The sequence below is a fragment of the Hemitrygon akajei genome, chromosome 6 (genome assembly GCF_048418815.1).
Source record: "Hemitrygon akajei chromosome 6, sHemAka1.3, whole genome shotgun sequence".
NCBI lineage: Eukaryota > Metazoa > Chordata > Chondrichthyes > Myliobatiformes > Dasyatidae > Hemitrygon > Hemitrygon akajei.
In genome coordinates this window covers 113,288,455-113,357,764 of record NC_133129.1, presented here as the reverse complement: position 1 = coordinate 113,357,764, position 69,310 = coordinate 113,288,455, and the positions used below count along the sequence as shown (strand labels likewise).

Here is a 69,310-nt window from a genome sequence, read left to right as displayed (position 1 = left end):
TGAGTTGCCTCACATGTTTCGTCAGCCACGGTTCCCTTTTCCTACCATTTTTTCCTTGCCTCAGTGGGATAAACTGATCCTGAACCCAGCTCAAGTGGTCCCTAAACTTCTCCCACATTACTTCTGTGCTTTCCCCTTTGAAAATCTGTTTCCAATTTACTCTCACTAGTTCCTGCCTCGTCCCTTCAAAGTTAACCCTTCCCTCATTAAGCACTTTACTGTTTCATCTGATTTTATCCCTTTCCATAGCTATGCTGAAGCTAAGGGAGTTGTGGTCACTCTCAGCAAAATGCTCCCCTACCAAGAGGTCTGTCACCTGACCAGGTTCATTACCCAGAACTAGATCCAGTATGGCCTCTCCTCTCATTGGCCGGTCCATATACTGTGTCAGGAATCCTTCTTGAGCACACCTGACAAATTCAGCCCCATCTAACACACACAAAATGCTGGTGGAATGCAGCAGGCCAGGCAGCATTTATAGGGAGAAGCACTGTCGACGTTTCGGGCCGAGACCCTTCGTCAGGACTAACTGAAAGGAAAGATTTGAAAGTAGGAGGGGGAAGGGAAAATGCAAAATGATAGGAGAAGACCGGAGGGGGTGGGGTGAAGCTGAGAGCCAGAAAGGTGATTGGCAAAAGGGATACAGAGCTAGAGAAGGGAAAGGATCATGGGACGGGAGGCCTAGGGAGAAAGAAAGTGGGAGGGGAGCACCAGAGGGAGATGAAGAACAGGCAGAGTGATGGGCAGAAAGAGAAAGAAAACAAAGGGAGGGGAAAAATAACTAAATATATCAGGGATGGGGTAAGAAGGGGAGGAGGGGCATTAACGGAAGTTAGAGAAGTCAATGTTCATGCCATCAGGTTGGAGGCTACCCAGCCGGTATATAAGGTGTTGTTCCTCCAACCTGAGTGTGGCTTCATCTTGACAGTAGAGGAGGCCATGGATAGACATAACAGAATGGGAATGGGACGTGGAATTAAAATGTGTGGCCACTGGGAGATCCTGCTTTCTCTGGCGGACCGAGCGTAGGTGTTCAGCAAAACAGTCTCCCAGTCTGCGTCGGGTCTCACCAATATATAAAAGGCCACACCGGGAGTACCGGATGCAGTATACCATACCAGCCGACTCACAGGTGAAGTGTCGCCTCACCTGGAAGGACTGTCTGGGGCCCTGAATGGTGGTGAGGGAGGAAGTGTAAGGGCAGGTGTAGCACTTGTCCCGCTTACAAGGATAAGTGCCAGGAGGGAGATCAGTGAGAAGGGATGGGGGGGATGAATGGACAAAGGAGTCACGTAGGGAGTGATCCCTGCGGAAAGCAGAAAGGGGGGGAGGGAAAGATGTGCTTGGTAGTGGGATCCTGTTGGAGGTGGCGGAAGTTACGGAGAATTATACGTTGCACCCGGAGGCTGGTGGGGTGGTAGGTGAGGACAAAGGGAACCCTATTCCGAGTGGGGTGGCGGGCAGATGGGGTGAGGTCAGATGGGCGGGAAATGGGAGAGATGTGTTTGAGAGCAGAGTTGATGGTGGAAGAAGGGAAGCGCCTTTGTTTAAAAAAGGAAGACATCTCCCTCGTCCTGGAATGAAAAGCCTCATCCTGAGAGCAGATGTGGCGGAATTGTGAGAAGGGGATAGCCTTTTTGCAAGAGACAGGGTGGGAAGAGGAATAGTCCAGGTAGCTGTGAGAGTCTGTAGGCTTGTTATAGATATCAGTAGATAAGCTGTCTCCAGAGATGGAGGCAGAAAGATCAAGAAAGGGAAGGGAGGTGTCGGAAATGGACCAGGTAAATTTGAGGGCAGGGTGGAAGTTGGAGGCAAAGTTAATGAAGTCGACGAGCTCAGCATGCGTGCAGGAGGCAGCACCAATGCAGTCGTCGATGTAGTGAAGGAAAAGAGGGGGACGGATACCTGTATCGGCTTGGAACATGGACTGTTCCACAAAGCCAACAAAAAGGCAGGCATAACTGGGACCCATACGGGTGCTCATGCTAACACCTTTAGTTTGGAGGAAGTGGGAGGAGCCAAAGGAGAAATTATTGAGAGTAAGAACTAATTCCGCTAGACGGAGGAGAGTGGTGGTAGAGGAGAATTGGTTAGGTCTGGAATCCAAAAAGAAACAAAGAGCTTTGAGACCTTCCTGGTGTGGGATGGAGGTATGTAGGGACTGGACATCCATGGCGAAAATAAGGCGGTAGGGGCCAGGGAACTTAAAATCATTGAAAAAATTCAAAGCGTGAGAAGTTTGACGAGGGTAAGGCAGTGGATGTAGTATATAGTATATAGTATATGTAGTATATATGGACTTCAGCAAGGCCTTTGACAAAGTTCCACATGGAAGGTTAGTTAAGAAGGTTCAGTCGTTAGGTATTAATGCTGGAGTAATAAAATGGATTCAACAGTGGCTAGATGGGAGATGCCAGAGAGTAGTGGTGGATAATTGTTTATCGGGATGGAGGCCGGTGACTAGCGGGGTGCCTCAGGGATCTGTTTTGGGCCCAATGTTGTTTGTAATATACATAAATGATCTGGATGATGGGGTGGTAAATTGGATTAGTAAGTATGCTGATGATACTAAGGTAGGAGGTGTTGTGGATAATGAGGTGGGTTTTCAAAGCTTGCAGGGAGATTTATGCCGGTTAGAAGAATGGGCTGAACGTTGGCAGATGGAGTTTAATGCTGAGAAGTGTGAGGTTCTACATTTTGGCAGGAATAATCCAAATAGAACATACAGGATAAATGGTAGGGCATTGAGGAATGCAGTGGAACAGAGAGATCTAGGAATAACAGTGCATAGTTCCCTGAAGGTGGAGTCTCATGTAGATAGGGTGGTGAAGAAGGCTTTTGGAACGCTGGCCTTTATAAATCAGAGCATTGAGTACAGAAGTTGGGATGTAATGTTAAAATTGTACAAGGCATTGGTAAGGCCAAATTTGGAATATTGTGTACAGTTCTGGTCACCGAATTATAGGAAAGATATCAATAAATTAGAGAGAGTGCAGAGACGATTTACTAGGATGTAACCTGGGTTTCAGCACTTAAGTTACAGAGAAAGGTTGAACAAGTTAGGTCTCTATTCATTGGAGCGTAGAAGGTTGAGGGGGGATTTGATCGAGGTATTTAAAATGTTGAGAGGGATAGATAGAGTTGACGTGAATAGGCTGTTTCCATTGAGAGTAGGGGAGATTCAAACGAGAGGACATGATTTGAGAGTTAGGGGGCAAAAGTTTAAGGGAAACACGAGGGGGTATTTCTTTACTCAGAGAGTGATAGCTGTGTGGAATGAGCTTCCTGTAGAAGTAGTAGAGGCCAGTTCAGTTGTGTCATTTAAGGTAAAATTGGATAGGTATATGGATAGGAAAGGAGTGGAGGGTTATGGGCTGAGTGCGGGTAGGTGGGACTAGGTGAGATTAAGAGTTCGGCACGGACTAGGAGGGCCGGAATGGCCTGTTTCCGTGCTGTGATTGTTATATGGTTATATGGTTATAAGTGTCACGAACATAGGTGGGAAGGGATTGAACAAGGGTGGATAAGACAGTGTCAAGGTATGCAGAAATGAGTTCGGTGGGGCAGGAGCAAGCTGAGATAATGGGTCTACCTGGACAGGCAGGTTTGTGGATCTTGGGTAGGAGGTATCTATCCCCCTTGCACTCAGGAGGTGCCAGTCAATATGAGGGAAGTTGAAATCACCCATAACTACAACCCTGTATTTTGTGCACCATTCTAAAATCTGCCTGCTTATCTGCTCCTCGGTGTCCTGAGGGCTATTTGGGGGCCTATAGACTACTCCCAGTGCAGTGATTGATCCCTTCCTATTTCTGACTTCCACCCAGACTGACTCCGTGGACACGCCCTCTGCAGCGTCCTCCCTTTCTATAGCCGTGACACTATCCCTGACCAGCAATGCCACTCCCCCCCTTTTCTACCTCCTATTCTATTCCTTTTAAAACACCTGAACCCCGGGACCTGCATCATCCGATCCTGCCCTTCCTCCAACCAAGTTTCAGTAACGGCCACAACATCGTAATTCCACGTACTAATCCATGCTCTGTTCATCCTCCTTGTTCCTAATACTCCTAGCATTGAAATAGACACATTTCAACCCCTTTAACTGGCTACAATTATGTTTCGTCTCCTGCCTGTCCTTCCTCATCAACTCAGAACTCTTAGCATCATGCCCTTGTCCTTCTACCTTAATCCCTGCACTCACATTCTCATTCCCACCCTCCTGCCAAACTACAAACGTTTGTAGTTTAAACCCTCCCAAAAAGCTCTATCAAACCTGCCCGCCAGAATATTGGTCCCCCTGGGATTCAAGTGCAACCCATCCTTTTTGTAGAGGTCACACCCGCCCCAAAAGAGGTCCCAATGATCCAGAAACTTGAATCCCTGCCCCCTACTCCATTCCCTCAGCCATGCATTGATCCTCCACCTCATTCTATTCCTATTCTCACTGTCATGTGGCACAGGCAGTAATCCTGAGATTACTACCTTTGAGGTCCTGCTTTTCAACTTCCTTCCTAACTCCCTGTAGTCTTCTTTCAGGACCTCTTCCCTTTTCCTACCTATGTCATTGGTACCAATATGCACGATGACCTCTGGCTGTTCTCCCTCACACTGCAGGATAACTTGGACGTGATCAGAAACATCCCGGACCCTGGCACCTGGGAGGCAAACTACCATCCAAGTTTCTTTCTTGCATCCACAGAATCACCTGTCTGATTCCCTGACTATAGAGTCCCCTATCACTGCTGCCATTCTCTTCCTTTCCCTACCCTTCTGAGCCACAGGGCCAGTCTCTGTGCCAGAGGCACGGCCACTGTCGCTTCCCCCAAGTAGGCTGTCCCCCCCAAAGGTACTCAGACAGGAATACTTATTGTCAAGGGGTACAGCCAGAGGGGTACTCTCTAGTACCTGCCTCTTCACCCTTCCCTCTCCTGACTGTGACCCATTTCTCTGTCCCCTGTGGCCTCGGAGTGATCAACTGCCTGTAACTCCTCTCTATCACCTCCGCACTCTCCTGACCAGACAAAGGTCATCGAGCTGCATCTCCAGTTCCCTAACATGGTCCCTTAGGAGTTGCATCTTGATTCACCGGGTGCAGATGTGGCCGTCCGGGACACCGGGAGACTCCAGGAACTCCCACATCTGACACCGACCACAGAAAACCGGCCTCACACTCATACTAACTCTTATTGCAATCAACAACTGCCTCACCTCTTCCCGTTACTGCTGAAGCCCGTGGAGCCAAAGCCCTTTCACTCTGCTGCCCGCTGGATATGGCTGCCTTCTTTTTAAACTGTTCGCCCTCAACCGGCTGACGTCAAGCGCCTGCGCAGTCTGGCCCTCTCTCTTCCCCCCAGAACTCAAAATGTCTTCCCGCTGGAAATCCTTAGGTGCTCTCCCGCTACCTTCTTGTTCCGAATCAAAGTGTATGGTCATGCACTTTGGTATGAGGAATAAAAGCACAGACTATTTTCTAATTGGGGAGCAAATTCAGAAATCAGAGGTGTTTATGGCCTTGGGAGTCCTCATACAGGATTTCCTAAAGGTTAACTTGCAGGTTGAGTCAGTGGTAAGGAAGTCAATTACAATGTTAGCACTCATTTCAAAAGGACTATAGTAGGGGATTCTAAAACAAGAGGGCACTACTTCAGGATTGAAGGATGTCCTTTTAGAACTGAGATGCGGAGAAATTAACTTTAGTCAGAGGGTGGGACATCTGTAGAATTTGTTGCCATGAGCAGCTGTGGAGATCAAGTGTATTTAAGGCAGAGATAGATAGGTCCTTGATTAGCCAGGGCACAAAGGGTATGGGGAGAAAGCAGGGGATTGGGGATGACTGGAAGAATAGGATCAGCCCATGACTGATTGGTGGAGCAGACTCGATGGGCTGAATGGCCTACTTCTGCTCCTATATCTTATGGTCTTATGGACTAGAATATAAAAGCAAGGATGTAATACTGAGGTTTTATATAGCATTGGTCAGACAGCACTTGGAGTACTGTGAGCAGTTTTCAACTCCTTATCCAAGAAAGGATGTGCTTGCCTTGGAGAGGGTCTAGAGGAGGTTGACAAGAATTATTGTGGGAATGAACGGGATTGAATGAAATGTATGAGGAGTGATTGATCACTTTGGGCCTGTACTGCCGGAGTTAGAAGAATGAGGAGGAATCTCATTGAAACCTATTAAATATTGAAAGGCCTAGACCGAGAGGCCAGCTGGTGGCTCAGTGGCATCAGCGCCGGACTCCGGAGCGAAGGTTCCCGAGTTCGAACTTAGTCCGTGTCGGGTTGAGTGTCGAGCTCGCAACTTGGCCTTGTAAAAAAAAACAACTGCGTTGTGAGAAGGATGTGGGGGACAACTCACAAAATCTTTCCACTTGAAAAAGTGGTTGCTGAGGCTCTGGCAGAGTATGGCACAAAAAAAAAGACAGAGAAGAGGGGGAGAGGATGTTTCCTGTAGTGGGAGAGTCTAGGACCAAGGGCTGCCTGTGGTTATAGATCACACTTGGAGTATTGTGAAGGTGCAGAGAACATTTACAGATTACAGATCTGTAATTACAGAGCATGTCTTGTGAGGAAGGTCGTGTGAGCTAGGATTTTAATCTTTGGAGCAAAGGAGGATGGGAGGATTGTAAAAGATGATAAGAGGCATAGACAGAGTTGAAAGCTAGTGCCTTTTCCCCAGGAAGGAAGTGGCTAATATGAGAGGGCATACTTTTAAGGTGATTATAGGAGGAATATCAGAGTTAGGTTTTTTACAAAGAGAGTGGTGGGTGCATGGAATGTACTGCCAAAGGTGGTGGTAGAGGCAGATACATCTGGGACATTCAGAAGATTCTTGGATGGGTACATGGATGTAAGTAAAATGGGGGCTAGGTGGTAGGAAGCATTGGATTGATCTTGGAGTAGGTTAAAAGGTTGGCACCACATTATGGGCTGAAGAGCCTGTACTGTCTTCTACTATGTATGTTCTATGAGGAAGGACACAGTGCATGGACTGGGACAGAGATCAGATGCAGGATGGTCCATAAGGCATTGGAGCATAATTTATCCATTTGGCCCATCTGCTCCGACATTCAATTATGGCTGAAGTATTTTCCCTCTCAAATCTATTCTCCTGCTTCCTCCCCATAACCTCTGATGACCTTACTAATTAAGAACCATTCAATCTCTGCTTTAAATATATCCAATGAATTAACCTCCACCACCATCAGTAGCAATGAGTTTCGCAGATTCTTCATGCTTTGGCTAAAGAAATTCTTCTTCATCTCTGTTCTAAAGGGATGTTCTTCTATTCTGAGGCCATGCCCTTTGGACCTAAACTCTCCCACTACTTGAAAATCCTCTCCATGTCCACTCTGCCCAGGCTTTTCAATATTCAGTATTTTTCCAGTGTGTACAGGCTCAGCGTCATCAAATACTCCTCCTACATTAACCCTTCCATTCCTATCATTCTTGTAAACCTCCTGTGGACCTATTCCAAAGCCAACACATCCTTTCTTAGGTATGGGGATCAAAACTGTTCACATTACTCCAATTGTGGTCTGACCAATGTAGCATAATGCCTCAGTATCACATCCTTGCTTTTATATTCTCATTCTCTTGAAATGAATGTTAACATTGCATTTGCCCTCCTTACTACCAGCCTAACCTGCAAGTTAACCTTTAGGGAATCCTGCACAAGGACTCCAAAATCCCTTTGCCGCTCTGATTTCTGAATTTGCTCCCTGCTTTGAAAATAATTTTCACCTTTATTTCTTCTATCATACACTTCCTGACAATGTATCCATCTGTCATTTCATTGCCCATTTTCCTAATATGTCCATTTCCTTCTGCAGATTCCCTGCTTTCTCATCATTATCTGCTCCTCCACCTATCTTTTATCATCCACAACCTTGGCCACAAAGCCATTAATTCTGTCATCCAGATCATTAACATATAACATGGAAGGTACACACCCAACAACAACCATTGAGGAACACCGCTAGTCACCAGCAGCAAAACCAAAAAAGGCTCTCTTTATTCCCACTATTTGCCTCCTGCCAGTCAGCCAGTTTTCTGTCCATGCTAGTATCTTCCCTGTAATACCATGGACTTTTAACTTGTTTAGCAGCCTTATGTGTGGCATCTTGTCAATGGGCTTCTGAAAATCTAAGTAAACAACATCCACTGACTCTTTGTCTACCCTGCCTGTTATTTCCTCAAAGAATTCCAACAAATTTGTCTGGCAGGATTTCCCCTTAAGGAAACCATGCTGACTTTGGCCTGTTTCATTGTGTGCCTCCAAGTACCCCTAAAACTCATCTTTAGTTCAGGGCTTGGAATGGAATTTAGTGTCTAGGAACTGGGATGGGGTTTCAGTGGATGAAAGTTCATATCACTAGGTAACGTTTGGCATGGGTTCTTCCTCATGCACCGATAACAGTTGACCTTTGCTGTACATCTGTAATCTTTGGTCACTGCTGTTCTCTAGTTTCATCAACTGCATGGAGGGGTGGAGCAAGTTGCTTGGGCAACAGCTTGCTCTCCATATCATACTGTCCTGGCTTGTGTATCACATAGACAGCTGGGATACAACATCCATACCCCAACCACAGAGACCCTTATTATTGTAATCTTTGTTAGACCCTGAATGGTACTAGAGTAAATAAGCAATGAGAGGTTTACAGAATTGTTTTTATTTACTGTGTAAATTGCACACATACTAGACACAAGTAAGAACAAATCAGATATAAAAATAGAATCATTTTAACATTGACCAGAAGAGTAAGTTCCTTCCAAAGATATATTGGTGGGAAATAGGAACAGTGTTTCCAGTGGAATTGGGAAAACTGACTCAATGGTTAAGTGGCACCACTAGTGCTGGATAGCTTTGTCAAGTTTGTTTGCTGCTGGTTGTCCTGCCACAGGCCTGCAGGTCTTTGGGTGTTTCCACAGGCAAATTTCATTCCACGTTCTGCTGTTTCTCACACTCTGAATCCTCTTCCTGCATTTCTGGTGACTTTCTGCTTGTTGCCTGCCTGCGTCCATCTGCACTGTCTGTAGCGGTGGAGACCAAAGGCTGCCTTATACTTGAAGGTCCTCTGCTGGGATGGTGCATTGCAACCGTTGTCCCGCTCACAACTTTGGGCAGAAAGAGTTTGTTGGCCCCAGCCGTCAGTTTTGGGAGTCTCTGTGCTTTGATCTTCTTGCGATTCACTGCAGGGTTGATGGCTTGTGGTGCTGATGGACAGGAGTCAAGTGAAGCTGGGACTTTGGAGAGCCCATTCTCAGCATTGTTCACACCTCTGTCAAAGTGTCACAAGATACCCTCGTTATTGTACATAAGAGAACAGTAGTGTGCCAATACCATGCAAACTTGGAAGGTAATAATCCAAGTTAAGACAGAATATTTTGTACTGCAGCCCAGTAACAGGTTTCCTTCTTGTCACAATCTGAAAACAGAGACTGGGATATGATGCAGGATACAGTCTAGGGATAGGGTTTCCGGACAGGGATTGGGATACATGCAAGAGGCAGGGACTAGGATTTAAAGTAGGACACTGTCTAAGGACAGGCATTTTGGGTTAGGATTAGGATCATTGCAAAATACCATTCAGCATTTAATGTTGGCTACTGTCTAGGCATAAAGATTTGGGATTGATGTAGGATACAGGCCAGAGACAGACGATACAGTCTATGGTCAGGGTCAGAAACCTAGGAGTACAATACATGGGAAGAAAGGTACAAGGTGCCACCCACATTCCCTCATATTCTCTTCAGCCTCTTCCCCTCCCAAAAGCCCCTCTTCATCCCTGTCTGCCATTTCATCCCAAACACACACATCATATCATTTTAGCATCCTAACCTAAACCAGAAAAACGGGGCTTGCTGAGGTTTGATCTTAGTCCCCCCTAGTATCCTGGCCAGCTGTAATTCAGCCTTGCCTGCTCACAACAGCTCAGGGAGCAGGGTACTGCTGTGTGACAATGGAGACAGTCCTTGGCCCTTGGGTCTCCTGAATATGTTTGTTGCTTGATAGCCCTCCCTCCTACTCCTCCTCCTATAGCTTCCAGTGATGAAAGGAACTATGGCCAATGGAACGTAATGTGGGCAGGAGTCAGCAGGCCCAGTTAGGTTCAAGATGGATGCTGAAGGATGAGAGAATAATATATAAAATAATATAAAACTGTGAAGTTGTACACACACACACACACACACACACACACAGACACACACACACACACACACACACACACCTCAACAGGTCAGCCAGAATCTATGGCGGGAAATGAACAGTTGATATTTCTGGCTGAGAACCAATGTCACGTCCCGGCCTGAAACATCAGCTGTTCATTTTCTTCCATAGATGCAGCCTGACCTGCTGAGATCCTCCTGCATTGTGCAGCATCTACAGAATCTCGTGCCAACATCTCAGAAGGGATGTAAGTTATTGTACAAGGACACACAAGATTCAGAGCAGATGTATTACAAATTAAAGCAGGAGCATACACATTTAGAGTTCAAGGACAGGTCACATTAACATAGCCTGTATTCTCTTAAATAGAGCAGGTTGAGATGCTGTGATTAGGATTAAAGGATTAAGGAATAAATGCAGGGATGGAGAGAAATCACTCCCACTGGCAAGAAACTCTGAATAAACCAGCCAAAAAAAACCCAGGGAGTTGAGAGGTGCAAACCCTCAGCTCTCCTTCCCATCCTCACCCACATTCAGGTGAGCTGAGCCCAGCTCCATCTGGGGCAGGGAGCTCACAATGTCCTGGCACAAACAACACCTGCCTCTGAGACGACTTACTCATTCTGCTCCTGAACAGTGTCCAGGCTGACCAGGGACGCTGTTGCCATGCTGAGAATGATTGGTGGTGCCCGCTTCCCTCTCTCAGTCTCGTGCACCCTTGGTCCACTGCTACTCTGAACCATTTTCGGAGACTTGCTGACATCAGGCAAAGCTTTGTTATACTTCCTGCATACAGACAGAAGCTGAGATAAATAGAAGAAAGTACTGCACCAGGAACATCAAGGACTCTGCAGAGGGTGACAGCATGCAGTGTGGGCACTGGACTGAGTGACCACACACACACACAGTGCGGGCACTGGACTGAGTGACCACACACACACACAGTGCGGGCACTGGACTGAGTGACCACACACACACAGTGCGGGCACTGGACTGAGTGACCACACACACACAGTGCAGGCACTGGACTGAGTGACCACACACACACAGTGCGGGCACTGGACTGAGTGACCACACACACACAGTGCGGGCACTGGACTGAGTGACCACACGCACAGTGCGGGCACTGGACTGAGTGACCAGTCACACAGTGCGGGCACTGGACTGAGTGACCACACACACACAGTGCGGGCACTGGACTGAGTGACCACACACACACAGTGCGGGCACTGGACTGAGTGACCCCACACACACACAGTGCGGGCACTGGACTGAGTGACCACACACACACAGTGCAGGCACTGGACTGAGTGACCACACACACACAGTGCGGGCACTGGACTGAGTGACCACACACACAGAGTGCGGGCACTGGACTGAGTGACCACACGCACACAGTGCGGGCACTGGACTGAGTGACCCCACACACACACAGAGTGTGGGCACTGGACTGAGTGACCACACACACAGTGCGGGCACTGGACTGAGTGACCCCACACACACACACAGAGTGCGGGCACTGGACTGAGTGACCAGTCACACAGTGCGGGCACTGGACTGAGTGACCACACACACAGTGCAGGCACTGGACTGTGTGACCACACACACAGTGCGGGCACTGGACTGAGTGACCAGTCACACAGTGCGGGCACTGGACTGAGTGACCAGTCACACAGTGCGGGCACTGGACTGAGTGACCAGTCACACAGTGCGGGCACTGGACTGAGTGACCAGTCACACAGTGCGGGCACTGGACTGAGTGACCAGTCACACAGTGCGGGCACTGGACTGAGTGACCAGTCACACAGTGCGGGCACTGGACTGAGTGACCACACACACAGTGCAGGCACTGGACTGTGTGACCACACACACAGTGCGGGCACTGGACTGAGTGACCACACACACAGTGCGGGCACTGGACTGAGTGACCACACACACACAGTGCGGGCACTGGACTGAGTGACCAGTCACACAGTGCGGGCACTGGACTGAGTGACCACACACACAGTGCGGGCACTGGACTGAGTGACCACACACACAGTGCGGGCACTGGACTGAGTGACCACACACACAGTGCGGGCACTGGACTGAGTGACCAGTCACACAGTGCGGGCACTGGACTGAGTGACCACACACACACAGTGCGGGCACTGGACTGAGTGACCACACACACACAGTGCAGGCACTGGACTGAGTGACCACACACACAGTGCGGGCACTGGACTGAGTGACCAGTCACACAGTGTGGGCATTGGACTGAGTGACCACACACACACAGTGCGGGCACTGGACTGAGTGACCCCACACACACACACACACACACAGAGTGTGGGCACTGGACTGAGTGACCACACACACAGTGCGGGCACTGGACTGAGTGACCAGTCACACAGTGTGGGCATTGGACTGAGTGACCACACACACACAGTGCGGGCACTGGACTGAGTGACCCCACACACACACACACACAGAGTGTGGGCACTGGACTGAGTGACCACACACACAGTGCGGGCACTGGACTGAGTGTCAGAACTGTGTGAGCACTGGACTGTATGTTGGTACAGTGTGGGCACTGGGTTTTTCGAGACTCTCAGTTCACCTTGATGACGTGTCAGTTCCCACATACATCTCTTGTTTCTCATCGCTCTGAGGCAGACGGGTTGTCTCTCTGATGTGCAGACGATCCCCAGCTAAGAAAAACATATTAGAGAGGAGAATTAAAATAATGTATAGAACAATAAGTCACTGATCAATAATTGATGGAAATGCTCAGAGAGACAGCACTGACTCTGGACGGAATGGCAGGAAGTAAAAATGTGGAAGAACAAAAGTGAAACAGTATACACGCAGCCTCTGCACTCGGTGGCCACTTTATTAGGTATACCTGTACACTCGTTCATTAATGGAAATAACTAAACAGCAATTCAATGAATAAAAACATACAGAAATAGTCCAGAGTTTCAGTTGTTCAGATCAAACAAACATCAGAAAAAGGAAGAAATGTGATCTAAGTGACTTTGACTGTGGAATGATTGTTGGTGCCAGATGGGGTGATTTCGAGTATCTCAGAAACTGCTGATCTCCTGGGATTTTCATGCACAATAGGATTTACAGATAATGGAGATAAAATACAAAAAACAGTGCAAGTCAGTTCTGTGGGTGATAATGCCTTGTTAATGAGAGAGGTCAGAGGTTAAGGGTCCAATAACTCAAATAACCATGCATTACAGCAGTTGTGTACAGAAGTGCATCTCTGAATGAACAACACATTGAACTTTGAAGCGGATGGGCTAGCAGCAGAAGACCACAAAAATACACTCACTATACAATGCAAGGAATATATGTGATATTATTCCTGATCCTGATTCTGTATTCATCAAGGAGATTAATGCTATAATTGCACAATTCAGGCATGGAGTAGTGGAATTTGAGTACTGTTGGTGGGAGAAGCAACAGTGGCTGCGCCTCTGACACAGATTCTGGCCCTGTGGCTTAGAAGGATAGGAAAAGGAAGAGGATGGCAGCAATGATAGGGAACTCAAGAGTTAGGAGGTCAGACAGGCGATTCTGTGGACTCAGGGAAGAAACGCAGACAGTAGTTTGCCTCCCAGGTGCCAGGGTCTGGGATGTTTCTGATCGCGTCCATGATATCCTGAAGTGGGAAAGTGAAATAGCTAGAGGTCGTGGTACATATTGGTACCAACGATGTTGGTAGGAAAAGGGAGGAGGTCCTGAAAGCTGACTACAGGGAGTTAGGAAAGAAGCTGAGAAGCAGAACCTCAACGTAGTAATCTCAGGATTACTGCCTGTGCCACGCGACAGTGAGTATAGCAATAGAGTGAGGTGGAGGATAAATGCATGGCTGAGGGATTGGAGTAGGGGGTTCTGGATCATTGGGACCTCTTTGGGCAGGTGTGACCTGTACAAAAATGATGGGTTGCACTTGAATCCGAGGAGGACCAATATCCTGGCAGGGAGGTTTGCTAAGGCTACTAGGGAGAGTTTAAACTAGAATTGTTGGGGGGTGGGAACTGAACTGAACAGACAGAGGAAGGAGCGGTTGGCTCACAAATAGAGAAAGCTTGTAGGCAGTGTGAGAGGGAGGATAGGCAGGTGATAGAGAAGGGATACGCTCAGACTGATTATTTGAAATGTATCTATTTTTAATGCAAGGAGTATCATGAACAAAGCAGATGACTTAGAGTGTAGATCAGTACTTGGAGCTATGATATTGTGGCCATTACAGAGACTTGGATGGTTCAGGGGGCAGGAATGGTTAGTTAGAGTGCCAGGCTTTAGATGTTTCAGAAAGGACAGGGAGGGAGGCAAAAGAGGTGGGGGCGTGGCACTGCTGATCAGAGATAGTGTCATGGTTGCAGAAAAGTAGGAGGTCACGGAGGGATTGTCTACTGAATCTCTGTGGGTGGAAGTTAGAAACAGGAAGGGGTCAATAACTCTGCTGGGTGTTTTTTATAGACCACCCAATAGTAACAGGGATATCGAGGAGCAGACAGGGAGACAGATTCTGGAATGGTGCAATAATAACAGGGTTGTCGTGATGGGAGATTTAAATTTCCCCAATATTGATTGGCATCTCCCTAAAGCAAAGGGTTTAGATGGGGTGAAGTTTGTTAGGTGTGTTCAGGAAGGTTTTCTGACACAATATATAGATACGCCTACAAGAGGAGAGGCTGAACTTGATCTGGTATTGGGAAATAAACCTGGTCAGGTGTCAGGTCTCTCAGTGATAGATAGATAGATAGATAGATAGATACTTTATTCATCCCCATGGGGAAATTCAACATTTTTTCCAATGTCCCATACACTTATTGTAGCAAAACTAATTACATACAATACTTAACTCAGTATAAATATGATATGCATCTAAAAATCACCCTCTCAAAAAGCATTAATAAATAACTTTTAAAAAGTTCTTAAATAGTTTACTAAAATACATTGAATGGTAACTTAAGCTCAGTCCTAACCCCGGCACTTTAACATATCTTACCCCTGGCGGTTGAATTGTAAAGCCGAATGGCATTGGGGAGTATTGATCTCTTCATCCTGTCTGAGGAGCATTGCATCGATAGCAACCTGCCGCTGAAGCTGCTTCTCTGTCTCTGGATGGTGCTATGCAGAGGATGTTCAGGGTTTTCCATGATTGACCGTAGCCTACTCAGCGCCCTTCGCTCTGCTACCGATGTCATACTCTCCAGTTCTGTGCCCACGACAGAGCCCGCCTTCCTTACCAGCTTATTAAGACATGAGGCGTCCCTCTTCTTAATGCTGCCTCCCCAACACGCCACCACAAAGAAGAGGGTGCTCTCCACAACTGACCTATAGAACATCTTCAGCATCTCACTACAAACATTGAATGACGCCAACCTTCTAAGGAAGTACAGTCGGCTCTGTGCCTTCCTGCACAAGGCATCTGTGTTGGCAGTCCAGTCTAGCTTCTCGTCTAACTGCACTCCCAGATACTTGTAGGTCTTAACCTGCTCCACACACTCTCCATTAATGATCACTGGCTCCATATGAGGCCTAGATTTTGGAGATGGTGATCAAAGTTCTATCTCCTTTACTATAGCATTAGAGCAGACAAGTCAGGAAAACGTTTAATTGGAGTAAGGAGAAATATGAAGCTGTCAGGCAAGAACTTGGAAGCATAAATTGGGAGCAGACATTCTCAGGGAAATGTACAGCAGAAATGTGGCAAATTTTCAGGGGATATTTGTGTGACATTCTGCATAGGTACGTTCCAATGAGACAGGGAAAGGATGGTAGGGTACAGGAATGATGGTGTACAAAGGCTGTAGAAAATCTAGTTAAGAAGAAAAGAAGAGCTTACGAAAGGTTCAAAAAACTAGGTAATGACAGAGAATGAGAAAAGTATAAGGCTAGCAGGAGGAGCTTAAGAATGACATTAGGAGAGCCAGAAGGGGCCATGAGAAGGCCTTGGCGAGCAGGATTAAAGAAAACCCCAAGACATTCTACAAGTATGTGAAGAGCAAGAGGATAAAACATGAGATAATAGGACCAATCAAGTGTGACAGTGGAAAACTGTGTATGGAACCGGAGGAGATAGCGGAGGTACTTAATGAATACTTTGCTTCAGTATTCACAATAGAAAAGGGCCTTGGCCATAGTAGGGATGACTTATAGCGGACTGAATAGCATGACCATATAGACATTAAGAAAGAGGATGTGCTGGAGCTTTTGGAAAGCACCAAGTTGGATAAGTCACCGGGATTGGATGAGATATACCCCAGTCTACCGTGGGAAGCGAGGGAGGAGACTGCTGAGCTTCTGGCAGTGATCTTTGCATCATTAATGGGAGAAGTTCCAGAGGATTGAAGGGTTGCAGATGTTGTTCCCTTAAGAAAGGGAGTAGAGTTAGCCCAGGAAATTATAGACCAGTGAGTCTTACTTCAGTGGTTGGTAAGTAGATGGAGAAGATCCTAAGAGGCAGAATTTATGAAAATTTAGAGAGGCATAATAAGATTAGGAATAGTCAGCATGGCTTTATCAAAGGCAGGTTGTGCATTACGAGCCTGACTGAATTTTTTGAGGATGTGACTAAACACATTGATGAAAGTAGAGCCGTAGGTGTAGCGTATATGGATTTCAGCAAAGCATTTGATAAGGTACCCCATGCAAGGCTTATTGAGAAAGTAAGGAGACATGGGATCCAAGGGGACATTGCTTTGTGTATCTAGAACTGGTTTGCCCACAGAAGGCAAAGAGTGGTTGTAGACGGGTCATATTCTGCATGGAGGCCGGTGACCAGTGGTGTGCCTCAGGGATCTGTTTTGGGATCACTCATCATCATCATCATCATGTGCCATACTCTGCCAGAGCCTCGGCGACCATTTTCTTCTACTGTGATCTGTCAGCAGTCAAACCTCTTGCATCTCTGGCGGTGAGGCTGGCCCACTTCTTGACGTTATCAATCCAGGTTGTCCTCTGTCTACTTGGGAGTGGCTTCCTTCTACTCTGCCTTCAAGCACAGCGTGTTCTAGTGTGTCATCAGTTTTTGAGATGTGTCCAAAATAATGAAGTTTCCTTTGGATAACGGTTTCCAGAAGTATTGGTTTCATGCCAATCTTTTCTAAGATGAAGTTGTTGGATCTCCTTTCAATGTATGATACCCTGAGGATCTGTCTGTATGTCCACATCTCAAATGCTGTCAAATTCTTTTCATCAGCTGCTTTTAGGGTCCATGTTTCACAGCCATATAGGGTTACTGGCCAGACGAGACTCTTGAGGAGGCGTATCTTGGTGTCAGTGCTCACAGATCTATCTTCCCAGATGTTTGGTAGTGCTTGTGCATGCCAAGCACGAGCCTGGGACCCCTACTCTTTGTAATTTTTATAAATGACCTGGATGAGGAAGTGGAGGGATATGTTAGTAAATTTGCTGATGACACAAAGTTTGGGGGTGTTGTGGATAGTGTGGAGGGCTGTTAGATGTTACAGTGAGACATCGCTAGGATGCAAAACTGGACTGAGAAGTGGCATGGAGTTCACCCCAGATTAGTGTGAGGTGGTTCATTTTGGTAGGTCAAATATGCTGGCAGAATATAGTATTAATGGTGAGACTCCTGGCAGTGTGGAGGATCAGAGGGATTTTGAGGTCCGAGTCCATAGGACACTCAAAGCAACAGCGCAGGTTGACTGTGTGGTTAAGGTGGCATGCGGTGTATTGGCCTTCTTCAACCATGGGATTGAGTTCAAGAGCAGAGAGATAATGTTACAGCTATATAGGACCCTGGTCAGACCCCACTTGGAGTAATGTGCTCATTTCTGGTCACCTCACTACAGGAAGGATGTGGAAGCCATAGAAAGGGTGCAGAGGAGATTTACAAGGATGTTGCCTGGTTTGGGGAGTGTGCCTTATTAGAACAGGTTGAGTGAAATTGGTCTTTTCTCCTTGGAGCGACGGAGGATGAGAGGTGACCTGATAGAGGTGTGTAAGATGATGAGAGGTATTGATCGTGTGGATAGATAGAGGCTTTTTCCCAAGGCTGAAATGGCTAGCATGAGAGGGCACAGTTTTAAGGTGCTTGGAAGTAGGTACAGAGGAGACGTCAGGGGATAAGTTTTTCACGCAGAGAGTGGTGAGTGTGTGGAATGGGCTTCCGGTGGCAGTGGTGGAGACTTTTGGACAGGTACATGGAGCTTAGAAAAATAGAGGGCTATGGGTAACCTTAGGTAATTTCTAAAGTAAATGTTTGGCAGAAGAATGTGGGCTGAAGGGCCTGTATTGTGCTGTAGGTTTTCAACATTTCTAATTTTAAAATAAATTATCTTTGAAAAGGAGGAGGTATGAATCTAAGTGAGCTTCAAGGTGAATAATTTCTCAGTGTCTAATGTATTTCAGGCTGCTGGGAAGGCAAGGGAAGAGATTCTTGGGACTCTCAAAGGGATTTTCAAATCTTCTCCCATCATGAAAGAGATGCCGGATTTGTGAACATTAAATGTGGTGTTTTTGTTTGTGAAGGGCTCCATCGGCTTGCTTCCTACAGGCTGATGAGTCATTTGTCTTAATTGAACTTAATAGAAAAGAATTCTGAAGCACAAGACTTAGAGAGGTAGTGATTCATCAAGGATTGTCAGCATGACTTTGTTAATGAGTGACCCCACTGCACCAATTTGATTGCACCTTTCAAAAAGGTTAAAAAACGTGTTTTAATGTGGGCTTCGTGAAGTTCGGTAAAGCCTTTAATAAGGTTCCCTCATGGGAGACGGGGCCACAAAATTAGAGCCCGTGGGATTCAGGGTAAATTGGCAAACTGAATCTGAAATTGGCTTAGTAGTAGGAAGTAGAAGAGGATGGTGGAGGGTTGGTTTTATCACTGGAAGTCTGTGTCCAATAGTGTGCAATAATTTCAGCGCTGGGACTCATATTGATTTTAACTGTTTGGATGTAAATCTTGGAAGTATGATGAGTAAGTCAGCAAATGACACTGGTGTTACTTGCGGTGATGAGGGCAATTTTCCCTGAACACCATTCATCAGTTGGTAAGTTGGACAGACCAAAAGCAGTGGGAGTTTCATTCTGAAAACTGTAAGGTGATCCACTTTGAATGATGTGTAAGACCTGGATAAGCTGAATGAATGGTAGTATTGTTATGAGTGATGAACAGACCTGATGGACAATGGGGTGCAGAGTTAACCATTCCCAACCCCCCTCCTGAGAACTATGAACTATGCTGCTACTGAGAGAGAGGGAGAAAGCCCAGGCAAGAACATCTGCTACAGATAAGAGGGGGAGGGAGACTGTTGATTTACTGTATTTTGACTCCTCCTGGATTATTTACCGTTCACTACAAGGACTTTACTTTGCTCGTTAACATTCCTCAGGAGATAGCAGGAGTGGCCTGATTTGATGGATACAGTCATTCAGAGTTGATGGATAGCTGAGACCCTGTGAGTGGGGATAAAAGACAGGTCTGGAGAGACACCCTTCAGACACACCAGTGGACACTGACAGAGTGTTGGGAACCCACAGAAAGGTGGGGGCTTTGGAGACCGAACCAGGAGATTGGTCAGTAAATCTCACAGTGTTACAGCAGGACCGGTGGGGACTTGTGTGTGTGTCCACTCATGCCAGAGTGACGAGTCCACCACAGAAGAACAGTCTAGCTGAAGAACAGAGGGGTCATAGCTGAATGGCCACAACGATACGATGGATTAAGAAAGCCACAAAAGGTTTGCCTGCCGCAGCTGTTGCTGTTACATCTCGCTCGCTCTCTCTCTCTCTCCAATGATTTCAATACAACAACCATAACCACCTCAGCATTTATGAACTGAACTTTATACTTTTCTATGACAATTCATTTACCCCTAGACATCGATAGAGCTTGTTTATTATTGATTATTATTATTCCTACACTTTTAGGTTTATTACTGCTAACTTGTTTTATATGTATTTTTGCATTTTTGATATTGTATTGTGTAGTTTACTAATAAACACCTTTAGTTTGGTACCACCAGACTCCAACAGATACTTCTATCTTTGCTGGTCTGACACCCAGTTATGGGGTACGTAACAGTACTGAGGAACAGAATATAGGTTAATGGTCCCACAGGTAGGTAAGGTGATGACAAATGCATATGGTATACTTGATTAACAAAGGCAAAGAATATAAAGCAGTGAAGCTATGTTAAATTTGATAAAACATCAGTTAGGCTACAGATGGAGTACAGTGTGTAGTTCTGGTGACACACTAAGTGTGATTGTACAGGAGAACTTACCTTGAGACAAGGAGAGAAACTTTCTCCCTGAGTAGAAATGTCTATATCAAGGGTTTAAGGTTTAGAAGGGATGTGAGGAAGAACTTTCTCTCCCAGAGGGTGTTTTCAATCTGAAACACTCTGCCTAAGCTGTGGTGGGGGCCCAGACCCTCTCAGTATTTAAGAAGCATCCGGACAAGCACTTGAATCACAAAAGCATGGACAGCTATGGACCAAGTGCTAGAGATGGGAGTAGTTTGAAAATCAGCACAGATGCACCGAGCTAAAGAGCTGTGTGATTATAATCAATCTATAACCAATTACAAAACCCTATTTACTCTAGTGATAACCAGCAGGATTGAAAACATTCAAAATTGCTCTCCAAGCTTCTTGGAAGAAAATGAGACTTAGAACTTTCTGGCCCATACTCTCTGGAAAAGGATTAACTGGAGACAGTATCAAGCTGATATGTCAGAGAGCACAGAACAAACAATGGAAGATAGTGGTCCTGTCCCAGCACCCACCTGTGGCTGACTCTGGCCTTCTTACACTGGGCTCATCAATCACCTCCAATCCCACAAAACCGGAATGGGTTTCGTCCTTGTACAAAACCCTCGACCCCGTGGGACTGCCTGAGGAAAAAGATCAGGAAGCTCCATTACACAAATCTGCAGAATCTCAAATCTGTCAGGTACACACATTGCTGAATATACACAGCAAGAGACTTTACTGTGGCAGATACTGTACAGGGAGAGGGCAAGGGTCCACCTACCAAGGGCAGGTCAGCAAGAGAGCTGTGGGAAATAGAGATGGGCTAGTGGTGAGGGGAGAGAGGAAAAGGGACTGGGAGGAAGGAGGGAGAGGGGAAAGGGGCTGGGAGAAAGGGGAAGAGGGGAAAAGGGACTGGGAGGAACGGGGAGAGAGGAAAAGGGACGGAGGAAGAGGGGAGAGGGAAAAGGGACTGGGAGGAAGAGGGAGAGGGGAGAGGAACTGGGAGGAAGAGGGGAAATGGGGCAAAGGTGATGAGGGGCTGAGGGGAGAAAGGTTGGGAAAGAATTACCTGGCTGGAGCAGGGAGAAGGAGGTGGGATAGAGGGAGGCTGTGATGAGGAGGAGAGTTAGTGGGAGGGTCAGGGGAGGAGAGTTTTGGGTACTGAGTGTTGGAGAGGTGAGAGGTGTGGATAGTGGGAGGAAGTGAGGGAGTTGAAAGTGGAAGAGGTGACAGAGGAAGTGATTGGACTGAATACCAAATCAATACGACCGAGCACATAAACAATGGAAGATACACACTACGTCACAAACTCCCCAGCTGCCTGTCCCAGCACCCACCTGTGGCCGACTCTGGCCTTCTTACACTGGGCTCATCAATCACCTCCAATCCCACAAAACCGGAATGGGTTTCGTCCTTGTACAAAACCCTTGACCCCATGGGACTGCCTGAGGAAAAAGATCAGGAAGCTCTGTTATACAAAGATTTGCAGTTATATGTAAACACAAAGTACACTGCAGATGCAGTGGTCAAATCAACACATACAAACAAGCTGGATGAACTCAGCAGGTCGGGCAACATCCGTTGAAATGAGCAGTCAACATTTCGGGCCGAGACCCTTCCTCAGGATTGAGTCCTTCGTTTGAGGATTGAGTCCTGACAAAGGGTCTCAGCCCGAAACGTTGACTGCTCATTTCACCGGATGCTGCCCGACCTGCTGAGTTCATCCAGCTTGTTTGTACATGTTGATTTGCAGTTATATGTGTTGCTGATTTTACACAGGGAGGACTTTTCTGTGAAAGACACTGCACTTCAAGAGGGTCAAGGGGCAAATACAATGAGATTGCAGAGTGGGTACACTTACCGAAGATTGGTCAGCCAGAGAGCTGTGGAAAATAAAGATGGGCTAGTGGTGAGGGGAGGAGGGAAAGAGACTGGGAGATAGAGGGAAAAGGGGAAAATGGATTGGGAGGAAGAGGGGAGAGGGGAAAATGGATTGGGAGAAAGAAAGGAGAGGGGAAAGGGACTGGGAGGAAGAGGGGTGAGAGGTAAGGGACTGTGAGGAAGAGGGAGAGGGGTAAGGGAAAGGGACTGGGAGGAAGAGGGGAGAGAGCAAGAAAAACTGTAGGGAGGGGGAGTGGGGAACAAGGACTTGGAGGAACAGGGGACAAGGGGCAAGGTTGGGGAGGGGGCTGAGGGGAGAAGGCTTGGGAGAGAATTGCCTGGCTGTAACAGAGAGCAGGTGGTGGAGGATAGAGGTACGGTGCAGTGAGGAGGAGAGTTTAGAAGGAAAATAATGGGGGTAGTGGAAGATTAACGATGGGGAAGTGGGTTTTGAGTATGGAGGGTTGGAGAAGTGAGAGTTGTGGGTAGGGAGGAAGTGAGGGATTTGAAAGTGGAGCAGGGGAGGGAAGAATTGGTGAGTTGGCGCCTCACTGTACATGTTTCCAATCATTTGACAGCAATTGTATCTTACACAGGGGAAAGGCAGGATCAGATTTCCTGGGAATCTGGGAATGGAAACCCTGCCCTGGTCACAGAGCTGATTTGAGTCAAATGAACACAGCTGGAAACTGAAACACTGGGAGATGTTATGTGACCCCGTTGACAGTGGCCTCTGTACCAGGTGTGTGGGTATGGCAGAGTCTGGTGTGGCTGGTCCTACATTCAGAATCTGGTATGTATATACTGTACAACAGTATTGGACCAAAATACCATAAGGTACAGGAGCAGAAGTAGGCCATTTGGCCCATCGAGTTGCTCCGCCATTCATTCATGGGCTGATCCAATTCTTCCAGTCATCCCCATTCCCCTGCCTTCTCCCCATACCCTTTGATGCCCTGGCTAATCAAGAACCTATCTATCTCTACCTTAAATACACCCAATGACTTGGCCTCCACAGCCGCTCGTGGCAACAAATTCCACAGATTTACCACCCTCTGCCTAAAGAAATTTCTCCGCATCTCAGTTCTAAAAGGACGTCCTTCAATCCTGAAGTTGTGCCCTCTTGTCCTAGAATCCCCTACCATGGGAAATAATTTTGCCATATCTAATCTGTTCAGGTCTTTTAACGTTCGGAATGTTTTTTTATGAGATTGCCCCCATTCTCCTGAACTCCAGGGAATACAGCCCAAGAGCTGCCAGATGTTCCTCATACGGTAACCCTTTCATTCCTGGAATCATTCTCCTGAATCTTCTCTGAACCCTCTCCAATGTCAGTATATCCTTTCTAAAATAAGGAGCCCAAAACTGCACACAATACTCCAAGTGTGGTTTCACGAGTGCCTTATAGAGCTTCAACATCACATCCCTGCTCTTATATTCAATACCTCTAGAAATGAATGTCAACATTGCATTTGCCTTCTTCACAACTAACTCAGCCTGGAGGTTAACCTTTAGGGTATCTTGCACAAGGACTCCCAAGTCCCTTTGCATCTCTGCATTTTGAATTCTCTCCCTATCTCTGCCCGTTTATTTCTTCCACCAAAGTGCATGACCGTACACTTTCCAACATTATATTTCATTTGCCACTTCTTTGCCTATTCCCCTGAACTATCCCAGTCTCTCTGCAGGCTCTCTGTTTCCTCAACGCAACCTGCTCCTCCATCTATCGTTGTACCATTGGCAAATTTAGCCACAAATCCGTTAATCCCATTGTCAAATCATTGACGTACATCGTTAAAAGCAGCGGTCCCAACACTGATCCCTGTGGAACTCCACTGGTAACCGGCAGCCAGCCAGAATAGGATCCCTTTATTCCCACTCTCTGTTTTCTGCCGATCAGCCAATGCTCCACCTACGCTAGTAACTTCCCTGTAATTCCATTGGCTCTTATCTTGCTAAGCAGCCTCATGTGCAGCACCTTGTCAAAGGCCTTCTGAAAATCAAGTACACCATGTGTACTGCATCTCCTTTGTCTACCCCGCTTGTAATTTCCTCAGGAAACCACGCTGGCTTTGGCCGAGTGCCTCCCCCTTTCCCCCCTTTGTGAAAGAGCTCAGTACCTGACTCCGCAGCGGTGATTGGCTTGGGTTTCACTGTGCTGCCCAGACTGGCTGTTAATCCATTTGCAACTTCCAAGGATGCCAGGAGCTTCAGCTTGTCCAGATGAGAAATCGCTGACCTTGACGTGAGCTGTCGATTTGTTTGCCGGGCCCTGCAGCCTGATGCTGAGTACGTGTTTAGAGGTCTGCGCAGGGAACGGCCTGTCAGTTTGGCTCTGAGTCACTAAGAGCCATCCAGTCTTTATCTCCACTTCCCCAACCTGTGACCCACCCTGCTTTGGGGACAATTCAATCTGAATCCCCATTCACCACCCTCTCCCAAGGCCCACCGGTCTGTCTTCCCACCCTCCCTGTGTCCCCACCTTCCCTGGACACCTCACTCCATTTCCCCATCCCTCAAGATTCACCAGTCTGTGTACCACAGTTCTTGGGGTACCCCATTCTGTGTCCCCAACCCCAGGACATTCTAGTCCATATCCCCTTCCCATGGACTCAACAGTCCGTGTCCCCACCCATTACACAATGACCTGTATCTTATGTATCCCTATTCCCCCCCTCATTTACAGAGTGTTTTGTCTCCCCACCCCTCCACCAGGACACATAGGTCTGTGTTTCACACCCAGGCTAAGAAAGGATATGCTGGCATTGGAGAGGTTCCAGAGGAGGTTTACAAGAATGATTCCAGGAACAAAAGGGTTAATGTACGAGGCGCATTTGATGGGCCTGTACTTGCTTGAGTTTAGAAGAATGAGGGGGGACTCTCATTGAAACCTACCAAGTATTGAAAGTCCTAGATCGAGTGGATGTGGAGAGAATGTTTCCAATAGCTGCAAAGTTTAAGACAAGACAGCACAGCTTATGGTTAAGTTACATTGTGACTTTGATGGACTGAAATCTCTTCTGTTCCATCATCAGGCAAAGTTTAGATGTCCAGAAAGCACCATGCATGCTGCTGATGGTACCCTGTGTCAAGTGGAAGCCTGGGGTCCTGGTACAGTCACATGCCCTCACCATCTACTCTGACAAGAAAGAAGGGTCAAAAGGTTGGTGCTTGTTGAAGACAGAGACTTACAGAGGCTGAAGCCAGACTGTGAGACACTGCAAATATCTCCAGCTCCAAATTATATATTATAAAAACTAGGAGTCTCAGCACTGATTCCAGCAGTGAGAATTCAAGACAAATATAGCAAAGTTCAGAACATTGGCTGATAAGAGATATTGTAAGTTTAGCCAAAAACAAAAGAAAGGTTGAGGAAGTTGAAATCATACAAAGGCATTGAGAAATATAATTGAAGCAGAAAATAACTTGAAATTAGGAGAGCTAAAAGGTACCATGAAATTTCCTTGGCGAGTAGGATTAAAAAGAATCCAAAGGCATTTTATACGTATTTTAGAAGCAAGAGGGTGCTAGGGAAAGGGTCAGTCCATTCAAGGGCAAAGGAGGGAATTTATGCATGGAGCCTGAGGAAGTGAGGTCTTCACAAAGAGAAAGATATGGATAATGAGTTCTGGGAGGTTTGCTGATATTCTAGGCATGTCATTATTAAGGAGAAGGTGGTGTTGTGGGTTTTTGAAAACCATTAAGTTGGATAAGTACCCCGGATCTGATGGAATCTATCCCAGGGCACTGAGGGTGGTCAGGGAGGAGATTGACAAGATCTTAGTGTTCTCTGTAGCCACAGGAAAGGCACCAGAGGACTGGAGAATAGCCAATGTTGCTCCATTGTTCAAATTTTAAAGGGACACACCAGGAAATTATAGGCCAGTGAGCCTTACATCAGTTGAAGGTAAATTGCTGGAGTGATCCTTAGGAATAGAATTTACTTACATTTGGAAAATCATTGATTCATTAAGGAAAGTCAGCATGCCTCTATGCTGGGGAGATGCCTCACACATTTGTTTGACCTTTTCGAGAAAATGATGAAGAAAATTGATGAGGGTAGGGAAATAGATGTTGACCACATAGACTTCACTAAAGGATTTGATAAGATCCCTGATCCAGAAGGTTGAGTCACATAGGATCCACAATAAGTTATTGAATTTGCTCCAAAATTGCCTTGGTTACAAGAAACAGAGAGTATTGATAGAGGTGCATTTCTCTTGACTGTTCTGCAAGGATCAGTGCTGGGACCTTTGTTGTTTGTAATATATACTAATGATTTTGATGAAAATGTATTCAGTTTGCAGTTGTGGATTGTGAGGTAGGTTGTTAAAAGATACACAGATCAGTTTGAAATATAGATGAAGAAATGACAGGTGAAGTTTTATCCAAATGTAAGGGGAAAGCACACAATAAATGGCAGGACCTTAGAAACAGGGAGGGATCTTGGGGTGCAAGTCCATTAAATGTCCTGGTCCAAACATGTAATGGATGCCATGGCCAAGAAAACACATCAGTGCCTCTACTTTCCCAGCAAGCTAAAGAAACTTTGCATTACCTTTGACCTTCAATTTATATTGAATCACTGCAGGACACATCCTGCCTGGATGTATCAGTGCTTGGGGTGGCAACTGCTCTGCCTGACACTACAGAGAGTTGTGAGCACAGCTCAACATATCATAGAAACCAACCTCCACTCCATGGTCGCTGTCTATACTTCTCAGTGCCTTGGTAAAACAACCATGTGCACCTACCCCACACATTTCCTCTTCTCCCCCCTCCCATCAGGCAGAAGACATAAAAGCCTCAAAACATGTACCACCAGACTTCTATATCCTGCTGTTATTGAATGGTTCCCTCGTCTGATAGGATGGACTCCTAACCTCACAATTTACCTCATTATGGGCTTGCACACTACTGTACTTTATGTCTGCACTGCACTTTCTCTGTAACTGTAGCACTAATTGCTGCATTCTGTTACTGTTTTCCCTTGTGTTACTGCACTGATGTAACACAATGCTCTGTATGGATGGCATGTAGAACAAAGTGTTGCACTGCACCTTTGGAGATGTGACACTAATAAACCAAATTACCATAGCTCCCCGGAACAGACAACATACAGTAAGTGGACAGGGTTCTGAAGAAGCCTAAAATATAAGCTCACTTGCTTATATTGATCAGGACACTGAATAATAAAAGTTGAAAAATCTTATTGCAGCTGTATAAAACTTTAGTTAGGCCACATTGGAGCATTCTGTGCAGTTTTGGGCACCACATTATAGAAAGATGTGGAGGCTTTGCAGAGGGTGCAGACGATGGTCACCAGGGTGTTGCCTAGATTAGAGAGTATTAGCTAAAAGGAAAGGTTGGACAAACTTGGACTGTTTTGTCTAGAGCGTTGCAGGCTGAGGGATGACCTGGTGGAAGTATATAAAATTATGAGAGATAGATTAGGTAGATTTTCAGAGTTTTTTTTTACCCCAAGGTGAAAATTTCAAATACTAGAAGGCATTGCTTTAAAGTGAGAGTGGGAAAAGTTTAAGAGAGATTTATGAGACAAGTTTTTTTTTACACAGAGAGTGGTAGGTGTCTGGAACATGCTGCTGAGAGGTGGGTGGAAGCGAATAAAATAGCACTAAGAGGAGTTAGACATGAACAGGCAAGGAATCAAGGAACATAGACAGCGTGCAGACACGTGGCATTGGTCAGAGTAGACATGGTGGGCCGAAGGGCCTGTTTGATGTTCTACATTACTACATATAACACTTGTTACAGAAAAATATCCCTCCACCACCGCTGACTCTGGTTCCTATCATCAAGCCAATTAAGTTTGGCAACACATCTTTTTTCCCTTGTCCCTACCATATGGGCCCTTGTCAAAAGTATTTTGGAATAGGAACAAAAGATGCTGAGGTCCAGCCTTGATTGAGGTGAATTAATTTACAAGTGTTTCAGATAAAAGATTACTCGTCCATCAGCAAATCCACAGAGCATTAGGTATCAATTAGAAGGAATAGGATATGAAGAAAAGTCTTCCACCTAGAGGTACACACCGCCTGAAATATTGGGAGCAGCAGAAACTGGCGCTATGTGTCAATTTCAAACCTAGATCTCGAAGGACAGAGTATGAGGTTAATGTCAAGATTTTTGGGATTTTGGAGAAACAAAGTGATCTTGGGGGGTCCAAGTAAATAGATCTTTCAAAGATGCCATGCATACGGAAAGGGTGGTTATGATGTGCTGGCCTTCATTAATTGGGGGATCGTAAAGTAGTGTTAAGCTCTATAAAACTCTTGTTGGACGAGACCTACTGTGTTCAGTTCTAGTCACTTTGTTGTAGGAAGGATGTGGGAACTTTATCGAGAGGTTACAGAACAGATTTACCAGGATGCTGCCTGGATTAGAGAATGTGTCTCTTTGAGGAAAGGTTAAGCAAGCTTGGGCTTTTCTCTTTGGAGTGAAGGAAGATGAGAGGTGATTTGATAGATTACGAGAGGCATAAACCGAGTGGATGGCTGCACCTTTTTCCAGAGCAGTAACGGCCATTTGTTTAAGATGAGCAGAGGAGAGCTTAGGAAAGATCGCCAAGGTAGTTTTTTATACAATGAGCGGTAAGTGTTTGGAACACATTGCCGCGGGGCAGTGGAGGATGATGTAATAGGGACATTTAAGAGACTTTCAAATAGTGACATGGATGAAAGAAAAATGGAGGGTTATGGGCTGTTTAGGAAGGGAGGGATAGACTGATCCTGGAACTGTTTATATAGATTGGTACAACGTCTTGGGCTGAACAACCAATACAATGTTGTAGTGCTCTTTGTTTATAACCTGTATCTGAATATGAACTTGAGAAGCTTTGACTACAGAGATACAAACCTATACTGGAAGGTAGACATTAGCTGGGCAGACAAAATTTGACGGATATCGTACTTTAAAAAAGTATTAGGCCAGGTGATTAAAACCCTGGTCAGAGGGATCGCAGGTTTAGCTCACCACGTGCATGGAGAGTAGGGAGACACACATAGGGGGAGGGAGGAACTTCCATTGAAAAACATGGTGAAACATTGAGAGTGGGAATGAGCACATGAGCAGTATTAGAGAGGTGCAGAAAGTCGAGACAGGTGAGGTTCAAACAGCTTATAAAAGATATGAAAAAAGGGATGCAGACTGATGTAAAAACGTGGATACCTACCGACTCAGGGTTGTCACAGTTGCAGAGGGAACACGTCTCAGAAGTGGACTGCCTAGGGAGTAAGAGGAGGCATAAAGTCACGCACACTCAGATCTCAAGAATATTCTACGCTCTTAGGCATTGCGTATAAGAGTCAGGGAGTCAGGTTACAGCTGTATATATCTTTGGTCAGACCATATTTGAAGTAATGTGTGTAATTCTGGCTATAACATTACAAGAAGAACATGGCGAGGTTCTAGAAGACGATTACCTAGGATGTTGCCTGGATTAGAAAGTATTAGCTGTGTGAGGTATGACAAAATGTTTTCTGTCAAGTGTTAGAGGCTAAGGGAAAACCTAATAAAATATACAAGATTAAAAAAGGCTCAGATAGGCAAAATAGAGTTTTTTCCCCCAGGGTTGAAATGTCAAATATAAGAGGGCACACCTTTAACAGACAGGAAATGGAGGGACATGGATCACACACAGGCAGATGGGATGAATTGAATTTGATTAATTGAATGGTTGGAGTCAACACAGACATTCTCCTGTGCTCCACTGTTCTATGTACACTTGGTTTCATTTGGATCTAAAATGAACGGGTGACAGTTGTGGATCTGAAATGAATGGGTGTAGGTTGTGGATCTGTAACGAACGGGTGTAGGTTGTGGATCTGTAATGAACGGGTGTAGGTTGTGGATCTGAAATGAATGGGTGTAGGTTGTGGATCTGTAACGAACGGGTGTAGGTTGTGGATCTGTAACGAATGGGTGTAGGTTGTGGATCTGTAATGAACGGGTGTAGGTTGTGGATCTGTAACGAATGGGTGTAGGTTGTGGATCTGTAACGAATGGGTGTAGGTTGTGGATCTGTAACGAATGGGTGTAGGTTGTGGATCTGAAATGAACTGGTGTAGGTTGTGGATCTGTAACGAACGGGTGTACGTTGTGGATCTGAAATGAACCGGTGTAGGTTGAGGGGTCTGAGACGAGAGGGTAAATGTTTTCAGTGAGTGATTGGACATTTAAAGGGGATCTGAGGAGCAGGTTTTTTTTTTACAAAGAGAGTGTTTGGTATGTGGCAGAATTGGGGGTGATGGGGAACGTTCACTCATAGTATTTACAATAACAATATTTAAACAGTTACATGATAGGAAATGCTGAGATGGATATTTCTGGAAGGCAAATAGAACTAGCTGAAATAGGCAATTTGTTTGCCATAGGTGAGTTGGTCCAAGGGGCCTGTCTGTGCTGTGTAACTCACTGACTGTACGAGAGCTGAATCCTTTCTCAATGAACACCTTGGCTGCATGACCATGCATCCGACATTGGCCAAACCTCCACCAGGAAGCCGAACACTCTGTAATCACTGGTGGAGAGTCCCACATCTTCAGGTAGGAACCATACTACTGGAAAAATCTCCACATCACTGCTTTGAGAATGAATTAATATCCACAGCGAGCATATTGCTAGTTCAACAGAGCTGTGAGCAGCCCCACAATGTGCAGGGACCCAGCTGACGTGATCCACTGCTTCCTGCCTTTCAGGCCACCTCTCACCTGGTTTCCAACTGTAATCACTCCAGCTCTGCTGCAAGGTATTTGTGCAGGTCACGTCAGCCTCAAAGGGAAGCAGGTGCAGTTTGATGGGGATGCAGGAGCCCTGCTGTGGATCCCAGGACTGTTGTCGATCCACAATGCTCAAGGGAAGGGCAAGGCGCTGACAAGCAGATCGCTGTCGGAAGGCCACTGGACTGGGCCTGTTGGTATTGCCTCCGTTGTCCCAGGCAAACTGGTCTGAGAGAGGGAGAGAGGGGAGAGAATGAATGAGTGGCAAAGAGAGTGTGGTGGGAGAGGGAGAGCAAGTGAGGAAGAGAGAGTGAGGATTAATGGGGAAGAGAGCGAGTGAGAGGGAGAGAGTGAAAAGGAATGATGGAGAGTGAGAAAGAGCTAGAGGGAAAGTGGGAAAGAGTGTGTTGGAGAGAAAGGGAGGGAACGAGAGGATGTGAGACAGAATGAAAGTATATGTGTGTGTGAGAGAGAGTGGGGGAGTCAGAAAGTGAGAGGGACTTAGAGTGTGTGTGAGAGAGAGTGAAAGAGAGAAATTCAGACAGTGAATGATAGTGAAGGAGAGAGGGTAAGTGAGTATTGTCACATCCCAAAAGGGAACTGAACATTGGGGGAATGGGCTGAGTCTTGAGCTACGAGTGACTAATAGGATGAAATTTCTTTCTAGAAGTAGAAGTTAATCAATATATCAATGATATTCACAGTACATCTCTAGAAGCAGGGACAGGCTGCATTCTGATTTCCCAAGGTCCTGGAGCTCCTTAACTGGCCGGTTACCTGCTCCTGCTGTCCAGTGTGTGGCCACGGTGAAGGGACGACTAAGGAGCAACACAAACTCCTTCACTCAATCAGTGCCACTTGACAGCTACAACCAAAAAATGTTGGAAATGGCCCAGTCAGTCAGAGAATAGAAACCGCAGGTTGGAGACATTCCTAACCACTGCAGGTCCCGCCAAAGCTCTGAAGTCTCTTCAGAATGTCTGATCAGAATGGTGTCTCTTTCAGAGGGGAAGCTGGTTGTCCTGCTAGCTGTAAACATTTTATTTAGAAGTTTATAGAACATTACAGTGGCCAACCCAAGGGCTGAGTTTCACACCCATCTATCTGCCAAACTTTTGGCTTGGTCATCTGCGCAGCGATCAGTAGAGGGATGCTCAGTCACCCCCATAATACTGGGGCTTTGGGTGCACTGGGACTACTGAGAGCAGGGAGCCACGGGCTCAGGGGCAACCTGAGCCTGTGACTGAGTCAGATTTGAGAAGGTGGGAGATACGAGTCAAACTGCCAACTATTAATGCAACCTGGCAGTTTTACACATAATGGACTTATTAAATTTTGACAGCACAGTTCTGTGGAGGTTGAAGAGAGGGTGCAGAGAAGATTCATGATGCCTCCTGGATTACGGAATATGTCTTAAAAGGAAAGTTTGAGTGAGCTAGGGCATTTGTCTTTGAAGCAAAGAAGGAAGAAAGACAACTTGACAGAGGTGTACAAAATGGTAAGAGTCATAGACAGGGTTGTCGGCCAGCACTTTTCTCCCATGCTAACGATGGCTAATATGCTTTTAAAGTGAGTGGAGGAATGTTTAGATGAGATGTCAGAGGTAATTTTTATTTACACAGAGAGCTGTGGTACCTGGAACACACAACCAGGGGTGATGGTACATTAGGGACATTTGCGGAAAGAGAAATAGAGCTACCTATTCAGGTAAATGACCTTACATCTGACCCGATGGGTGGGACAGGGAGAATATTTTTCTGGAGGAAGTCCTACTCAATTTAAACTGGGTTCATGGGGAAGAAAGCCCCAAGTAATTGGCTTTGTAGGTCAATTTCACACTTCAGGGTTGTGTGAAATCAGGGTTGCACTGGGTTTGCAGAGATTGGGAAAGGTTGAAAAGGGGAAGATCAAAATAGCAAAACTTTAGGGGTAAGAAGAGTTCGAGTGTCAGTAACCTTCAATTTCAAAACTGGAATAATCATATAGACTATGGGAAATGGTCACTAAGAACTCAGGAAGGCATGAGAGTGGGATTTGCTTCCACAGGGAGGAATTGATTATTATACACACCTTTAGGAGAAGCTAGGTGAATACAATATGGTGATGGAGCAGGAGCTTGTTGGGCCAAAGCCTTCTTTCTCTGCTCTATGTTCTGTACAAGTACTATCTACTGTCGGGGTTTATGTGAAGAAAGGGTACTTGTGAGCTTAGTACTTTTCTTGATGTAGAATTCTGACCCAAGATACGGACATTTCCTAGGTCCATAGAGGTGTTGAGATCCTCCAACAATTATGTGGCACTCCAGGTTTCAGCATCTACATTTCCTTGTCCCTCCTAACACTTATCTTGTAATTTAATTCTTTCAACTGAGACCAATTACTAGAGCAATTTAATAATGCACAAACTGAAGGCAAAAACATTGCAGTTATTTTCATCTGTCAGTGTTTGTATCCAAGGTTTGATAAGAAGCAAGAAGTAGTTTTAATAGCAGTCATTCAAAGCTCATATCTTAAAGAGTAAAAAAGAATTTCAATATTGTATAGTGGCCAATGATGATTTGTTGATTTATTTTTAAGTACCTAGCTGATCCATGAATTGAGGGAAGAAAGATGTCGCTGTGCAGAGAGGAACTACTGTTGGATACAAGGCCAATCGCCACTCCATTAAGCTACTTTATTTTCTCCTTGTACTGAATCCTTGAGCCAGTGTGAGCAGAACGTCTTTCTGCATCAAACCTGCCCTGAGAGTGTTGGTTTCTGATGTCTGTGCTGGAACCCATTCATCCTTTTCACAACAGGTATGATATTCCTAGAAAGACTTGGAGCCCTTCATCAGTCTCTGTCAAGGACTGAAGAAGGGATTCCTGCACTCTGGAGACACAAGAAACTGCAGTCATTGGAATCTGGAGTAGCTCACAAAGCGCTGGAGGAACTCAGCAGGACCAGCAGAACTGACGGAGGGAGTGGACGGTCAAGGTTCTCCTTTCCACGCTCTGATACTGGAAAAGCTTACCATACTTCTGCCCTGGAGTAGCATTATGCTGCCTGCGCAGGTAAGCCGTGGACATCGCCTCAAGCCAAGTGGCCTGGAAAGGTAGAGACACATCTGTCAAGTGTGGGTTAACACTGTAGCATTGTTTTAAAGTCACAATCAACAGCAAGAGACTGACCCAGAGTCACAGGTTCAAATCCCACCCTGGCAGTTGGGAATTTAAATTTAAATAAATAAAAAATCTAAAAAACAAGAAAAATATTTAGTACAGCGACCATTACTAGATTGTTGTATGTGGTTCATGAGGGCCCGGAAGTCTGATGTACTTGAATGGGTGACTCTATAACTGCCTTCTCACATCCGTGAGGTATACGAGCAGAATTAGCTCATTTAATTTGTGTATCATGAATGTTTAGGTCCAGCTGTGATCTTCTTTCAGTGAATTCTCTGTGATGCTCACAAAGATGCACCTGCCAAACTCTAACTAATATAATCTCAGTTTTGTATAGTCATTTTACAGATGGACAATATATACCAGCAATGTCCAGGTCCCATAAGCATCTAAGTGAAAGGGACACAGCTGGTTAACCATATCAAAGAGGCCTTACACGGGCACACCAAGAGACAGGAAGTACTAGACATACATTTTATGGTATGTAAAAGTGTACAGTCTGGTAAATGGTCCTTAACAAATGTCTTTAAAACTGATTGTGCTGGATCACCTACAATGGATCTTGCTGTGCACAAACCTGTGCTGCCTGCTTTGAGACAGTGATGATGCCTCAAAGCTGAGGAGCAGGATTGTAGAATGGCTAGGCTTTAGGGAGGGTGGAGAAGCTCCCATTCAGTGACTTTGTGTGGACCAAACTCTGAAAACTGCCATGAAGCACTGTTTTTTCAAATCTTCAATCACAGCCCTGTGTGAAGTCGCCACTTTGTCTCGTGCTCAAGGCGTGACATCAGTGGACCGGAGTGGGAGCTGCAGGAAGACTGGCTGAGATTGGATGGCAGCAGCAGAGAGCACCATCTCTGTGCCTTGAGGTGGGCTCATCGGAACTCAATCTCAACGCACATGGCCCACAGAGGAACCGGGGCGATAGAGAAAGGGTGGGGAGTTGGGTGTGGTGGAGGGTCTGAGAGCAGAATCAGGACAACAGACAGCTCCAGTGCCAACAGAACCCCCTAACAACAGTGACAAACTATACTTTGCAAGACAGAAACACGTTCATGAACACAGTGGCAGAAACACACACCGTCAGGTGAATTCAGGTACACCCCACAGTCTCTTCACGAGGTGTTGGGGTACACCCCACAGTCTGTTCATTGGGTGTTGGGGTACACCCCACAGTCTGTTCACTAGGAGTTGGGGTACACCCCACTATCTGTTCACTAGGAGTTGGGGTACACCCACAGTCTGTTCACGAGGTTTTGGGTTAACCCCACTGTCTGTTCAGTGGGAGTTGGAGTACACCCCACAGTCTGTTCACGAGGAGTTGGGTTAACCCCACTGTCTGTTCATTAGGAGTTGTGGTACACCCCACAGTCTCTTCACGAGGAGTTGGGGTACACCCCACTATCTGTTCATTGGGAGTTGGGGTACACTCCACTGTCTGTTCATTGGGAGTTGGGGTACACCCACAGTCTGTTCACAAGGTGTCGGGGCACACTCCACTGTCTGTTCATTAGGAGTTGGGGTACACCCACAGTCTGTTCACAAGGTGTCGGGGTACACCCCACTGTCTGTTCATTAGGAGTTGGGGTACACTCCACTGTCTGTTCATTGGGAGTTGGGGTACACCCCACTGTCTGTTCATTGGGAGTTGGGGTACACTCCACTGTCTGTTCATTGGGCGTTGGGGTACACCCCACTGTCTGTTCATTGGGAGTTGGGGTACACTCCACTGTCTGTTCATTGTGAGTTGGGGTACACCCCACTGTCTGTTCATTGGGAGTTGGGGTACACTCCACTGTCTGTTCATTGGGCGTTGGGGTACACCCCACTGTCTGTTCATTGGGAGTTGGGGTACACTCCACTGTCTGTTCATTGGGAGTTGGGGTACACCCCACTGTCTGTTCATTGGGAGTTGGGGTACACTCCACTGTCTGTTCATTGGGAGTTGGGGTACACCCCACTGTCTGTTCATTGGGAGTTGGGGTACACTCCACTGTCTGTTCATTGGGAGTTGGGGTACACTCCACTGTCTGGTTGTTGTGCAACCACCGTGTCCATTCACTGAGTGACAAGGTGTGTTTTCTTGTGGGGAGATTGGATCCTGCAGCCTGGATTTGGTTCCAAAAATATACCTTGTTTTTGGTGTCCATACTACAGATGACTGATAGTCCACTTGTGTGGCTGGGTATCCAGGGCTGTGGCTTCAGAACTGGATCCCTGTGTGTGTGCTGCAGCTGAACCTAGGGACAAGATCAGACAAATCATTTCTCCAGCTGATTGTCATCTCTCTTTGGAAAACAGTAACCCACCACACCCATGTCTCGTTGCACACCCAGCTCAGAGTGTAAACAACAGAGGGATTGCTGTCTCTGCCACTGCCTCAGGTACTGAGTTCCAGACCTCAGCAAAATCTCATCTCTCTCTCATCAATCCAACATTAGGGAGAGTGAACAGGGGATAGAGAGGAGCTACAGGGAGTTAATCACCCTGAGGCTGCAGGAGTTAGACAAGTGGGTGACGGTCAGGGAAGGGCTGGGAAGAGCTCAGATAGTAGAGAGCACCCTCTGGCCATCTCCCTCAGTAATCGTTATCTCGCTTTGGATGCTGTTGAGGGGAGTGACCTGACAGAGGACGACCACGGTGATCGGGTCTCTGGCACTGAGCCTGGTTCCATGGTGCAGAAGGGAGAGAGGAAGGTGAGGAATGCGGTAGCCATAGGGGATTCCATAGTGAGGGGAGGAGACAGGAGGTTCTGTCAGCCTGACAGAGATATCCGCATGGTGTGTTGCCTCCCAGGTGCCAGGGTACAGGATGTCTTGGATCAGGTGCAGAGTATTCTGAAGGGAGAGGGTGAACTGCCAGAAGTCTTGGTACACGTTGGTACCAATGAAATGAGTAGAAAAAGGGAGGAGGTCCTGAAGAGAGAATTCAGGGAGTTGGGTAGGAAGCTGAATGGCAGGACCTCCAGGGTAGTAATCTCAGGATTGCTGCCTGTGCCTTGTGCTAGTGAGTGCAAGAGTAGCATGATCAGGTGTATTAATGCATGGCTGAGAGACTGGTGTAGGGGGCAGGGATTCAGATTCCTGGATCATTGGGGCCTCTTCTGGGGGAGGTACGACCTGTACAAAAAGGACGGGTTACACCTGAAACCACTGGGGTCCAATATCCTAGCGGGCATGTTTAATAGAGCTGTTCAGGAGGGTTAAAACTAATTTGGCAGGGGGATGGGAACCGGAGTGATAGGGCTGAGGAAGGGGAAAACAGAAATAAATTAAAGATAGTGTGCAACAGAGATAATAGAAAGAACAGGCAGGAGATGAGGCTTAATCAAAGCCAGTGGGACGAGTTACAGGGCAATAGAGGCATGATGCAGTTGAAACAGAAAGCAACAATACTGGACTGAGAGAGTTGGATTTGAATGTACACAGCATAAGAAAGAAAATGGGATGATCTTGAAATTCAGCTACAGATTGTCAAGCATGACGTTGTGGCCATCTCTGAAACTTGGCTAAAGGACGGCTGCCATTGGGAGCTGAATGTCCAAGTGTATAGTATATCGAAAAGATAGGTTAATAGGCAGAGGGGTGGTGTGGCTCGGTGTATATGAAATAATATTAAATCATTGGAAAGAGATGACATAAGATTGGAAGGTGTAGAGTCTTTATGGATTGAGTTAAGAAATGGCAAGGGTAAAAGGACCCTAATGGCAGTGTATTCAGGCCTCCAAACAGCAGCCGGGAAGTGGATACAAATTACAGCAGAAGGTAGAAAAGGCATGTCAGAAAGGCAATGTCATGATAATCGTTGAGAATTTTAACATGAAAGTGGATTGGGAAAACCAAGTCAGTACTGGACCTCAAGAGAGAGGATTTGTAGAATGTCTAAGGGATGGCTTTTTAGAACAGCTTGTTGTTGAGCCCATTAGGGGATCGGCTGTGCTGGATTGGTTGTTGTGCAATGATCCAGAGGTGATAAGAGAGCTTAAGGTTAAGGAACCCTAAGGGAACAGTGATCACAATATGATCGAGTTCACATTGAAATTTGAGAGGGAAAAAATAAAATCCAATGGGTCAGTATTTCAGTGGAATATAGGAAATTACAATGGCATGAGAGGGGAACTAGTTGAAGTTGACTGGAAAGGGACATTTGCAGAAAAGACAGCAGAGCAGCAATGGCTGGAGTTTCTGCGAAAAATGAGGGAAGTACAAGGCAGATATATTCCAAATAAGAAGAAATTTTCAAAGGGAAGAAGGACACTACTGTGGCTGACAAGTGAAGTCAGAGCCAAAGTAAAAGCAAAAGAGAGGGCATACAAAAAAGCCAGAGCTAGAGGGAAGATAAAGGATTGTGGAGCTTTTAAAAACTTGCAGAAGGAAACTAAGAAGGTCATTCGGAAGGAAAAGATGAATTATGAGAGGAAGCTGGTGATTAATATCAAAGAAGATACTAAAAGCTTTTTTAAACATATAAAGGATATAAAGGAGAGTCAAGGGTAAATATGGGACCAATACAAAATGACATTGGAAATATTGTAATCAGGCATGCAGAGATGGCAGAGGAACTGAATGCATATTTTGCATCAGTCTTCACAGTGGAAGATGTCTGTAGTATATTGGACATTCAAGAGTGTCAGGGAAGTGAAGTTTGTGTGAAAATTACAACTAAGAAGGTGCTCAGGAAACTTAATGGTCTGAGGGTGGATAAATCTCCTGGACCTGATGGAATGCACCCTTGGGTTCTGAAGGAAGTAGCTGGAGAGATTGCAGAGGCATTAATGATGATCTTTCAAGAATCGATAGATTCTGGCATTGTACCGGGTGACTGGAAAATTACAAATGTTACTCTGCTATTTAAGAAGGGTGGGAGGCAGCAGAAAGGAAACTATAGACCTGTTAGCCTGACAACAGTGGTTGGGAAGTTGTTGGAATTGATTGTTAGGGATGAGATTATGGAGTACCTGGAGGCATATGACAAGATAGGCCAAAGCCAGCATGGTTTCCTGGAAGGAAAATCCTGCCTGACTAACCTACTGCAATTCTTTGAGGAAATTACAAGCAGAGTAGACAAAGGAGATGCAGTAGACATGGAAACTCCAGCAGAACAACATAAAAGAGGTCTGGAGTGAGATGAGGACCATCACTGGGTTCTGGCAAACTAGCAACAGAGGAGCTGAAGGCAGTGTGGACAGGGCCAACAAACTTAACCTGTTCTTCAACAGATTTGACACTGTGGATCCTGCCCATCCCCCACATGATTCATCTGTTGTCGGCCCCCAACCAACACATACTCCACTCTCCCCTCCTACCCCTCCTCACAGCCCCCCACCCTGCTCTCGTGACCACACCACTCCCACACCTGAAACCACCACGGTGGGCTTCACAGCTGAACAGGTGAGAAGACAGCTGAAACATCTCCACCCAAGCAAGGCTGCAGGCCCGGATGGTGTCAGCCCCAGGGTGCTCAAAGACCTCCCACATCATGAAGACCCTGCAGAGACTTGTTCTAGAGCAGCTCCGGCCTATGGTTAGGCCACACTTAGACCCTCTCCAATTTGCCTACCAGCCCCGACTAGGAGTTGAGGATGCCATCGTCTACCTGCTGAACCGTGTCTACGCCCACCTGGACAAGCCGGCGAGCACTGTGAGGCTTGTTTTTTGACTTCTCCAGTGTGTTCAACACCATCCACCCTGCTCTGCTGGGTGAGAAGCTGACAGTGATGCAGGTGAATGCTTCCCTGGTGTCATGGATTATTGATTACCTGACTGGCAGACCACAGTACGTGCGCTTGCAACACTGTGTGTCAGACAGAGTGGTCAGCAGCACTGGGGCTCCACAGGGGACTGTCCTGTCTCCCTTTCTCTTCACCATCTACACCTCGGACTTCAACTACTGCACAGAGTCTTGCCATCTTCAGAAGTTTTCTGATGAGTCTGCCATAGTTGGATGCATCAGCAAGGGAGATGAGACTGAGTACAGGGCTACGGTGGGAAACTTTGTCACATGGTGCGAGCAGAAGCATCTGCAGCTTAATGTGAAAAAGACTAAGGAGCTGGTGGTGGACCTGAGGAGGGTTAAGGCACCGGCGACACCTGTTTCCATCCAAGGGGTCAGTGTGGACATGGTGGAGGATTACAAATACCTGGGGATACGAATGGACAATAAACTGGACTGGTCAAAGAACACTGAAGCTGTCTACAAGAAGGGTCAGAGCCATCTCTGTTTCCTGAGGAGACTGAGGTCCTTTAACATTTGCCGGACAATGCTGAGGATGTTCTACGAGTCTGTGGTGGCCAATGTTATCATGTTTGCTGTTGTGTGCTAGGGCAGCAGGCTGAGGGTAGCAGACACCAACAGAATCAACAAACTCATTTGTAAGGCCAGTGATGTTGTGGGGGTGGAACTGGACTCTCTGACGGTGGTGTCTGAAAAGAGGATGCTGTCCAAGTTGCATGCCATCTTGGACAATGACTCCCATCCACTCCATAATGTACTGGTTAGGTAAAGGAGTACATTCAGCCAGAGACTCATTCCACCAAGATGTAACACTGAGCGTCATAGGAAGTCATTCCTGCCTGTAGCCATCAAACTTTACAACTCCCCCCTCAGAGTGTCAGACACCCTGAGCCAATAGGCTGGTCCTGGACTTATTTCCACTTGGCATGATTAACTTACTATTATTTAATTATTTATGGTTTTATATTGCTATATTTCTACACTATTCTTGGTTGGTGTGGCTGTAACTAAACCCAGTTTCCCTCGGGATCAATAAAGTATGTCTGTCTGTCTGTACTTGGATTTTCAGAAGACCTTTGACAAGGTGCCACACATGAGGCTGCTTAGCAAGATACGAGCCCATGGAATTACAGGGAAGTTACTAGCGTAGGTGGAGCATTGGCTGATCGGCAGAAAACAGAGAGTGGGAATAAAGGGATCCTATTCTGGCTAGCTGCCAGTTACCAGTGGAGTTCTATGGGGGATTGGTGTTGGGACTACTGCTTTTTACGATGTATGTCAATGATTTGGACAATGGGATTAATGGATTTGCGGCTAAATTTGCTGATGATACAAAGATACATGGAGGAGTGTGTAGTGTTGAGGAAACAGGGAGCCTGCAGAGAGACTTAGATAGTTGAGGGGAATGGACAAAGAAGTGGCAAATGAAATATAATGTTGGAAAGTGTATGGTCATGCACTTTGGTGGAAGAAATAAACAGGCAGACTATTATTTAGATGGGGAGAGAATTCAAAATGCAGAGATGCAAAGGGACTTGGGAGTCCTTGTGCAGGATACCCTAAAAGGTTAACTTCCAGGTTGAATTGGCAGTGAAGAAGGCGAATGCAATGTTGGCATTCATTTCTAGAGGTATTGAATATAAGAGCAGGGATGTGATGTTGAAGCTTTATAAGGCACTCGTGAGACCACACGGAGTATTGTGTGCAGTTTTGGGCTCCTTATTTTAGAAAGTATATACTGATACTGAAGAGGGTTCAGAGAAGATTCACGAGAATGATTCCAGGAATGAAAGGGTTACCGTATGAGGAACATCTGGCAGCTCTTGGGCTGTATTCCCTGGAGTTCAGGAGAATGAGGGCAATCTCATAGAAACATTCCAAATGTTAAAAGACCTGAACAGATTAGATATGGCAAAGTTATTTCCCATGGTAGGGGATTCTAGGACATGAGGGCACTACTTCAGGATTGAAGGATGTTCTTTTAGAACTGAGATGCAGAGAAATTTCTTTAGTCAGAGGGTGGTAAATCTGTGGAATTTGTTGCCACGAGCGGCTGTGGAGGCCAAGTCATTGGATGTATTTAAGGTAGAGATAGATAGGTTCTTGATTAGCCAGGGCATCAAAGGGTATGGGGTGAAAGCAGGGGAGTGGGGATGAGTGAAAGAATTGGACCAGCCCATGATTGAACGGTGGAGCAGACTCAATGGGCTGAATGGCCTACTTCGGCTCCTATATCTTATGGTTTCATGGTCTTATTTACTGTAAATCTACGGCTCCTGTTGTTGACCTCTTTGTTATAACCATATAACCATATAACATATAACAATCACAGCACGGAAACAGGCCATTCCGGCCCTCCTAGTCCGTGCCGAACTCTTAATCTCACCTAGTCCCACCTACCCGCACTCAGCCCATAACCCTCCACTCCTTTCCTGTCCATATACCTATCCAATTTTACCTTAAATGACACAACTGAACTGGCCTCTACTACTTCTACAGGAAGCTCATTCCACACAGCTATCACTCTCTGAGTAAAGAAATACCCCCTCGTGTTTCCCTTAAACTTTTGCCCCCTAACTCTCAAATCATGTCCTCTCGTTTGAATCTCCCCTACTCTCAATGGAAACAGCCTATTCACGTCAACTCTATCTATCCCTCTCAACATTTTAAATACCTCAATCAAATCCCCCCTCAACCTTCTACGCTCCAATGAATAGAGACCTAACTTGTTCAACCTTTCTCTGTAACTTAAGTGCTGAAACCCAGGTAACATCCTAGTAAATCGTCTCTGCACTCTCTCTAATTTATTGATATCTTTCCTATAATTCAGTGACCAGAACTGTACACAATATTCCAAATTTGGCCTTACCAATGCCTTGTACAATTTTAACATTACATCCCAACTTCTGTACTCAATGCTCTGATTTATAAAGGCCAGCGTTCCAAAAGCCTTCTTCACCACCCTATCTACATGAGACTCCACCTTCAGGGAACTATGCACTGTTATTCCTAGATCTCTCTGTTCCACTGCATTCCTCAATGCCCTACCATTTACCCTGTATGTTCTATTTGGATTATTCCTGCCAAAATGTAGAACCTCACACTTCTCAGCATTAAACTCCATCTGCCAACGTTCAGCCCATTCTTCTAACCGGCATAAATCTCCCTGCAAGCTTTGAAAACCCACCTCATTATCCACAACACCTCCTACCTTAGTATCATCAGCATACTTACTAATCCAATTTACCACCCCATCATCCAGATCATTTATGTATATTACAAATAACATTGGGCCCAAAACAGATCCCTGAGGCACCCCGCTAGTCACCGGCCTCCATCCCAATAAACAATTATCCACCACTACTCTCTGGCATCTCCCATCTAGCCACTGTTGAATCCATTTTATTACTCCAGCATTAATACCTAACGACTGAACCTTCTTAACTAACCTTCCATGTGGAACTTTGTCAAAGGCCTTGCTGATGTCCATATAGACTACATCCACTGCCTTACCCTCGTCAACATTCCTCGTAACTACTTCAAAAAATTCAATAAGGTTTGTCAAACATGACCTTCCACGCACAAATCCATGCTGGCTACTCCTAATCAGATCCTGTCTATCCAGATAATTATAAATACTATCTCTAAGAATACTTTCCATTAATTTACCCACCACTGATGTCAAACTGACAGGTCTATAATTGCCAGGCTTACTTCTAGAACCCTTTTTAAACAATGGAACCACATGAGCAATACGCCAATCCTCCGGCACAATCCCCGTTTCTAATGACATCTGAAAGATCTCCGTCAGAGCTCCTGCTATCTCTACACAAACTTCTCTCAAGGTCCTGGGGAATATCCGGTCAGGACCCGGAGATTTATCCACTTTTAAATTTCTTAAAAGCGCCAGTACTTCCACCTCTTTAATTGTCATAGGTTCCATAACTTCCTTACTTGTTTCCCACACCTTACACCATTCAATATCCTTCTCCTTAGTGAATACCGAAGAGAAGAAATCGTTCAAAATCTCTCCCATCTCCCTCGGCTCCACACATAGCTGACCACCCTGATTCTCTAAGGGACCAATTTTATCCCTCACTATCCTCTTGCTTTTAATATAACTGTAGAAGCCTTTCGGATTTACTTCCACCTTATTTGCCAAACCAAACTCGTAACTTCTTTTAGCTTTTCTAATCTCTTTCTTAAGTTTCCTTTTACATTCTTTATATTCCTCGAGCAATTCCTTTACTCCATGCTGCCTATATCTATTGTAGACATCCCTCTTTTTTCGAACCAAGTTTCTAATATCCCTTGAAAACCATGGCGCTTTCAAACCTTTAACCTTTCCTTTCAACCGAACAGGAACATAAAGATTCTGTACCCTCATAATTTCACCCTTAAATGACCTCCATTTCTCTATTACATCCTTCCCATAAAACAACTTGACCCAATCCACTCTCTCTAAATCCCTGCGCATCTCCTCAAAGTTAGCCTTTCTCCAATCAAAAATCTCAACTCTAGGTCCAGTCCTGTCCTTCTCCATAATTATATTGAAGCTAATGCTATTGTGATCACTGGACCCGAAGTGCTCCCCAACACATACATCTGTCAGCTGACCTATCGCATTCCCTAACAGGAGATCCAACACTGCCCCTTCTCTAGTCGGTACTTCTATGTATTGTTGCAAAAAGCTATCCTGCACACATTTCACAAACTCTAAACCATCCAGCCCTTTTACAGAATGAGCTTCCCAATCTATGGGGGATGAGTAAGTAGCGAAGTCCTTTCTTGGGCCCTCAGAATATTGAGTCTCGAATCAGTCTTCTCTAAAGAAAACAATGCTAGTCTAATTATATAGCACAGACATCAGGGCCTAATTTAACTAGTCTTATTTGCTTGTGTTTAGTGCATGTCCCATTAAACTCATCCTCCTTATAACCCCTCATCATCATTATGTGGCATGTCATATGACATGGACAATGATTTCCTTTATAACCTTGACTATTTGTGGCAATTTTTCTACAGAAGTAGTTTGCCATTGCCTTCTTCTGGACAGTGTCTTTACAAGATGGATGACCCCAGCCGTCATCAATACTCTTCAGAGACTGTCAGCCTGGTGTCAGTGGTCGCATAACCAGGATTTGTGATGTGCACCGGCTGCTCATACAACCATCCACCACCTGCTCCCATGGCTTCTCATGACCCTGATCCAGGGGTCCGGGAGGGGGGAAGGAGGTGAAGCATGTGCTACACCTTGCCCAATGGTTACCTGCAGGCTAGCTGAGGGAAGGAACACCTTACACCTCCTTTGGTGGAGATGCATCTCTACCTCACCACCCATTTTAACCCCTACCTCAACTAATTAAAGGAAGGTACTGTCATCTTGAGATGTGTGTAGAATTAGACTCTGAGCTCCATCTGTTTCTCTACATGTACCCACTGACTTCCATTTCCCACATTGCAATTGGCATTCCTTGATGTTTCTCCTCAACAGCATAATTTCCCACTACTCTGGATTTAATTTTATTTTTTCTGGTCAGTTGGCCAGAAGATCTGCATGTTAAAGAGGATCTAGCAACACAAACTGGGCATCAATGAGGAACTGTGGACCATCAGACATAGAACATAGAAAAGTACATCACAGGAACAGGCCTTTCAGTTTGCAGTTATGTGTTGAACTAGTTAGATTAGTAATCAAATGCCCATTAAACTAATCCCTTCTGCTTATACAATGACCACATTCTTCCATTTACAGCACATTCACATGCCTGTCTAAGAGACTTCTGAATGTCCCAATCGTATTTGTCTCTACCCCATACAGCACAATCCACACACCCACTGCTCTGTGTAAAAAAAAAACTTGCCCCATATATCTACTTTAAACTTGCCCTCTCTCACCTTAAAAGTACTGTATGCCTTCTGATTTCAATCCAGGCAAAAAGATATGTCTATTCTATCTATTCCTCACATAATCTTATAAAATTCTAATCCCCCCTCGGATCTAAAGTTCCATAAGGTCTGGGGACCTTTTATCGAGTACTTTCATAACCTTCCTCTTGACTAGGGTTTTTTTTTCTTCTTTTCGGTCCCTTGCTTTCAGCTCCCTTTTTTTTTCTGGTAGTAGGCATTATTATCCTCTGTTGCTAAGTGTATTCACAGTCTGGGAGTTTGACTGTCCTGACTTATACTCTCTATATTGTATTGTGGTCGGTCTGGAGTTGTTGTTTTTTTCTTGTGTTGTGGGGCTTGGGGAGGACACTAAGCTTACTTGTCTTTAATTTAGGTGCTTTTTTGTTAAATTCTCTTCCTTTGTAGCATATTGTTATTGTATGCTTAATTTTGCACTGTATTAATGCTCCTCATTGGGATTTGGGGTTTTTAATTTGTAAAATGTTTTGAAAAACTAATAAAAAAATTAAAAAAAAATCTAATCCCCCCTTAGTTACCACAGTTCTGAAAGGAAGTATCCCAAATTTGTCCAATCTCTTCTAATCCAGGTAGCATCCTGGTAAACCTCTGTGACCCCTCTAGAGCCTCCACATCCTTCCTGTAATGAGGCGACCAGAATTGAATGCAGAGTTCACTACACAGTCTATGACCTTGTGACCTTACCTCTCACTCCACTATCAAGCCAGGCAATCAGCCTGAGGGGCAGAGAAGGGCATATTTGGAGAGGCACCAGGAACACCTATCAGTGATGAACTTCCAGGCTTATGAGATTGCATTAAAAGATTATGACAAGGAAGGTTAGGACCTGAATGCTGGAGGATCCGAGGCCAGGATTGAGACACGGTGTGAAACTGGAATGAGAACTGAGCACTAAACAAGACACTAGACGATATCTCTAGTTGAGCTTACGATTGAGCACTGAACCTCCGTTCAGGTTCTCCTCAAATACTGAAATCCTGGTGTAAAACTTGGCAGCCAATTAGCAGGATGATCCTGAAACCATTAAAGGGGCCACAGCAACTAGCCATACTCCAGAGGGTTAGAGCATCAGAATTCCAGAAGCAGTCATGGTTGGGTGCGAATCGTAACAGGACCCCCTCCCCTATGGCTACTCCTGACTAGCTGCTTGGACAAGGACGTAGCTGTGGACGAGAGTCGGACCCAAGATGTCCTTTTCAGGCACCCAGCACATAGAACCATAGAACCGTAGAACATTACATCACAGAAACAGGCCTTTTGGCCCTTCTTAACTGTGCTGAACCATTTTTCTGCCTAGTCCCACTGACCTGCACCTGGCCCATATCCCTCCAAACCCCTCTCATCCATGTACCTGTCCAAGTTTTTCTTAAATGTTAGAAGTGAGCCCGCATTTACCACTTCATCTGGCAGCTCATTCCACACACCCACCATTTTCTGTGTGAAGAAGCCACCCCCCCCCCCATGTTCCCTTTAAACTTTTCCCCCTTCACCCTTAACCTATGTCCTCTGGTTTTTTTCTCTCCTAGCCTCAGTGGAAAAAGCCTGCTTGCATTCACTCCATCTATACTCCATCTATATCCATCATAATTTTATATACCTCTATCAAGTCTCCCCTCATTCTTCTACGCTCCAGGGAATAAAGTCCTAACCTATTCAACCTTTCTCTGTAACTCAGTTTCTCAAGTCCCGGCACTCTTTCAACCTTAATAATATCCTTCCTGTATTTCGGTGACTAAAACATCTCCTCGGGTTTGAACCCTTGGCCTTATGCTTTGGAAAGAGTGGCACAGAATACCCAAACTGGCATTTAAATGATGAATTCTGTAAGGTGTTGTGGGTGACCTCTGCCCACATCAATTGGTTGCACCACTCATCAAATCTTTCTGAGGCCGGGTTCTTAGAGTTTTTTCCAAATCTTGGTGGACGTGCTGCGTCTGGCTGTTGGACCGCAGGGGAGACTAAGTGGAAAGACTCGCTGTTGTCCCAATCTCCTTACAGAGCACCCTCAGAAACATGATGTGAGTTGTGGACCACGATTCGTGACAATCTTCACCAGGAATCTGTGGATCATGAAGACCTGGTTCAGGACAATCTCAGCCCTCTCCAGCTCAGATGGTAGCTTGTCCAAGGCAATGAATTTGCAGGCCTTCAAAAACTGATCAACAATTACCATGATGACAGTCTTTCCAATGGCAGGTGGAAGATCTGTGACAAAGTCCATGGAGGAGTGTGTCCGTGGTTGGTCTCCCTGGAACCAGTAAAGGGTGGAGGAATCCTTGAGGGTGGCTATGGGGCTCCTTGTTCTGAGTGCACACTTCCCATGGCTGCACGCATCTTTCACCGTTCCAGGCCACCAAAACCTTCTCCTGATGAAATCATGACTTCAGGTGATTCTCAGGTGAGTGGTCATTCTCGATGACTGTAGCTATGGCCTGACAGAACCTGGGACACACAGACACCCTGGAAGACTGTTCTCAGTACCTTCCCCCCTGCACCTGGGCCTTGTCAGCAAGTTCATCGATCTCCCAGCAGACTGGCGTTATCACCTGGGCCTGGGGCAAAATGGTGTAGGCTGCTCCCCTCTTTTGGGTTCATTGAACTGATGAGACAAGGGGTCAGGTTTCTGGTTCTTTTGACTCCAGTCGATAGGTCAGGACAAAATTAAAATGGTTAAAAAAATGAGACCACTTGTCCTGCCGGGAATTCAGTCTTTTGTCCTCTTGAATATAAGTCAGGTTCTTGTGGTCAGTCCAAACAATAAAAGGGTTCTTGGCCCCCTCAAGTCAGTGACGCCATTCCTCTGAGACTAACTTAACCGCCAATAGCTCCCAATTCCCAATGTCGCAGTTTCTTTCCGCCAAGGATAGCTGCTTGGAGAAAAATGCACATGGGTGCAGCTTACAGTCCAAAGGTGACCATTGAGACAACGGTACACCCAGTCCGATGTCTGAGGCTTCCACCCCCATGATGAAGGGAAGATCCAAATTAGGTGAAACCACGATGGGAGCTGAAGTGAACTACTGATTGAGTGCTGCAAAAACAGCCTCCACTTCAATCGTCCAGACAAAAGGGCCTGCGGATTTCTGAGCACCATCAGCAGAGCTGAAGTTCCTGATGAGCTTCCAGCAAAAGTTAGCAAACCCCAGGAATCATTGGGCTCGTTTGACACTGGACATTGGTGGCTAGTCTCTAACTGGCTGGGTCTTGAGATTGCCATTGGAGATGATGGAACCCAAAAATCTAACGGTAATCACGTGAAATTCAGACTTCTCCAGCTTAACATAAAGTAAATGGTCTAGAATCCTCTTAAAAATGTCATTGGCATTACTGATGAGCTCCGCCATCATCTTCAAGAAGATTAGGATATCATCCAAGCAGACAAAGGCATACTTATGGAGAGTATCCCAGAGCTTGTCATTTAAAAACTGCTGGGACATTCAGAAGACCAGAGGGCATAATCAGGTACTCCTAGTGTTCCATCAGTGCATTGAAAGCGGTCTTCCACTCATTGCCCTCCTTTAAGCGGACCAGATTGTATGCACTCCACAAGTCTAACTTCTTACCCCTTGGAGAATCTTGAAGACAGTATTCATGAGTGGAATGGGGCAACGATTCTTGACTGTTAGGCAGTTCAACACTCTCTAATCAATGCATGGCTGCATCGTTCTTTTGTATGAAGAAGCCTGCACCAGCTGGTGAGGTAGAGGGCTGAATGTAGCCCATGGCAAGAGCCTCCTTTATGTACACCTCCATAGTGCTTCCCTCTGGGCTTGAGAGCACACACAAACAACCCTGTGAAAAAAAGTACCAGGCAGCAGGTCTATAGCACAAAGGGTTGGTGCAGTGGAAGAGTCGAGGTTTTTCCCTTGTTGAAGAATTGTTCCAAGCCCTTGTAAACAGAAGGAACTTCGACTGGTCTAGGCCTTACAAGTTCCTCAGAATATTCCTTCAAGGATGACTCCCGAGGCTTCTGAGGTGGCAGGAGTGGTTTGACAGAACTCAGAGTCTCCTCCTTAGGTGGACCAATAGCTGAACCAGAGTCCAAATCCTCATCCGTCTCCTCAGGCAACAGCAATGAGGTGTTACAAGTGGTCCTTGCACCCCTGGGAATAGGTTCCAAGGGTCTGCGTTAGGAGTTGGGACCTGGTGGCTGGATCCCTTAGGTTTACCTGCAGAATTCCTGACTCCTTGGGCACCACCTGAACTAGAGATATCCTCTCTTAAGTTGCAGCATGCCCCTGACTAGACAGGGTTGGGACTTGCACAGTCCTTTTGGCTGGGACCTGCTTGTCCGTCTTTGAGGGCAGGATGAGGCCTCCAGAAGGCTTTGGGTTTCCTAACACTGAAGTCTACCCCTGTTGAACATGTTTTTGAATATCAATTTCTCAATCATCTGGTAATTGGACCCCCCACCTTCACCATTCCCATTCCCATTTCCCTCTCTTACCTTATCTCCTTACCTGCCCATCACCTCCCTCTGGTTCTCCTCCCCCTTCCCTTTCTTCCAAGTTCTTCTACCTTCTCCAGCCCTTTATTTCTTTCACCTATCAGCTTCCCAGCTCTTTACTTCACCTCTCCCCCTCTCCCAGTTTCACCCATCACCTATCACCTTGTACTTCTTCCTGCCCTCCCCCCACCTTCTTGCTCTAACTTCTCATCTTTTTTCCAGTCCTAATGAAGGGTATCTGCCTGAAATGTCGATCATTTACTCTTTTCCATAGATGCTGCCTGGCCTGCTGAGTTCCTCCAGAACTTTGCATGTGTTGCTTGGATTTCCAGCATCTCTAAGTTTCTTATCTTTCTGCCCTCTTGTTGGCCATTGGTCTCAGGGGAGTCTGGGGGGGTCAAACCCCCCCATGCTGCAAACACACCCTCGTACAATGACTGGACAAAGCAATGATCCTTCCTTCCTTCCATTTCACAGAAAGGTTATGCTGGGACAGCCAAGGGTGCCCGAGGATCAGAGGAGAGTCAATGATGTAGAAACTAATGTTCTCTGCATGATCCTCAATCCTCATCTGCAAGACTAATGTCTATTGTTGGATCTGCCCGAAACCTAGTGGACGACTGTCCAAGAGAGTTGCAAAAATGGACTGGCTCAATTTTCTCAGCAGTCTGTTGAGCCAACAGGTGGTCCCAGAGTCCACAAAAGCCTTCACCTCTCTTCAGTCTTACCCCAGGAGATCTCCACCTTGAGCTTGATGCCAGAATCCATAGGGTTGGGAGTGGTTGCAGTCTTCCCAGCACAGGATGGTCTTAGCAGTTCTCTCGAAGTTGCAGCCTTAGCCATTCAGCCTGCAGGTGACCTGACTCCCCACAGGCAGCCTTGACTGTGAAGTCGGGACCTGTCGTCGGTGGAGAGCCTGTGTAACCGAACTGCATGGGCTCAACAGGATCTTGAGCAGGATATGACTGGTTATGGTCAGGGAGTGGTCAAGACATATTGGGGCCAGGCTTGGACTAGCCTCTTCGACCTCTTGAAGTAGCCTCACACTCTCCCAGATGATTATCGAGACATAGAACCTCTAAGTCCTCTGCTGGCTCTCCCAAGGCGAGGGCATCTTTCAGCTCATCTCGGAGTGCATAGCCGAATAGAGTGGCTAAGGCCTCCCCATTCCTGCCACTGTCTTGGGTAAAGGTCTGAGATTCGATAGCATAGTTGGCCACTGACCGTCTGCCCTGTCATATCTTCATCAGACGGTCCAAGGCTCGGCTTCCTCCAGCAGGGTGATGGAGCACCTTCCTCATGGTGGCTCTGAATCCAAGCATATTTCCCAATGTGCAGTGGGCCAGGCCAGGGATTTTCCAGTCAGAAGAGAGACAATGAAGACCACATTTCTGTGTTCAGAAGGGAACTAAGACGGCTGGAGTTCAGACACGTGAGGAAGCCATGGCAAGAACCCGGATCACTATCGATTTCCTCCAGGGCCGGAAGATGTTTGGGCTCTGCAGAGCAACTGACAGGCTCACCCAATTGACTCTGGCTTCCTCCTTGTGAAAGTTGACAAAAGGCAGCCTGGAGATCGTGCATCTCCAGGCTGTGTCTGGAAATCCTCTCCTCTGGCCACAGCAGATGAAAGACTCTGATATCCCGTGGATCCATGTTGGTTCAATTGTACTGCGACCAGGATGGTTTGGACCGGAATGCTGGAGTATCTGAGGCCAGGATTGAGATACAGTATGAAACTAGAATGAGAACTGAGCACTAAACAAGACACTAGATGATATCTCTAGTTGAGTGCCAAACCTCAATTCAGGTCCTCCTTAAATACTGATATCCTGGTGCCAAAACATGGCAGCCAATTAGCAGGCAGTCCTGAATCCTTAAAGGTGCAACACCAGCTATCCATACTCTGGAGAGTTACAGCGTCAAATTCCCAAAGCTGGCACAGTTGGATGCATACCGCCAAAACAGCCAAAACAGTAAACAACTGACAGCTACAAACCTGCATCTCATTTGGAAACTCTGCACTCCTTTCATATTTAGTTGTGATCAGTTATCTACAATAAAATGGTTAACAAAAGGAGAAGGCTCCAGGAACATACCCCTCCTCAGTGATGGCAGGGCTCAGTATATGACTGGTAAAAACTATACATTTACAATCTTCTTCAGCCAGAATAATGGGTGGTCCATCTCAGCTTCCTTTAGAGACCCAACTCGATTTGACTCAGAGGCAACTCTATTCACTCCATGTGATGTCAGAAAATAGACACAGTGAAGGCTATGAGACCAGACAACATCCCAGCTATAGCACTGAACAACAGACACAAAAAACTAGAGGAACTCAGAAGGAAGAAAATAAACAGCTGACATTTTGGGCGAGACCCTTCGTCAGTTCCTCCCACATTTTGTGTGTGTTGATCCAGATTTCCAGCATCTACAGTGTCTCTACAACACTGAAGATGTGTGCTTCAGAAGACCAGAGCCTTTTACTGCACAGGAGACATTGTACAATTAGAAATTATATTATTGGTAATAATGATGAGGAAAGTGGTCAGTATGGTGAAGCTGGGGATACGGCACACCCGTTCTCTCTGCTATGGCCAGGCAGTAGCCAGGCCTGTGACATCCATTCTGTTGGGCCTTTTTGACCCATTGCCTGGAAAACCAGGACCCACAGCCCATCTAGGTGAGCACAGGCTTTGTAATGCAAATGGCCACGAAGGTGCCACTGCCAGACACTGCTATCCTATGAGGGAAAGTTGCTGCATGAAATTAGGGGCTGATCACAGACATCACACTTGGCTGAAGTCGAAGGATGCAGATGAGACACTTATTGATGATACCTTGGCCATTTTTGTCTTGGCTTTTTCTGATTTTTCAAAGTGCACTGCGGACTCACTCTCCTCGGTCCTCTTGCCTGAAGTCTTGATAAAAAACAGCAGAGGAATGAAGGTGAATAATTTGCCACAGTTATTTGAAGTTAATTACAGTGATTTGGGATTAATCTAAATGAGGGTTGCCCATTCATCAATGTAACTCCCACCCTCATTGTCTGTCATTTCCACCATCAACCAAGCCTCCTGTCATCCTACACACCTCTCTCCCTTGACACTTCACTACCACTTCTCACACCCCAATACCACACTACCCCATCAGTTCAAAACCCCTGACACTCCTCCCACCATCACCCACTGCCACTTCCCTCCCTCGCTCTTCACCATCTCCTTTGCATGTCCTGCACCACCATTAAAAAACCCACTCACCCACCCTCTTTGTGGATCCTGTGTAAACTCACTCCCCACCAAACTCCACACAACTCCCTCCCTCCCCTCTCCACTCACCACCGAACCCCACACAACTCCCTCCTTCTGCTCTCGCCACCGAACTCCACAGGACTCACTCCCTCCACTCTCCACTGAACTCCATACAACACCCTCCCTCCACTCTCCACTGAACTCCATACAACTCCCTCCCTCCCCTCCCCACGGAACCACACAACTCCCTCCCTCCCCTCTCCACTCCCCACCGAACTCCACACAACTCCCTCCCCTCTCCACCAAACTCCACACAACTCCCTTCCTCCCCTTTTCACTGAACCCCACACAACTCCCTCCTTCCCCTCTCCACTCCCCACCGAACCCCACACAACTCACTCCCTCCCCCTCCACTCCCCACCGAACTCCGACAACTCCCTCCCTCCACTCCCCACCGAACTCCACACAACTCCCTCCCTCCACTCCCCACCGAACTCCACACAACTCCCTCCCTCCACTCCCCAACGAACTCCACACAACTCCCTCCCTCCACGCCCCACCGAACTCCACACAACTCCCTCCCTCCCCTCTCCCCACCGAACTCCACACAACTCCCTCCCTCCACTCTCCTCACCGAACTCCACACAACTCCCTCCCTCCCCTCTCCCCACCGAACTCCACACAACTCCCTCCCTCCCCTCTCCCCACCGAACTCCACACAACTCCCTCCCTCCACTCCCCACCGAACTCCACACAACTCCCTCCCTCCACTCCCCACCGAACTCCATACAACTCCCTCCCTCCCTTCTCCCCACCGAACTCCACACAACTCCCTCCCTCCACTCCCCACTGAACTCCACACAACTCCCTCCCTCCCCTCTCCCCACCGAACTCCACACAACTCCCTCCCTCCACTCCCCACCGAACTCCACACAACTCCCTCCCTCCACTCCCCACCGAACTCCACACAAATCCCTCCCTCCCCTCTCCCCACCGAACTCCACACAACTCCCTCCCTTCACTCCCCACCAAACTCCACACAACTCCCTCCCTCCCCTCTCCCCACCGAACTCCACACAACTCCCTCCCTCCCCTCTCCCCACCGAACTCCACACAACTCCCTCCCTCCCCTCTCCCCATCGAACTCCACACAACTCCCTCCCTCCCCTCTCCCCACCGAACTCCACACAACTGCCTCCCTCCCCTCTCCCCACCAAACTCCACACAACTCCCTCCCTCCCCTCTCCCCACCGAACTCCACACAACTCCCTCCCTCCCCTCTCCCCACTGAACTCCACACAACTCCCTCCCTCCCCTCTCCCCTTCGAACTCCACACAACTCCCTCCCTCCCCTCTCCCCACCGAACTCCACACAACTCCCTCCCTCCCCTCTCCCCACCGAACTCCACACAACTCCCTCCCTCCCCTCTCCCCACTGAACTCCACACAACTCCCTCCCTCCCCTCTCCCCACCGAACTCCACACAACTCCCTCCCTCCCCTCTCCCCACCGAACTCCACACAACTCCCTCCCTCCCCTCTCCCCACCGAACTCCACACAACTCCCTCCCTCCACTCCCCACCGAACTCCACACAGCTCCCTCCACTCCCCACCGAACTCCACACAACTCCCTCCCTCCACTCCCCACTGAACTCCACACAACTCCCTCCCTCCCCTCTCCCCACCGAACTCCACACAACTCCCTCCCTCCACTCCCCACCGAACTCCACACAACTCCCTCCCTCCACTCCCCACCGAACTCCACACAATTCCCTCCCTCCCCTCTCCCCACCGAACTCCACACAACTCCCTCCCTTCACTCCCCACCAAACTCCACACAACTCCCTCCCTCCCCTCTCCCCACCGAACTCCACACAACTCCCTCGCTCCCCTCTCCCCAGCAAACTCCACACAACTCTCTCCCTCCCCTCTCCCCACCGAACTCCACACAACTCCCTCCCTCCACTCTCCCCACCGAACTCCACACAACTCCCTCCCTCCCCTCTCCCCACCGAACTCCACACAACTCCCTCCCCTCCCCTCTCCCCACCGAACTCCACACAACTCCCTCCCTCCACTCCCCACCGAACTCCACACAACTCCCTCCGTCCACTCCCCACCGAACTCCACACAGCTCCCTCCCCTCTCCCCACCGAAATTCCACACAACTCCCTCCCTCCCCTCTCCCCACCGAACTCCACACAACTCCCTCCCTCCACTCCCCACCGAACTCCACACAACTCCCTGCCTCCACTCCCACCGAACTCCACACAACTCCCTCCCTCCCCTCCCCACCGAACTCCACACAACTCCCTCCCTCCCCTCTCCCCACCGAACTCCAGACAACTCCCTCCCTCCACTCCCCACTGAACTGCACACAACTCCCTCCACTCCCCACCGAACTCCACACAACTCCCTCCCTCCCCTCCACACCGAACTCCACACAACTCCCTCCCTCCCCTCTCCCCACCGAACTCCACACAACTCCCTCCCTCCCCTCTCCCCACTGAACTCCACACAACTCCCTCCCTCCCCTCTCCCCACCGAACTCCACACAACTCCCTCCCTCCACTCCCCACCGAACTCCACACAACTCCCTCCCTCCCCTCTCCCCACCGAACTCCACACAACTCCCTCCCTCCCCTCTCCCCACCAAACTCCACACAACTCCCTCCCTCCCCTCTCCCCACCGAACTCCACACAACTCCCTCCCTCCACTCCCCACCGAACTCCACACAGCTCCCTCCACTCCCCACCGAACTCCACACAACTCCCTCCCTCCACTCCCCACTGAACTCCACACAACTCCCTCCCTCCCCTCTCCCCACCGAACTCCACACAACTCCCTCCCTCCACTCCCCACCGAACTCCACACAACTCCCTCCCTCCACTCCCCACCGAACTCCACACAACTCCCTCCCTCCCCTCTCCCCACCGAACTCCACACAACTCCCTCCCTTCACTCCCCACCAAACTCCACACAACTCCCTCCCTCCCCTCTCCCCACCGAACTCCACACAACTCCCTCCCTCCCCTCTCCCCACCAAACTCCACACAACTCCCTCCCTCCCCTCTCCCCACCGAACTCCACACAACTCCCTCCCTCCCCTCTCCCCACCGAACTCCACACAACTCCCTCCCTCCACTCCCCACCGAACTCCACACAACTCCCTCCCTCCCCTCTCCCCATCGAACTCCAGACAACTCCCTCCCTCCACTCCCCACTGAACTCCACACAACTCCCTCCACTCCCCACCGAACTCCACACAACTCCCTCCCTCCACTCCCCACCAAACTCCACACAACTCCCTCCACTCCCCTCCCCACCGAACTCCAGACAACTCCCTCCCCACTCCCCACCGAACTCCGACAACTCCCTCCCTCCCCTCTCCCCACCGAACTCCACACAACTCCCTCCCTCCACTCCCCACTGAACTCCACACAACTCCCTCCCTCCCCTCTCCCCACCGAACTCCACACAACTCCCTCCCTCCACTCCCCACCGAACTCCACACAACTCCCTCCCTCCACTCCCCACCGAACTCCACACAACTCCCTCCCTCCCCTCTCCCCACCGAACTCCACACAACTCCCTCCCTCCACTCCCCACCGAACTCCACACAACTCCCTCCCTCCCCTCTCCCCACCGAACTCCACACAACTCCCTCCCTCCCCTCTCCCCACCAAACTCCACACAACTCCCTCCCTCCCCTCTCCCCACCGAACTCCACACAACTCCCTCCCTCCACTCCCCACCAAACTCCACACAGCTCCCTCCACTCCCCACCGAACTCCACACAACTCCCTCCCTCCACTCCCCACTGAACTCCACACAACTCCCTCCCTCCCCTCTCCCCACCGAACTCCACACAACTCCCTCCCTCCACTCCCCACCGAACTCCACACAACTCCCTCCCTCCACTCCCCACCGAACTCCACACAACTCCCTCCCTCCCCTCTCCCCACCGAACTCCACACAACTCCCTCCCTTCACTCCCCACCAAACTCCACACAACTCCCTCCCTCCCCTTTCCCCACCGAACTCCACACAACTCCCTCCCTCCCCTCTCCCCACCGAACTCCACACAACTCCCTCCCTCCCCTCTCCCCATCGAACTCCACACAACTCCCTCCCTCCCCTCTCCCCACCGAACTCCACACAACTGCCTCCCTCCCCTCTCCCCACCAAACTCCACACAACTCCCTCCCTCCCCTCTCCCCACCGAACTCCACACAACTCCCTCCCTCCCCTCTCCCCACTGAACTCCACACAACTCCCTCCCTCCCCTCTCCCCTTCGAACTCCACACAACTCCCTCCCTCCCCTCTCCCCACCGAACTCCACACAACTCCCTCCCTCCCCTCTCCCCACCGAACTCCACACAACTCCCTCCCTCCCCTCTCCCCACTGAACTCCACACAACACCCTCCCTCCCCTCTCCCCACCGAACTCCACACAACTCCCTCCCTCCCCTCTCCCCACCGAACTCCACACAACTCCCTCCCTCCCCTCTCCCCACCGAACTCCACACAACTCCCTCCCTCCACTCCCCACCGAACTCCACACAGCTCCCTCCACTCCCCACCGAACTCCACACAACTCCCTCCCTCCACTCCCCACTGAACTCCACACAACTCCCTCCCTCCCCTCTCCCCACCGAACTCCACACAACTCCCTCCCTCCACTCCCCACCGAACTCCACACAACTCCCTCCCTCCACTCCCCACCGAACTCCACACAATTCCCTCCCTCCCCTCTCCCCACCGAACTCCACACAACTCCCTCCCTTCACTCCCCACCAAACTCCACACAACTCCCTCCCTCCCCTCTCCCCACCGAACTCCACACAACTCCCTCGCTCCCCTCTCCCCAGCAAACTCCACACAACTCTCTCCCTCCCCTCTCCCCACCGAACTCCACACAACTCCCTCCCTCCACTCTCCCCACCGAACTCCACACAACTCCCTCCCTCCCCTCTCCCCACCGAACTCCACACAACTCCCTCCCCTCCCCTCTCCCCACCGAACTCCACACAACTCCCTCCCTCCACTCCCCACCGAACTCCACACAACTCCCTCCGTCCACTCCCCACCGAACTCCACACAGCTCCCTCCCCTCTCCCCACCGAAATTCCACACAACTCCCTCCCTCCCCTCTCCCCACCGAACTCCACACAACTCCCTCCCTCCACTCCCCACCGAACTCCACACAACTCCCTGCCTCCACTCCCACCGAACTCCACACAACTCCCTCCCTCCCCTCCCCACCGAACTCCACACAACTCCCTCCCTCCCCTCTCCCCACCGAACTCCAGACAACTCCCTCCCTCCACTCCCCACTGAACTGCACACAACTCCCTCCACTCCCCACCGAACTCCACACAACTCCCTCCCTCCCCTCCACACCGAACTCCACACAACTCCCTCCCTCCCCTCTCCCCACCGAACTCCACACAACTCCCTCCCTCCCCTCTCCCCACTGAACTCCACACAACTCCCTCCCTCCCCTCTCCCCACCGAACTCCACACAACTCCCTCCCTCCACTCCCCACCGAACTCCACACAACTCCCTCCCTCCCCTCTCCCCACCGAACTCCACACAACTCCCTCCCTCCCCTCTACCCACCAAACTCCACACAACTCCCTCCCTCCCCTCTCCCCACCGAACTCCACACAACTCCCTCCCTCCCCTCTCCCCACCGAACTCCACACAACTCCCTCCCTCCACTCCCCACCGAACTCCACACAGCTCCCTCCCCTCTCCCCACCGAACTCCACACAACTCCCTCCCTCCACTCCCCACTGAACTCCACACAACTCCCTCCCTCCCCTCTCCCCACCGAACTCCACACAACTCCCTCCCTCCCCTCTCCCCATCGAACTCCACACAACTCCCTCCCTCCACTCCCCACTGAACTCCACACAACTCCCTCCACTCCCCACCGAACTCCACACAACTCCCTCCCTCCACTCCCCACCAAACTCCACACAACTCCCTCCACTCCCCTCCCCACCGAACTCCACACAACTCCCTCCCCACTCCCCACCGAACTCCGACAACTCCCTCCCTCCACTCCCCACCGAACTCCACACAACTCCCTCCCTCCACTCCCCACCGAACTCCACACAACTCCCTCCCTCCACTCCCCACCGAACTCCACACATCTCCCTCCTTCCACTCCCCACCGAACTCCACACAACTCCCTCCCTCCACTCCCCAACGAACTCCACACAACTCCCTCCCTCCACTCCCCACCGAACTCCACACAACTCCCTCCCTCCACTCCCCACCGAACTCCACACATCTCCCTCCCTCCACTCCCCACCGAACTCCACACAACTCCCTCCCTCCACTCCCCAACGAACTCCACACAACTCCCTCCCTCCACTCCCCACCGAACTCCACACAACTCCCTCCCTCCCCTCTCCCCACCGAACTCCACACAACTCCCTCCCTCCACTCTCCCCACCGAACTCCACACAACTCCCTCCCTCCCCTCTCCCCACCGAACTCCACACAACTCCCTCCCTCCCCTCTCCCCACCGAACACCACACAACTCCCTCCCTCCACTCCCCACCGAACTCCACACAACTCCCTCCCTCCCCTCTCCCCACCGAACTCCACACAACTCCCTCCCTCCACTCCCCACTGAACTCCACACAACTCCCTCCCTCCCCTCTCCCCACCGAACTCCACACAACTCCCTCCCTCCACTCCCCACCGAACTCCACACAACTCCCTCCCTCCACTCCCCACCGAACTCCACACAATTCCCTCCCTCCCCTCTCCCCACCGAACTCCACACAACTCCCTCCCTTCACTCCCCACCAAACTCCACACAACTCCCTCCCTCCCCTCTCCCCACCGAACTCCACACAACTCCCTCGCTCCCCTCTCCCCAGCAAACTCCACACAACTCCCTCCCTCCCCTCTCCCCTCCGAACTCCACACAACTCCCTCCCTCCACTCTCCCCACCGAACTCCACACAACTCCCTCCCTCCCCTCTCCCCACCGAACTCCACACAACTCCCTCCCCTCCCCTCTCCCCACCGAACTCCACACAACTCCCTCCCTCCACTCCCCACCGAACTCCACACAACTCCCTCCCTCCACTCCCCACCGAACTCCACACAGCTCCCTCCCCTCTCCCCACCGAACTCCACACAACTCCCTCCCTCCCCTCTCCCCACCGAACTCCACACAACTCCCTCCCTCCACTCCCCACCGAACTCCACACAACTCCCTGCCTCCACTCCCACCGAACTCCACACAACTCCCTCCCTCCCCTCCCCACCGAACTCCACACAACTCCCTCCCTCCCCTCTCCCCACCGAACTCCAGACAACTCCCTCGCTCCACTCCCCACTGAACTGCACACAACTCCCTCCACTCCCCACCGAACTCCACACAACTCCCTCCCTCCCCTCCCTACCGAACTCCACACAACTCCCTCCCTCCCCTCTCCCCACCGAACTCCACACAACTCCCTCCCTCCCCTCTCCCCACTGAACTCCACACAACTCCCTCCCTCCCCTCTCCCCACCGAACTCCACACAACTCCCTCCCTCCACTCCCTACCGAACTCCACACAACTCCCTGCCTCCCCTCTCCCCACCGAACTCCACACAACTCCCTCCCTCCCCTCTACCCACCAAACTCCACACAACTCCCTCCCTCCCCTCTCCCCACCGAACTCCACACAACTCCCTCCCTCCCCTCTCCCCACCGAACTCCACACAACTCCCTCCCTCCACTCCCCACCGAACTCCACACAGCTCCCTCCCCTCTCCCCACCGAACTCCACACAACTCCCTCCCTCCACTCCCCACTGAACTCCACACAACTCCCTCCCTCCCCTCTCCCCATCGAACTCCACACAACTCCCTCCCTCCACTCCCCACTGAACTCCACACAACTCCCTCCACTCCCCACCGAACTCCACACAACTCCCTCCCTCCACTCCCCACCAAACTCCACACAACTCCCTCCACTCCCCTCCCCACCGAACTCCACACAACTCCCTCCCCACTCCCCACCGAACTCCGACAACTCCCTCCCTCCCCTCCCCACCGAACTCCACACAACTCCCTCCCTCCCCTCTCCCCACCGAACTCCAGACAACTCCCTCCCTCCACTCCCCACTGAACTGCACACAACTACCTCCACTCCCCACCGAACTCCACACAACTCCCTCCCTCCCCTCCCCACCGAACTCCACACAACTCCCTCCCTCCCCTCTCCCCACCGAACTCCACACAACTCCCTCCCTCCCCTCTCCCCACTGAACTCCACACAATTCCCTCCCTCCCCTCTCCCCACCGAACTCCACACAACTCCCTCCCTTCACTCCCCACCAAACTCCACACAACTCCCTCCCTCCCCTCTCCCCACCGAACTCCACACAACTCCCTCGCTCCCCTCTCCCCAGCAAACTCCACACAACTCCCTCCCTCCCCTCTCCCCTCCGAACTCCACACAACTCCCTCCCTCCACTCTCCCCACCGAACTCCACACAACTCCCTCCCTCCCCTCTCCCCACCGAACTCCACACAACTCCCTCCCCTCCCCTCTCCCCACCGAACTCCACACAACTCCCTCCCTCCACTCCCCACCGAACTCCACACAACTCCCTCCCTCCACTCCCCACCGAACTCCACACAGCTCCCTCCCCTCTCCCCACCGAACTCCACACAACTCCCTCCCTCCCCTCTCCCCACCGAACTCCACACAACTCCCTCCCTCCACTCCCCACCGAACTCCACACAACTCCCTGCCTCCACTCCCACCGAACTCCACACAACTCCCTCCCTCCCCTCCCCACCGAACTCCACACAACTCCCTCCCTCCCCTCTCCCCACCGAACTCCAGACAACTCCCTCGCTCCACTCCCCACTGAACTGCACACAACTCCCTCCACTCCCCACCGAACTCCACACAACTCCCTCCCTCCCCTCCCCACCGAACTCCACACAACTCCCTCCCTCCCCTCTCCCCACCGAACTCCACACAACTCCCTCCCTCCCCTCTCCCCACTGAACTCCACACAACTCCCTCCCTCCCCTCTCCCCACCGAACTCCACACAACTCCCTCCCTCCACTCCCTACCGAACTCCACACAACTCCCTGCCTCCCCTCTCCCCACCGAACTCCACACAACTCCCTCCCTCCCCTCTACCCACCAAACTCCACACAACTCCCTCCCTCCCCTCTCCCCACCGAACTCCACACAACTCCCTCCCTCCCCTCTCCCCACCGAACTCCACACAACTCCCTCCCTCCACTCCCCACCGAACTCCACACAGCTCCCTCCCCTCTCCCCACCGAACTCCACACAACTCCCTCCCTCCACTCCCCACTGAACTCCACACAACTCCCTCCCTCCCCTCTCCCCACCGAACTCGACACAACTCCCTCCCTCCCCTCTCCCCATCGAACTCCACACAACTCCCTCCCTCCACTCCCCACTGAACTCCACACAACTCCCTCCACTCCCCACCGAACTCCACACAACTCCCTCCCTCCACTCCCCACCAAACTCCACACAACTCCCTCCACTCCCCTCCCCACCGAACTCCACACAACTCCCTCCCCACTCCCCACCGAACTCCGACAACTCCCTCCCTCCCCTCCCCACCGAACTCCACACAACTCCCTCCCTCCCCTCTCCCCACCGAACTCCAGACAACTCCCTCCCTCCACTCCCCACTGAACTGCACACAACTACCTCCACTCCCCACCGAACTCCACACAACTCCCTCCCTCCCCTCCCCACCGAACTCCACACAACTCCCTCCCTCCCCTCTCCCCACCGAACTCCACACAACTCCCTCCCTCCCCTCTCCCCACTGAACTCCACACAACTCCCTCCCTCCCCTCTCCCCACCGAACTCCACACAACTCCCTCCCTCCACTCCCCACCGAACTCCACACAACTCCCTCCCTCCCCTCTCCCCACCGAACTCCACACAACTCCCTCCCTCCACTCCCCACCGAACTCCACACAACTCCCTCCCTCCCCTCTCCCCATCGAACTCCACACAACTCCCTCCCTCCACTCCCCACTGAACTCCACACAACTCCCTCCACTCCCCACCGAACTCCACACAACTCCCTCCCTCCACTCCCCACCAAACTCCACACAACTCCCTCCACTCCCCTCCCCACCGAACTCCAGACAACTCCCTCCCCACTCCCCACCGAACTCCGACAACTCCCTCCCTCCCCTCTCCCCACCGAACTCCACACAACTCCCTCCCTCCACTCCCCACTGAACTCCACACAACTCCCTCCCTCCCCTCTCCCCACCGAACTCCACACAACTCCCTCCCTCCACTCCCCACCGAACTCCACACAACTCCCTCCCTCCACTCCCCACCGAACTCCACACAACTCCCTCCCTCCCCTCTCCCCACCGAACTCCACACAACTCCCTCCCTCCACTCCCCACCGAACTCCACACAACTCCCTCCCTCCCCTCTCCCCACCGAACTCCACACAACTCCCTCCCTCCCCTCTCCCCACCAAACTCCACACAACTCCCTCCCTCCCCTCTCCCCACCGAACTCCACACAACTCCCTCCCTCCACTCCCCACCGAACTCCACACAGCTCCCTCCACTCCCCACCGAACTCCACACAACTCCCTCCCTCCACTCCCCACTGAACTCCACACAACTCCCTCCCTCCCCTCTCCCCACCGAACTCCACACAACTCCCTCCCTCCACTCCCCACCGAACTCCACACAACTCCCTCCCTCCACTCCCCACCGAACTCCACACAACTCCCTCCCTCCCCTCTCCCCACCGAACTCCACACAACTCCCTCCCTTCACTCCCCACCAAACTCCACACAACTCCCTCCCTCCCCTCTCCCCACCGAACTCCACACAACTCCCTCCCTCCCCTCTCCCCACCGAACTCCACACAACTCCCTCCCTCCCCTCTCCCCATCGAACTCCACACAACTCCCTCCCTCCCCTCTCCCCACCGAACTCCACACAACTGCCTCCCTCCCCTCTCCCCACCAAACTCCACACAACTCCCTCCCTCCCCTCTCCCCACCGAACTCCACACAACTCCCTCCCTCCCCTCTCCCCACTGAACTCCACACAACTCCCTCCCTCCCCTCTCCCCTTCGAACTCCACACAACTCCCTCCCTCCCCTCTCCCCACCGAACTCCACACAACTCCCTCCCTCCCCTCTCCCCACCGAACTCCACACAACTCCCTCCCTCCCCTCTCCCCACTGAACTCCACACAACTCCCTCCCTCCCCTCTCCCCACCGAACTCCACACAACTCCCTCCCTCCCCTCTCCCCACCGAACTCCACACAACTCCCTCCCTCCCCTCTCCCCACCGAACTCCACACAACTCCCTCCCTCCACTCCCCACCGAACTCCACACAGCTCCCTCCACTCCCCACCGAACTCCACACAACTCCCTCCCTCCACTCCCCACTGAACTCCACACAACTCCCTCCCTCCCCTCTCCCCACCGAACTCCACACAACTCCCTCCCTCCACTCCCCACCGAACTCCACACAACTCCCTCCCTCCACTCCCCACCGAACTCCACACAATTCCCTCCCTCCCCTCTCCCCACCGAACTCCACACAACTCCCTCCCTTCACTCCCCACCAAACTCCACACAACTCCCTCCCTCCCCTCTCCCCACCGAACTCCACACAACTCCCTCGCTCCCCTCTCCCCAGCAAACTCCACACAACTCTCTCCCTCCCCTCTCCCCACCGAACTCCACACAACTCCCTCCCTCCACTCTCCCCACCGAACTCCACACAACTCCCTCCCTCCCCTCTCCCCACCGAACTCCACACAACTCCCTCCCCTCCCCTCTCCCCACCGAACTCCACACAACTCCCTCCCTCCACTCCCCACCGAACTCCACACAACTCCCTCCGTCCACTCCCCACCGAACTCCACACAGCTCCCTCCCCTCTCCCCACCGAAATTCCACACAACTCCCTCCCTCCCCTCTCCCCACCGAACTCCACACAACTCCCTCCCTCCACTCCCCACCGAACTCCACACAACTCCCTGCCTCCACTCCCACCGAACTCCACACAACTCCCTCCCTCCCCTCCCCACCGAACTCCACACAACTCCCTCCCTCCCCTCTCCCCACCGAACTCCAGACAACTCCCTCCCTCCACTCCCCACTGAACTGCACACAACTCCCTCCACTCCCCACCGAACTCCACACAACTCCCTCCCTCCCCTCCACACCGAACTCCACACAACTCCCTCCCTCCCCTCTCCCCACCGAACTCCACACAACTCCCTCCCTCCCCTCTCCCCACTGAACTCCACACAACTCCCTCCCTCCCCTCTCCCCACCGAACTCCACACAACTCCCTCCCTCCACTCTCCCCACCGAACTCCACACAACTCCCTCCCTCCCCTCTCCCCACCGAACTCCACACAACTCCCTCCCTCCCCTCTCCCCACCGAACACCACACAACTCCCTCCCTCCACTCCCCACCGAACTCCACACAACTCCCTCCCTCCCCTCTCCCCACCGAACTCCACACAACTCCCTCCCTCCACTCCCCACTGAACTCCACACAACTCCCTCCCTCCCCTCTCCCCACCGAACTCCACACAACTCCCTCCCTCCACTCCCCACCGAACTCCACACAACTCCCTCCCTCCACTCCCCACCGAACTCCACACAATTCCCTCCCTCCCCTCTCCCCACCGAACTCCACACAACTCCCTCCCTTCACTCCACACCAAACTCCACACAACTCCCTCCCTCCCCTCTCCCCACCGAACTCCACACAACTCCCTCGCTCCCCTCTCCCCAGCAAACTCCACACAACTCCCTCCCTCCCCTCTCCCCTCCGAACTCCACACAACTCCCTCCCTCCACTCTCCCCACCGAACTCCACACAACTCCCTCCCTCCCCTCTCCCCACCGAACTCCACACAACTCCCTCCCCTCCCCTCTCCCCACCGAACTCCACACAACTCCCTCCCTCCACTCCCCACCGAACTCCACACAACTCCCTCCCTCCACTCCCCACCGAACTCCACACAGCTCCCTCCCCTCTCCCCACCGAACTCCACACAACTCCCTCCCTCCCCTCTCCCCACCGAACTCCACACAACTCCCTCCCTCCACTCCCCACCGAACTCCACACAACTCCCTGCCTCCACTCCCACCGAACTCCACACAACTCCCTCCCTCCCCTCCCCACCGAACTCCACACAACTCCCTCCCTCCCCTCTCCCCACCGAACTCCAGACAACTCCCTCGCTCCACTCCCCACTGAACTGCACACAACTCCCTCCACTCCCCACCGAACTCCACACAACTCCCTCCCTCCCCTCCCCACCGAACTCCACACAACTCCCTCCCTCCCCTCTCCCCACCGAACTCCACACAACTCCCTCCCTCCCCTCTCCCCACTGAACTCCACACAACTCCCTCCCTCCCCTCTCCCCACCGAACTCCACACAACTCCCTCCCTCCACTCCCTACCGAACTCCACACAACTCCCTGCCTCCCCTCTCCCCACCGAACTCCACACAACTCCCTCCCTCCCCTCTACCCACCAAACTCCACACAACTCCCTCCCTCCCCTCTCCCCACCGAACTCCACACAACTCCCTCCCTCCCCTCTCCCCACCGAACTCCACACAACTCCCTCCCTCCACTCCCCACCGAACTCCACACAGCTCCCTCCCCTCTCCCCACCGAACTCCACACAACTCCCTCCCTCCACTCCCCACTGAACTCCACACAACTCCCTCCCTCCCCTCTCCCCACCGAACTCGACACAACTCCCTCCCTCCCCTCTCCCCATCGAACTCCACACAACTCCCTCCCTCCACTCCCCACTGAACTCCACACAACTCCCTCCACTCCCCACCGAACTCCACACAACTCCCTCCCTCCACTCCCCAAAAAACTCCACACAACTCCCTCCACTCCCCTCCCCACCGAACTCCACACAACTCCCTCCCCACTCCCCACCGAACTCCGACAACTCCCTCCCTCCCCTCCCCACCGAACTCCACACAACTCCCTCCCTCCCCTCTCCCCACCGAACTCCAGACAACTCCCTCCCTCCACTCCCCACTGAACTGCACACAACTACCTCCACTCCCCACCGAACTCCACACAACTCCCTCCCTCCCCTCCCCACCGAACTCCACACAACTCCCTCCCTCCCCTCTCCCCACCGAACTCCACACAACTCCCTCCCTCCCCTCTCCCCACTGAACTCCACACAACTCCCTCCCTCCCCTCTCCCCACCGAACTCCACACAACTCCCTCCCTCCACTCCCCACCGAACTCCACACAACTCCCTCCCTCCCCTCTCCCCACCGAACTCCACACAACTCCCTCCCTCCCCTCTACCCACCAAACTCCACACAACTCCCTCCCTCCCCTCTCCCCACCGAACTCCACACAACTCCCTCCCTCCCCTCTCCCCACCGAACTCCACACAACTCCCTCCCTCCACTCCCCACCGAACTCCACACAGCTCCCTCCCCTCTCCCCACCGAACTCCACACAACTCCCTCCCTCCACTCCCCACTGAACTCCACACAACTCCCTCCCTCCCCTCTCCCCACCGAACTCCACACAACTCCCTCCCTCCCCTCTCCCCATCGAACTCCACACAACTCCCTCCCTCCACTCCCCACTGAACTCCACACAACTCCCTCCACTCCCCACCGAACTCCACACAACTCCCTCCCTCCACTCCCCACCAAACTCCACACAACTCCCTCCACTCCCCTCCCCACCGAACTCCACACAACTCCCTCCCCACTCCCCAACGAACTCCTACAACTCCCTCCCTCCACTCCCCACCGAACTCCACACAACTCCCTCCCACCACTCCCCACCGAACTCCACACAACTCCCTCCCTCCACTCCCCACCGAACTCCACACATCTCCCTCCCTCCACTCCCCACCGAACTCCACACAACTCCCTCCCTCCACTCCCCAACGAACTCCACACAACTCCCTCCCTCCACTCCCCACCGAACTCCACACAACTCCCTCCCTCCACTCCCCACCGAACTCCACACATCTCCCTCCCTCCACTCCCCACCGAACTCCACACAACTCCCTCCCTCCACTCCCCAACGAACTCCACACAACTCCCTCCCTCCACTCCCCACCGAACTCCACACAACTCCCTCCCTCCCCTCTCCCCACCGAACTCAACACAACTCCCTCCCTCCACTCTCCCCACCGAACTCCACACAACTCCCTCCCTCCCCTCTCCCCACCGAACTCCACACAACTCCCTCCCTCCCCTCTCCCCACCGAACTCCACACAACTCCCTCCCTCCACTCCCCACCGAACTCCACACAACTCCCTCCCTCCCCTCTCCCCACCGAACTCCACACAACTCCCTCCCTCCACTCCCCACTGAACTCCACACAACTCCCTCCCTCCCCTCTCCCCACCGAACTCCACACAACTCCCTCCCTCCACTCCCCACCGAACTCCACACAACTCCCTCCCTCCACTCCCCACCGAACTCCACACAATTCCCTCCCTCCCCTCTCCCCACCGAACTCCATACAACTCCCTCCCTTCACTCCCCACCAAACTCCACACAACTCCCTCCCTCCCCTCTCCCCACCGAACTCCACACAACTCCCTCGCTCCCCTCTCCCCAGCAAACTCCACACAACTCCCTCCCTCCCCTCTCCCCTCCGAACTCCACACAACTCCCTCCCTCCACTCTCCCCACCGAACTCCACACAACTCCCTCCCT

At 49.9% G+C, this 69,310-nt stretch overlaps 1 protein-coding gene across 1 annotated transcript; it reads right to left on the bottom strand.

Annotated features, from left to right (window-relative positions):
• Nucleotides 1-8,702: 8,702 nt before the first annotated feature.
• On the bottom strand, nucleotides 8,703-53,209 carry LOC140728753 (uncharacterized). Its single transcript, XM_073047700.1, has 11 exons — nucleotides 53,134-53,209; nucleotides 36,318-36,425; nucleotides 34,035-34,107; nucleotides 31,014-31,250; nucleotides 29,477-29,528; nucleotides 24,405-24,589; nucleotides 21,741-21,848; nucleotides 20,937-21,044; nucleotides 12,777-12,867; nucleotides 10,796-10,963; nucleotides 8,703-9,287 (listed from the first exon to the last, which is right to left on the bottom strand). Exons 1-11 carry the CDS (start codon nucleotides 53,140-53,142, stop codon nucleotides 8,945-8,947), a joined length of 1,482 nt encoding a protein of 493 aa, XP_072903801.1. The 5' UTR covers nucleotides 53,143-53,209; the 3' UTR covers nucleotides 8,703-8,944.
• Between the last annotated feature and the right edge of the window lie 16,101 nt (nucleotides 53,210-69,310).

Bases quoted from the DNA above. Each gene is read 5' to 3' on its own strand.
- LOC140728753 (XM_073047700.1), bottom strand. The intron at 10,964-12,776 runs GTGAACTGAGAG...GTCTGTATGCAG, and splicing joins GGAACTGACACGTCATCAAG to GAAGTATAACAAAGCTTTGC. The intron at 9,288-10,795 runs GTAAGTCGTCTC...ACACTTTGACAG, and splicing joins ACTGTTCAGGAGCAGAATGA to AGGTGTGAACAATGCTGAGA.